Source organism: Ixodes scapularis, unplaced genomic scaffold (genome assembly GCF_016920785.2).
Source record: "Ixodes scapularis isolate PalLabHiFi unplaced genomic scaffold, ASM1692078v2 PGA_scaffold13__105_contigs__length_92229423, whole genome shotgun sequence".
NCBI lineage: Eukaryota > Metazoa > Arthropoda > Arachnida > Ixodida > Ixodidae > Ixodes > Ixodes scapularis.
In genome coordinates, this window is record NW_024609839.1 from 734,762 (window position 1) to 799,097 (window position 64,336).

A 64,336-nucleotide genomic window follows, 5' to 3' on the forward strand; every position below is an offset into this window, starting at 1 on the left:
CCGAGCACCGAGCAAATGACGAACACAACGCCACCATTTCTCCCGCAGCGGCCACTCGAGGAACTGCACGTGACGGATACAGCGGTAGAGGTTACAGGGGTGCCACCCCCATCTCCCCGGCGGACGCGCCGCGTAGAGCCACTGAAGTTAAAATGCACCTAGGGCGGGACGTGCTACCTGAAAGGCCCGCTGAGGCATGGTTTTATAAAAACAATATTAATTGTTCCGCAAAACCTTGCGAACTAAAGATGATAAAAACATCACGCGCCCATCATTTGGTACTAAACTCCAATAAATTTCATACAAAAAGAGTCTTTTCTGTTTGTTTTTACGCAAAAACAGGCTTTCAAAAAGTTCGAGGTGACCACAGTACAGACAAATGATAAGAGTGGCGCTGTTGTCGCATTTAGCTCGGTCTCGGTGGACGCCAGCGGCCCAGGTTTCGACGGCGAGTTTCCCAACTGAGTGTTTTAGTAACGTTGGTTACAATCATGCAAACACGGCATACAGAAAGAGTTTGGTCAACGGGCAGAGCAAGGGCGTACACGGGACGCAGACAGAAGGCATGGCATGCTCTCTTGGCCAACCAGAAGCTAAAAATAATCCCCTAGCGGTGATAATGAGAAACAGTTTTAATAGGTGCGTAACAGTTATATGGAGGAACTCTTTATGGTTGCAGATTTGGAGCATGTGATGCTTCGATTAGGATCATGCAAAAAGATGCGGGAATCTAATGTGCCGCTCAAACTCTTTTGCTCGGACGGCAGATTCCTGGCCCTTAACCTTTGGCATACAGATTACGTCGAACGTTCTGCTAGTCGCGCATGCTTTTTATATTTTTACGTCTTTATATGTCTTTTATCGTGATTTTGCACGATCATGATCATAACATCACGTGCACCATATATGTTCAGCTACCGAGAGCTACTACGATGCACTTATTTTGTTTCTCGCGACCACTGCCAGGGTATTATTTCCAACTTCTGGTTGGCCACACTCAAATCTATGGCGACGCCTTGGAACACGCCTAGCCCGCTCCCGACCACTGGTGCCTCCTCATTTGCCTCCTGTACTTCCTAATGAATGACCAAACTCTTTATACGGATGGCTCTGGCTCGAAGGGGCTAACGTGTCACCTTTGACACTTTGAAAAGTATGAATGTCGCAGTCACGTGCTTAAAGGGAAGCTACGGAGCTTCTTGAAAAAAAAAAATTAGTTATAAGTGATTTCTAGTGTATTTTTACTCCGTGAACCCGAATACCCAAACCATTTGCTGCGCAAGTATTGTTCAACGCGAGAAAATGCGAAAGAGTCGTTGTACGTGACGTCATCGACGGCTCTTTTGGCTGCCCAAGGCTAGGGAGGCGGGGCTTCAGCCCTATTTCGATATTGCTCCGATTGCTCTCCGGCGCGTCGCATTGAACCATAATTGTGATATCTGTTATTCTAAAGGCCAAGTGAATGCATTTCACATGTTTTTTCTCGAATGCAGAAGTGCCCCATCTTCCCTTTAACAGAAAAGTCCACTTTCAAAAAAAAAGGTGTATGTGCACGCTTGGTTTATTTAAAAAGAAACGCACTACATAAATGTCGATATGTACACTGTAGTAGAATTTTCAATATTAAAATATAGGTTAGGCAGGGATGTGCTGACAACATGCATTTACTAATCGTGATCACTTTTTGTTTAAAATTCGAGATCGAACAAAGGACAGCTGCATATACCAAGAAAATCCATAAATCTCCTCGATTAGGCATAGCTCCACATGCTCCACATGCACTGAGTGGGTGGACAACTTTCGGCAGGCCTTTGAAACCGCCACCTCTCTCCGGGAACGTTGTCAACTGCTTACACTCCTGCCGTCAACACTGACGAAGAATGAGGTTCAAAAGATGATTCCACAGGCCTCAATGTACCTCATCAGTAAATCCCGAAAACTCAAGGAAAAGCATGGCGTGTGGTATGAGCCGGATCCTTACACGAGGTGCAAGGTGAGCCCTGAGAACCTGTCTGCTGCCCTAGAGTACTTCACGAAAGACGAGCTACAATGTTCGCGCCAAAGTCCCAACCAGAAGGACGTCATCTCTGTCATGCTCAACGGAGAGAAAACGTTCGTGCCAAAGCGCTTCATGACACGCTCAATACGAGAGGCCTTCCGTATATACAAAGACAAGCATCCCGATTCCGGCGTTGGGCTAACAAAATTTTATTCGTTGCGCCCTAGATGGGTCCAATGTATTCCACACCAGGAAGTGCGCGTTTGTGTGCGCTGCGCCAATTATTATCTTTGTATTGCCGCTCTAGAGAACGTTACAGGCTCAACATTCAACACTGGTGAAATGAACTCGGCATTTCTGTGCGACCCAGCAACAGAACTGTGCCTTCAAGGAGACTCAGTGATCACTGCCCAAAAGGCCAGTTTCTTACACTCCAGGAACTTGATATCCCGGAGGATGAAGAGATTGTGCTTGCAACATGGGAGTCCGGCGACCTTGTGAAAAAAACTTTGGAACCTGAGACTTTCCTAAAAGTCATCCAAGTGACGGTTGGAAGTTGGGTACTTCACAACCATATCCGGCAAACACAAGGTAAAGCGATCTACGATGAAAAACAGTGCATGCAACGCGGGAGCATTGTCTTTCATTTTGACTTTGCTGAAAACTGGACCATCGTGCTTCCTGACGAAGTGCAAGCATATCACTGGAAAAAAAAAAGTTTCGATATTTACATGTGTAGTGACGACAAGAAAATCTACAAACAGCTTTGCCATCATCAGTGAGGACCTGTGTCACGACGCCGCTCACGCTTGCTTGGCTCTAGAAAAGGTGAAGGAGTGGGTTGAAGACAACGTTGCGGTATACTCGTACGTGACGTACGTAAGTGACGGCGCCGCCAGTCATTTCAAGAATTGCTACCAGCTTCACCAATTTGCAAAGGACGATTGCCCACAAGCCCAGTGGTTATTTTCTGCATCTGGACATGGGAAAAATGCATGTGACGGAGTTGGCGGACTCGTGAAGCACCAGGCCACGCTGAACAACCTGAGAGAACGTTCAGTAAGCGCAATTCAGACGGCCAGGACAATGGTGAGCGTTCTATCAAAGAAACTGAAAGGCGTGCATCTTGTATATCTGGACGAAAATGAGGTTGTTCGGTATCGTGAACAAAAAAAAGAAGAGTGGCTGACGGTGCGCGCCTTCCCTCGCATTCAGTCTTGGCACGCGTGGCGGCTCAGCAAGTCATCAACAGAAGGGACCTGTGACGTATATGTAGCACGGACAGTCGGATCTGCTTGGAAGCAACTTTATTAAATGGGTACAGCGAGGAAAACCTTAGCGTAAAGTGCCGAATTTGATTTCCCAAGGACTGCTCATTTTGAATGCAGGGACATCTTATTTATCACATTTTTCTTCACGGGGTATTTAACCTACTGTTTTTGTTGGTGGTTACTAATAATTTTTATCTGATCACTATAAAAAAATCCCGAAATGTTATCCTCGAGCAGGATAAAATATATCGGCTTGCCACGATTCATTCATACACCGAGAGCATCGAAGCTGCTCCAGTTAGGCACTATGGCATCCGTCACCTGAAATTGTTTGTAATCGTAAATACACAGCCAACCCAAATATCTTACTATTATATCTTTGTTTTTGTGTGTGGAAGTAAAGTTATTTATTTTACTCTAGATGTAAAATATACCGGAAGGTACAACTTCACACTGCATCATCTTTTCTCAAATCATTAGTCTCTAATATGATACCACTTTGTACGCTTATGTAAAATGCTGTATATAGTTTCTCCTCCCTTTTACTGTGTGACCGATCGCTCTTTTTATCAATGACCTCATCTGAATAAATGTATATAAAAGATTTGTGCAAGTTTCATGAAACTGGAACTCAGAGTCACTTCTTATAGGACACTGCTAAGTGTAGGCTTTGAAAAAGGACCCTAGTTTGGGGAGTTGTTTCTTCTTTCACAGTGCAATGATGCAACATGTTTTTAATAGAAATGAATGCCGAAATAGAGTATAACAGGGTACCCAAATTTAAAAAAAATCGACGGTGGTGTTTTTTTTTATTCGCATTGGAATTTTTCTTTGTTTGATTTTTTTCCCATGTTTGCCTAAATATATTGTAACTATTGTGTCACTCAGATACCTTATTTATTTTTTCAATAATAGCCATATATTAGTAAAATAATGTCTGCAAGTTATGTAATAATGATTAAATTATTTCATGAGATACAGATTTCCAAAGTTTGCCATTTGTCGTTCGAGCAGGCATGTTTGGCAATTTTTAGAAAACTAAATAAATTTTTAATAAATATTATTACTTTATATTACAAGCAAGGTCTACCCATAGTTTGTTTGTAAAAGGTTTTAAAATTCTCCTAATTTTATTGTTTTAATTATTCACTTTCAAACTTGCCCCCTCCATCAGTGCGCGTTATTGCAACTGTCCACCTCTCCCTGCCTTACGATTTTTCTTGTCTCCAAATTTTTTTTCTGGTCAAAACTAAGTGTGGATTCGTTTACCAGACACTAGACAATGTCATATAAAAACATCAGTTGATTTAAAAATGTCGACCAGCCACCCTTTGGTCGATCTTATCTGAAATCACCCAGCACCCGCTGCAACGCGGGACACCGCCGAAAACCCACTGGCCAGGCTTTAAATACCCGCGATGGTACTTGTGCCGACCGAACATACTCTCGTCTGGTTCTACAGTCACGCCGTCGCCACCAATCATGTCTGAATGCTTAAAGACGGCATTTACCACAACCTCCCGACAAAGGCTCGCCCAATCAGTTATTGTCTTACTTGCGATATCAGCCTCCCGCTGAATGACGGCGCACGGTAGGTTCTGGCATCCGGAGGATGATTTTCATGAGTTGGAGAAGCGTCAGGTGCGTGCGACCCTTCGAAAAGGGAACCGCTCCGTATCGAGACTTCGCCCCGGCACTGAACTTTGACCGACTTCCTCTTGGGAACCTCACGAATCATCCATCCCCCCCCCCCCCCCCCCCCCCCCCCCCTTCCCCGTGTAGCCATCCGCAGATCTAGCGCGGACTTGCAGCTTGTCATCGCAGCTTCGCACTCTGGACACGCACGAAAACCCAGGAGCCAGGAGCAAACCAACGCGCTAAAGCAAATTAATTGCTTCAAGAGGGTCTTTGTCCACGGACGGCATCGTCACAGAGAAGGGAGCAGTCGAACCCAACAACAAAATGAAATAACAAAGTGAATAAAAAAAAAAAATAAGAAGGGAGCCGTTGGAGTTTCGGACGGCGTCTTCTTTGATGAGAGGAGCTGCTCTGGCCAGAGCGGCCAGAGCAGCCGTGCTGCTCTGGCTGCTCGGAATATTCCTTTTTGTTCTTTTTCTTACTCTACAGGGTGCCACGACCCCTATTTGAAGCTGATTTGTTAAATTAATAACAAACAACTGTTGAACGAGGGGGGTAGAGAGTCTTCGCGTCAGATTTTGACGTGGTAGAAAAGAAAAGAAAATAACGAATGCACAATACATACCGTATGCCAAGACCGTTATACTCCGCACTTGGCGAGGCCTTATGACGAAGCCGACGACCGTTAGGCTATTTATTTTGTTTCTTTTGATTTTTTATCGTGACGACTACTCCAATGTGCCTCGGAGTCTCCAGCGGAGATCCGGCATGCAGGTTTTAGTAATTATTATTGTCGTTTGAAGGGCACTCTTTCTATGCTGCTTCGTTCCTGACGCCATAAAAATATTCTTTCTGTTTAGATTGTAGGCGCGAAAAATCCACACTGACTGGGGCCTGAGTAACAACTCTGCATTACTCAGGCTGTAGTCCGTGTGGATTTTTCCCGCCTACAATCGAAAAAGAAAGAATGGCATAAACACACATCAGACGCGCACGCACTCAAAGTTGGTTCAGGAGTCCAGTGTCCCCGACGTGTTTTTGTATCGCTTTCAAAACGATACACTGATACCGCCAAGTGTTCCCCGCCCAGGAATTTGGTGACATTAAATAGTCTACTTTTTGTATCCCTTACTCCCTCCCTGTCTTGCGGCGCATTTTCTCAAAATTGGTCTATGGTCCAGCAGTTGCAGCGTAGTTCTCGTGTCTTCTCGTTGGGTGTTGCATTTCACGCATGCACACAAAAGATGCTAATAATGAAGCTAAATAATCGTACTTATCAATTATTGGACTAATTTTATCGGACTAATTGTATCCACAAACCAATCCGACCATGAACTAAACTTTTTTTTATTTTTGTTTATACGTGGTGCAAAGTAATCCCGCCCCATATTTTTACGGTGGCAATCAGTTCGTCGAACGACGTTTCATGGACAAATCGTTTCGTCGACAGTGCGATGTTTCATCGACAGATCGTTTCGTGGAAACGAGCACCCGCTCGTTTCATCGACAGATGTTGCGATGTTTCGTCGACAGCTCGCTTTGCCAGCTCCTAACTCCGCCAGCTGAGCCTCCTCGCGACCTCTGCGCCTGCGCGGCTCGCTGCCTTGTCTTGTATGGATGGATGGATGAAAAATGGCCGACTGGGCCAAGTATGGCGAACCAGTGCGCAGCCATCTTGCCTCACCAACTTAAACTATCGCAATTTTTTAGGCTTATTCCTTTTTTTTTTTTTTTGGGGGGGGGGGGCGGGGGGGGGAGGGGGGGGGGGGCTTGGCGATTGCACCGATTCCGGAACTTCCGATTTGAATGGTTTCGCTCGTGTCCTTGCCCGAACCTTTGGGGAAGCGCTGTAAAAGCCGGGATGTTTTGTTATCGACCAGTGTCCTTTCTCAAATTAGATTTTTAAAACATTCAACAATATGCGCTGCTCTTGAGGGCTACGCTTTCGGCAGCATACGTGATCGAGGTGTCTGTACGTCATCGAACGCAACCCTTCGCGGGCTAACCGCCGGCACTCCGACTGTTTTGAAAAAAGTAGCAGGATCGTTTCCAGAGCAAGTGTATCTTTCCGCGCGTCGCGTCTTTTGGTAGAATCCTCAAGAGCCACCTGGACATATTGATAGTCCACACGTCAAAACACTGAAGCGATTAAAAAAAAAAAAATTGAAAGAAAAAACGAGTCCTGTTTGCGGTGCACACAGCCTTTCTACCGTTGAAAATGGCATAAAATCGGTTTTTAAGCTAATTGGCATCTGGTCTTAGCCGCAAGCAATAAGCTTTGAAGGAGACTGGGCATTTGGCTACGCGTAGTTTACTTTTTCGGTGATAAAACACGATCGTTTTCTCCTCCAAACACCGGGTATTCAACGTACTGTACTTACCAGACCGCATACGATTTTTAGACTTCAGCATATTTAGCTTCTGGATATTAAATAATACCATAGTTCTGCATATTTTATGTCTGTACGGAAATTTTGCTTGCACATAAACGAATATGTGACCAAAGAACATTAGATTTGGAAGCCGCTCCTTTATGCAAAGAGCTGGGTCACGAACTTGCTTCAGATATCTGTCTGCTGGCATCGATAAAAGAACAGTTGAATGTCGCGTGTGAGGACCAGTCTTCTGCTGCCGACAGACCTCGTCTAGTGGTACTACCGCCTCCAAGGCCTTGCATGTGGCGGCTGCTCGAGAGAAGCTATATAATGCATTAAATTGCACATTTGATATCAACTATGGTTTGCTTTGTGTAATAAGACTAACCTTGGTGTAATGTTTTATTTATAGGCTACCAATGCTCGTGTTTTTTTGTTTTTTTTGCTTTTTTTGCATTGCAATGTAGCTTCTTGTTTAAGTTTACTCGCGGGCAGCGTGCTCGCTGTAGTGCGAGTGTTGTTGGTTTTCGTGCTTTTGTTATTTATTTTTATTTGATATTGTTTACAGCCCCCTTATTATGTAATGTCCTTTTTAAACGGCCATTAAGGATAAATGACGATGAAACGAGTGCGACTAAACAGTTTTTTCGCGTATAAGTCGCAGTAGCCAGTAAAACACTGCTTCACTTTTCCTTTTGAATAATTGAGGGTAATGAACATGCTTAATTTTGATTGAAATAATAGGGTTGTAATGTTGCAATGAAAGGCTGCAAGCTGCATTTTTGTTTAAAAATAACCACTAGGAAAAAAAAATCAGTGTCCACGCCCTTTTCTCAACCCACCATTTAATCGAAGTTTTGTTTTGCGCCTACGCATTTTTTTCTCCAACACTTTTCTTCTTCCAGTGACCTCCGGTTCCATAAACGGGCATCGGAACTTGCAAATATCCTAAGTCCTGCGCGCTCTTGCTTATTCCATGTGACACGGATGAGAGCGAGACGGTGGCGCAGTTGCTCCCCTTGGAGAGCAACTGCGCTAGGCATCGTCTTTGTCATCTGTTACAAGCGCTTGTACCTCAAGTTTCCGGCATTCCATTCGGAACACCAAAAAAAAAAAAAAGTTTGTCGACGAAACGTTTTACGGTGGTTCTGTCGACAAAACGATTGTCGACGAAACGTCACAGTGTCGACGAAACGTGTGTCCATGAAACGTGTGTCCACGAAAAGTTGTCCACGAAACGTAATTCCACGAAACGAGTTTCGACGAAATGATAGGGACCCATAGCCTAACGGTCGTCGGCTGCGTCATAAGGCCTCGCCAAGTGCGGAGTATAACGGTCTTGGCATACGGTATGTATTGTGCATTCGTTATTTTCTTTTCTTTTCTACCACGTCAAATTCTGACGCCAAGACTCTCTACCTCCTCCGTTCCAACGCGTTGTTTGTTATTATTTTAACAAATCAGCTTCAAATAAGGGTCGCGGCACCCTGTAGAGTAAGAAAAACAACAAAAAGGAATAATCCGAGCAGCCAGAGCAGCTCCTCTCATCAAAGAAGACGCCGTCCGAAACTCCAACGGCTCCCTTCTTATTTTTTTTTTTTTTTATTCACTTTGTTACTTCATTTTGTTGTTGGGTTCGACTGCTCCCTTCTCTGTGACGATGCCGTCCGTAAACATACGTTTGGCGTTTTTTTTTTGTTTTTTTTTGTCACGCGATGGTGTGGTCCGACCGATCAACCAATGAGTTTGTTAGAATTGTGTCACGAGGTATAAAATGGCGGATGAAATAAATATAATAAATGCAAAGAAGCGCGCAGTTCCCCCTCGGCGCTTTGTTCTTCCAGAGGCGAGCATCGCAGTGCCATGGCGTTCAACTTGTGCCGTCTTCTTGGCGCGATGAAAGACCCTCTTGAAGCAATTAATTTGCTTCAGCGCGTTGGCCTGCTCCTGGCTCCTGGGTTTTCGTGCGTGTCCAGAGTGCGAAGCTGCGATGGCAAGCTGCAAGTCCGCGCTAGATCTGCGGATGGCTACACGGGGGGGGGGGGGGGGGGGGGGGGGGGGATGATTTGTGAGGTGCCCAAGAGGAAGTCGGTCAAAGTTCAGTGCCGGGGCGAAGTCTCGATACGGAGCGGTTCCCTTTTCGAAGGATCGCACGCACCTGACGCTTCTCCAACTCATGAAAATCATCCTCCGGATGCCAGAACCTACCGTGCGCCGTCATTCAGCGGGAGGCTGATATCGCAAGTAAGACAATAACTGATTGGGCGAGCCTTTGTCGGAGGTTGTGGTAAATGCCGTCTTTAAGCATTCAGACATGATTGGTGGCGACGGCGTGACTGTAGAACCAGACGAGAGTATTTTCGGTCGGCACAAGTACCATCGCGGGTATTTAAAGCCTGGCCAGTGGGTTTTCGGCGGTGTGGCGCGTTGCAGCAGGTGCTGCTTTCTTGTTCCCGTGGAGACCCGTGACGCTAAAACCCTGCAAGGGCTAATAGGCGAGTGGGTCCGCCCTGAAACAAGAATAATCACTGATTGTTGGGCTGGCTATCGCAAGCTTGCAGATGACGCTCGCTTCACGCACCTCACCGTCAACCATAAGCTTAACTTTGTCGACGCGAACACTGGTGCGCACACCAATACGGTGGATTGCACCTGGGCCCACGTCAAAAACCCTCTTCCATCTGGACGGCGCGAGAGCCACCATTTCACTGGTCACCTTGCAAAGTTCATGTTTTGGAGGAGAGACAAGGCGCGCGGAAACACTGATAGATTCCAGTCGTTCGTCGCCGCGGCCGCCAAAATCTAGAGCCCCGACGCAGACAGGGCGAGGATTCTGACGGCCCCGGTGACTTCGAGGGATCAGGGCCCCCATATTTTGCAAACGGAGCTGTGTTCCCTAGTAGCACTATATGTTGCCATAACGTGACTGGAATGTCACAAATGTAATGTAACGTTGGGGCACATTTGGGTATGTTATAGCAATGTTTGAAAACTAACGTAACAGAAACGTTCTCCTGTAACATTGTTTGACTGTCACTGAACGTCATGTAACGTTACATCACATAGGCAAACGTTCCAGGAATGTTAGAGAAGCAACATTGGAGCAACGTTTAGAAATAACCTCTTGGTAACATTTCCATTCTGACATACGGGCAATGTTATGCAGCGATGTTGGCCTAATGTGACGAAATGTGACGCATCACCACATCACACAGAGGCTGGTCAGGGATACACGAAGATACCAAACTTATAATAGTTCAATGTTGATTCTCTTGTTCAAACATTTTTATTTTTTTTACAAACAGAAAGACCGCTCTAATGCTTGTGACGGGCGTGTTTGAAACAAATCTTCAAAATGTACCCAGGAAAGATTGCAGAAAATTAAAAAAAATATCTGTTTAAAAGGTTTATGATAAAATTGAATTCATTTGTGTGTATGGCATTTCCTTGCTTCCTTCCTGCCCCTTAACGGGTTGGCGAGTCTGCTCAATATTCACGAGCTAGCATGCACCCTCATCATAGCTTTTAGGTTAAGGTCATTCGAATGTCCAGCTTTTGGAACGCATGCTAAAGATAACAAGAGGGCGAGGTCATGGGGTGTTATTGTTATCAAAGGTGGAAAACTCACGCTGGTGACGCGACGACCCAAAGACCTCCCGAACATGTATAGAATGGCATGAGAGTCGTAGCCTGTAAATTAATTTGGAACACGTAGCTAGCTAAAATTATCACCAAAAGTGTATTTTAGTTGTGCGCTCTATTGCGTTATTTTCGAAGCGTAGCTTTGTTTCTGTGAAAAATACGAACATGATTACCCTACGGCCAGGTCGCAGAGAGCTCTTGGGGTCGACCGACTGCTCTATCCGACCCGAGCTTGCTGCAAAATGATTTCTACTATTTAAAATAGAAGCGAGGACTAATTTCACGACGGACTCAGGTCAAATCGAGCGACTGGGTGGTTCTTACTCTCGCCCTGTCTCGGTTGTCTGCGCCAGTGCTTGCCATAGAGATTTAGAGAAATCTTGGAGCGTGCAGTATAAGATACACCCTGGTTGAAAATTTGAAATAGTTACATGCAGAAGCTCATATTTCAGTCCAATTTACAGCTCAGCACTCTATTCGGAAAACTCAAAAAGTGGCGGCTCATTGCAGCACACTGCAAGTGAGACGACTGGCGGTAGCCATTGTCTCATAGACAGAGGAGGGGAAAAGGGAGACGGTTGAGGGGGAAGGTGAGCGATGAGATGGGAAGGAGAATAGAGGCAGGAAGAAAGAGGTCAAGTATGAAGGTCGAAGGCCAAAAACACACGCTCACACAAGGAAGAGAGGAGACAAAAGGAAAAGGGGAATGAGGATGAGAGGCTGAGGGAGCATGAAGAGAAATATGAAGAGAAGTGGGGCAGGGAGGAGCAAGATCAGACGGAGGAGAGAGGAAAGAGGGGAGGAAGAGCGCACAGAGGGAATATGAGACCAATGGGGGAGAAGGAGTGGAGGGGAATGAGGAGATGGGACGGGGTGGGGCCAGGTAAGACGTAAAACATCGCAGGTCATAGGCCTCGGTTGCATGGACACAAGATCACACCTTCCCGACCACTCAAAATGAAGAGCCATATGCAGCTGCCACCAAAAAGAAAAGGTCAAAGGCCATGAACATAGAATCACTCAAACGAGAGAGAAGGGGGAAGAGGGGAGGAAAGATGAGTAGGATGGGTAGGGGGAAGAGGAAGGTGGACAAGAGAGTAGAGGAAGAGGGGAGGGAGGAATAAGGAGACCAAGGAGATAGAAGGGGAGATGGCGAGGAGGAGCAGTCAGGGGTCCGAAGTCGAGAACAAAGGTCAAAGGCAACGAACATATAATCCTATGAAGGTGGGGAAGGAGGGGCCACAAACATTAAATCATGCGAGGAAATGAGGAGTGAAAGGTTAGAAAAGGCAACATAGGAGAGATGGGACGGGAATGGGGTGAGATTAAAGAAAAGTGAGTGAGAGGGGGGGGGGAGGGGCAGGTAGGAAGGAGATCTAGCATCAAGAGCCACGGATACAAGGACGCACTCCGCCGACCCCTCAAAATGAAGGGCCCCAAGGGTGGAGGCACTCACTTTATCGAGTGACGTGTTAGCGAATGTCCACATTTCACCGAATGACACTTTAGCGAAAATTCGGACGCTGCGAAGCGGCGTTTTCGGGTGGGCCAAGTGGGTTCACATTTTTGTAATGAGCCGCCGCAGACTCGCCGCGCGGCGGATGGGTTAACGCGCGCCCCCGTTATTCGCTAAAACGTCGATTCGCTCAAATGCCGCTGTTTGCTAAAACGTCATTCGCTCATCTAATATGGACCCTAATTATAATGAAACGAGTACAATCGCACACACATTGTTAGCCCCCGTTCACTTCTCGCCAAAGAGCCGTCGACACGAGAACATATTTGAGCTTGAGGCTTTGAAGCTCGCTCTGCGTGGACCACTCTTTGCCTACATTTGTTATCTGGACACATCACAATGGCACAGCACAGTCGCATAGCTACGGTACTACCGTTTCGATGTTAACAGTTCACTATCGTTACCGATATTACGGTCGAGGTCATCCACTGATCACTGCAAGACGTTGCAAGATCGCCATCGTCCGCCATGATTGCACACTAGTACGGCATTACGCATTATGGCTGTACGGCTTATACCAATTTCTCCAATCAATGTAATGTTTTATAACTCTTAAAAAAACTTATTTTAGTACTGTCAGATAAATTTCCACAGTTTATTCCTACTTGAAACTTCATGTTTAGTCGTTTACTCGTTTACGCACACTGTTGACAAGCCAAGACGCCAAGAGTGCAAGTAGCTCAAGCCAAGCAAGGTCGAAGCCAGGTTGACCACGTGACCGTATGTCAACGGACTTGAACGGACCGTCAAGGCCTGTTTCATCGGACCGCTCTACCGATCTCTCGGCGTGGAGGAAACGTAAACAAAGGTATGTTTCATTTTCGTTGTTGTTACTACTTGTGCTGAACAATGGAGCGGGCGAAGCGTTCGCTATCAGAGCTATCTGATCGCCAAAAAAGACGTAGAGTAGGCGAAAGTGTTCGCAAGGAACTTGAAAGTTGCGGTACGAGCAGTGAGGAGTCGGTGGACACTGAGGAAGCATACCCTCTTTCACCTGGACAACAGGCCGTGGCAGCACATGCAAGTTTTTCCGGAGAGTTTGAATACCAACGAGCTTCCGAGTGTGAATCTGATGGTGAATTCGCGTGGTCGCCTCTCTCCTCTGACCTCGATTCAGCAGAGCGCCCCCTCCTCGCCGCCAGAGCTACTCGGGATCCTTTTCAGCCGATCACAACTGCTGGCTTCAGAGCGCTCCGAGATTCTCAGACCAGTCACGGAAGTAAAACTTCTTGACATTGGTAATGCATTAAAAACAACACGATCTTACAGCGTACGGTGGACGATTGAGCAAAATTTACGCTCGCAACGTGATGAAATAACTGTTGTGACGTAAATTGTTTTACGCATCGGCATGTAAAAAAAAAGAAGAAAACAGCAGTATGGGAATTGATTTTCGCAGAACGGAAATGAAAGCCAACGCTTGGAAAGAGTTGTCAACTCATCGCGTTTTCGTCAGTGAACGCGCTGCGATAGCGGTCACGCGTTCGACAGAATAGGCAAATATAAAACGGTTAATAAACCGCATTTTTCTCACGGCTAAATATCGTGCAAGCATCGCCATGTGACACAAATCACAGTGCATTATATTCGGCTCTTCCTTTATTTTAGAACACAAACCTTTGAATGCACTTTTACCAAACCTGAAAATTTCTTGAAGCGACCACAAAACCCGGTAAAACAGCGGCGAGCTCTACGAGCTGTTTCTTCGTCGGTTAGGCTTAGCGGATTCACCGCCGTGAGATCAACGATCTCGTGAAAGCGCTGGGAATACTTCACACGTCGACTTTTCCTGTTACGGTCGCAAAGGAATGTCGTCCCGTCCGTCGTAATCCTCGCACCGTCAAATTCAGAAGCACTTTGTAGAACCACATATCAATCCTCGTCATGCCGTACCCCGCACACCACCACAGACCACTGCCGGCCATCGTCAACAAAACCACGTGATCCCCGTCCAAGTACCACGTGACGCCTGCGCCGCTCCGCACTCCGACGGCTAGAGACGGAGTGCCAGAGAGCGCTCTGAGAGGGAGAGGCGCCCTCGGAATGAACCACCCGATCAGGCGACAGCACTCGCTTTCAACCACCCGATCTCGCGCGCTCTGGAAAGAGCGCTCGAGAGCGCGCGGAAAGAACCACGCGAATTCGCCATGAGTCGAGTGATACGAGTGGTGCACGAAATAACCTAATCTCAGAACACCTGTGTCAAAATCCCCGCTGCGAATTCCCCGCGTTACCTCCCCCTCTTCAAAATCCCCGGCCTTCAAAACCCCCTTTCCTTTATCCCCTTATCAGTTCCCCCGGGCCAGTGGTCCTTAGAAACCATTTGGAAAAGCGCTTTTATGGACACTTCATGAAGCTGGGCTGTGTTATGACCATCCTAGCGAGCCCCAAATTTTCTTTGACACACTGTGATCTTGCAGAATCTCTCTTGAGAGAGTTTGTTTCTGGAGCTGGTACCTTGTATGAGAGGGTTTATGTCTACAACATGCACTCCCTGATCCACCTGACAAGACGTTCGACGGTTCGGCCCTGTCAACACCTTCTCGGCCTCTCCCTTTGAGAACTTCCTTGGGAAGCTCAAGAAGTTGGTGAGGGGTCCTTCCTTGGCACTGCAGCAGGTTATCAAGAGGCACTCAGAAGTGAATCCCACCACCGTGTCAAGTTCTGTGCAACAGAAGTGTGCTCTGCTCAAGCAACAACCTGAGCCGCCAAGCTTCAAGAAAACCCAGTGCAGTGAGCTTGTTTTAGACGGAGCACATTTCTCTTTGAAGGCGTCCGACAACTGTGTTCAACTGAAGTATGGCAACATTGCTGTTGTTAGGAACTTCACTGCGTCAGATGGGAACCGTAGCATCTGCAGACAGTTTTTCCGAAATCTCGGCAACCTTTATACTTCAAAGCTGCCATCATCAGAGCTAGGAATTTTTAGAGCTACAGGGCTCTCCATGCAGTATTCAGTGGGGAGTGTGCAGGACATCAGGTGGAAGTGCGTCTGCTTGCAATATAACCAAGGACATGATTGTAAACCTGAGACTGGGGCAGAAAGGAGAACACAGCAGAAGGTAGAAAAAGAGGAGGCAATGTCTCATACTCAGCTGCAAAGTTTATTTCGTACACGCCTTATATACCACAACTCCAACGCTGTCTCTACAAAAAAAAAAAAGATATATGACAATAGGACAATGAAATTTGGGTAAACCTTCTCTTATCTCCCTTGACCTCTCCTGCGAAACACTCGCACAAAGGGTCACATTCCAGCATAACCACCGCCATTCGGCGTTGGAGTTGTGGTATATAAGGCGTGTACGAAATAAACTTTGCAGCTGAGTTTGAGACGTTGCCTCCCCTTTTTCTACCTTCTGCTGTGTTCTCTTTTCTGCCCCAGTCTCAGGTTTACAATCATGTTCAACTTACACCAGCTCGCCTGCACGCTGACTATTTTTTCGATAACCAGGGCTATGCTGTTTTTTTATCTACTTCACTTGCAAGTGTGATCTATGTTTGCAACTATTGTACATTGGTTGTGCTTAATTCGAAAACTGTATTTTTAGTGACTTATGACTGGTTTTAAGGTAATAACGGCTTTATTTGTTGATTTCAGGAAATGTACTCTCTTGTCCATTTTTTGGCGGAAAATGATGTCGCAGTTGTCCCTACCTGTTGGGTGTGCAATGGCTGCACGGCATGGCCACCCTACAAATCAAATCGGTTGATGATGGCAATTAGAGAGCGTGAAGAGCCCTCAACTGACTGGGCCACATTCTCCTGTCAGGTGATGGCATCATGTTGTAAGTATAGCAGGGTGTCTAGCAACCGGGAAAACCAGGAATTGTCAGGGAAATTTTAATTACCGGGAAAAATCAGGGATATTGTCAAAAATCAAGCCCAGTCATGGAAAATGAGCCAGAAATGCCATTGAGTGCCCTGAGCAAAGAGTTGAGAACCTTGGGGCAGAGAAGTAGGCTATAAATTCTGCTTAGAGCGGAGCGCGGACTCTGCTCACCCAATGGAGAGTGTGCTAGAGCACTGCACGAGCCAGAATTTCTAGACCCGGCCCAGTAGAGGCACGGCCCGGGTTTGGCCCGAGCCTAATAGAATATTTAATTTCCGGGCCCGGCCAGACTTGACCTTGAAGAGACACGGCTCGGGCCCGGCACGGACCCGACAGAATTTTAGACAGAAGCTTGAGCCCAGCACGAGCCCGACAAAATTTTTGTTTCCTTTAATATAAACCTGAGCTGGCCCAATCCTCACAGATTATATACATGAGCCCGAAAAAGTTGGCAGGCTTTAACCTAAAAGCTGTCTAACCATAAAGCGAGCATATTTGATTTAATTAACAAAAGTTTAGGGTGCAAACAAGCTTGTGGTGGTTAAACATTTGACTGGTGTGCTCGGCTTTCTTGTTTCAGTGACATATGAAGATGCAAAGTACAAAGAAAAAAAATTCGGAAGCGACGTCCGACCTAACATTGAATAATGAAGAGCGGGAGAAGAGAAAAAGGAAGAGACTGCAGCATACTCTTTCTTCATTTGAGGATGAGGACTTCTATGACCAAGATGTATGCACCTAAATTTCTGCAACACCTTTGTATTCGGGATTCATTTGCCCTCCTTTTCCATCAAGCTTGCCTCTTCTGCAGGAACGACGTAACACTCAGCCAGCCCCTCGACTTCCAGAACCAGAGCCCAAGCAAAAACGCACACGTGTATGTTTGTTTTTTGTTGCTGCAATTTCTTAACGCTTTCCAGCATTTAGATTTTTTATTTTATGTGATTAGCCTCAGCTTGGTTAGCCGCAATTGTGATAATGAATGGTATCCATATTGTTTATTGAGCACCTGCTGTTTTGGTGTTTCTTTTAGAGCGCAGCTCTTAGGCGCCCGTTTCCGGCTTGAGTGGTGTCGCCGTCGCCGTAACCGCGGCGACGTTTCGGCACCATGCCAAATTGTCCTCGCGGGGTCACGTGACCCCCGTCAGGAGGGTCACGTGACCTCACGGTTACGGCGACGCCGCTCAGAGGGAGGTGTGGCAGGGGGGAGGGGTATACCCTTTCCTCGGGACCCTTCCCTCCTCTTCTAGGGCTGCACCCTAATTTAGCGTTACAGGGAGTTGTAAACGGCTTTCATTTTTTTTATCTAGTCATTTTTAATTTACAAAGCTGCTAGTTGTGGTATGCTTCCTCGCACAAGGACAGTTATAGCCTAAGGGATGGTGAAGTGGATATTTTTAATTTGATGGTGCATATGTTTGCTTTGTATTGCTGCAACCTCATGTTTGCATAATTCTGCTGTACTAGTCATTTTTATTTTACAATTTAATTTATTTCGTTTATTTATCTATGCTTTCTGGTCAAAGGATACATTAGAATGCTTGCTGTTTGTGCACTCTAACCCTAGCACTTTTTATGAACCTGTCCTCTGCTTTATATGTGGAATGGTTTGGGCAGCGTTAGGATTGACCACTTCTTAAAGAAAGGTGGTACATTTTGTTTTACACCACCGAGCACTCTTTGGTGTAAGGTGCATTACCATATAGCTGAATGACACAATCAGCTATAAACGTTTGCAAGCAGTCATGTTTCCAAAAGTAGTCTAGCCACCATGGGTAGGAAAACGTGCTCTCAGGGTACCAATCTGTCAATTAGCTTAGTGACGCTTTAGCAAGCCTTCATAATCGGATTATCTGGGGTGCACCTGAGCTGGAAGATGGCAGCGCACAAGGGCCCGCCATTTTGCAGACTCTGTCTCATTTTTGTTAGTGAGAGAAAACAAAGGCTTCTTCAGTATCATCTAGGAAAACCACATGTCCAATATTATCTCCATTTAAATCTTTATGAAATGGATCAGCAAACTGTCAACCCTAGCTGACAATGTAGGTGCAAACGACAGCGCAGTTGCTACTACGGCTTCAGTGCACCAAACATCAATTTACCATGTCAGGTGCATTGTTACGTTTTCTTTGTTTTTTCCATGCACAGTCAGTCCTTGACTTGTGCAATGTCTTCTTCAAAAGTTGCTTCAGCGGTGTCCACATGATTGGCACAGACCTGGATGTGCACGTTTCTCATGGTTCACCTCTGTTAAATATTAATGGCATTGTTTGCACAATGTTCACATACTCAATGGCTTATTTATGTACTATTTAGTAGACCTCGCTGCATACTAATGTTCCTGAGATATTTATTCCTTTGAGAAAACTTGGCTTTAGCGTAGGTTGCAGTGGTGCAGATGTCGTCCGACACGGAGCAGACAACACTCAGGCCCGTCTGTTTGCGTCGTCCTCGCAGGGGTAGCACATCATCATTTGTACCATGGGATTGGTCATGTCTCCTCCGTCTCTGCCATCGTTGCCTGTAGAAGCCGATGTTTCGGGTTTTATTTGGGCTATGTTTAAAGCAAAATTGCATAGGAAATATTCCACCAATGCATGAAATAAAATAGTTATTTTTATATTTCTTTTTAAATTTATTTTTTATTTTTATTTGAAGTCTTATAATTCCAAAAGTTTTGGAATTAAGCAGAGTTGCCTTTTAAGAACAAATGGCTATAGCTAAACAGGGCACACAAGTGAGGAGCTTTTTTTTCTAAAAAGGCGAAATACACATGAAGCAAAACAGATAAATTGGTATGTTTGCTTATCAGTATAGCTTTGAGCCATGTGCCGCAGCCACCTCTGCTGTGGTTTTTATAGCGTACTCTGACCGATTTCACTGTAGGAGCATTTGAGATTGATGGACCAACGAATATAGTTTGAATTCATACAAAAATTTGCTTGGTTTCAGTTTTCTGGATTTGGCTCTTTTAGATGAAAGGAAACTGTGTCCTGGTGAAGCATGTGACAGCAGCTCACATGAGCTCACTAGAGTGGAGTTTTGTCCCATGCCTCGCTCCCGAGCTATCTGGCTCATTGACAGGGTGTCTAGCACCTTGGAAAAGCTGGAATTGTCAGGAAATTTCGGATCATCTGGAAAAGTCAGGGAATTGTCAGGGAGATAATCAAAAAGTTAGCCAAATCAGGGAAAATAGCCAGGGCGAGTAATGCGGTGGTGTGCGACGAAGCCAGGAGAGTCGTGCATTGACGTGGCTGTGCTAAATAACATTGCCCGAAACTTTGTAAGTCTTTGACTTCTTGAGCAACATAAAGACCGATTTCAATAAATTGTTTTAAATTGTGAGTGGTGTTCACTTATGAGGTGTTTAGTAGCACTTCGTACCACATCTCCAAACTTCTGTAATGGACAGGAAATTTAAAACCTAGAAAAGCTGGGGAACTTAAAAGGAGGAATTTGCTAGACACCCTGGCTGATTTCATAGTTACCGATGTCTGCCAAGTTATGCTGAAGTAGGGCATGAAATTGTCGATATTTCACTGTGGTAGCTGACGTTGTGTTGTAATTATATACTTTTGAAACAGGAGCTGCGCGCACCTGCTTTAAACAGAAGGCAGAAAACAATGAGCCAGCCATCATCGTGCAGGAAGCCGACGCCAAATGGGCTGCTGCTGAATCAGTCAGGCATGCACCAGCTAGGACCAAGAAAATGGTAATATGATGTTTCTAATTTTGCTTAAGCTCCCGAAAAATACTTTTGCATCCTAAAACAAGCCCAGATTTCAAACAAAGGCATTAGTCTATTTACATAAAGACATTTTTAAGTATTAAGAAATTTATTTAGCCAATGAAAGAACACCATGTTATGACATTGTCTGCAATGAGCTTGACATTGTAGAAAATATGAGGCTCATTGACATTGCCCCTGGGTCCGGACAGTTCATCAAACGCCGTTTCATTGAACATTGTTTCATCGAAGCTGTTTCATTGAACGCAGTTTTATCGAACGCTGTTTCATTGAACGCCATTTCATCGAAGTTGTTTCATTGAACGTAGCCTATTTGAGCAGTAGAAATATTTTTTTCTTTTTAGTGCCGGGAGGATAGCAGTGTTTTAATATTTATTGTAACTTATAAACTTATATATATATAAAAGGAAGGAACCTTTTTTTGTCACCTTCTATTCTTTTTTTTTAGTAAATGATGACTTCTGTTAATGAGGCCAATAAGACACGGTAACACTAACGACACTTTTAAAAGCTGTGATCATCAGGTGCAGTGATGAATGTACGTCCATTCAAAAGCGTATATATATCTTCGTCCTTGAAGAGACGTATTCTGCTTCAAGACGAAGCCGTCCTTGAGGCAGTGATCTGTCTCCGTGGCCCATGATACGGGGAAAAGAAAAGACGTGTCTCCTCTCTTTGTTAATTTATTATAACCGACAGAACCGTGGACCTGCCGGATATTCGACATACAGTAGTATACTGCATGTCAAAGATCTGACAGGTCCACGGTTCTGTCGGTTACAAAAAATTGACGAAGAGGGCAGGCACGTCTTTTTTAAGAACATCTATGTTCTTAAAAAGAAAGCTTTCTCTTAGGATAAAATGAAAACAAAGTTAAATCTACAAATACAAAATAAAAAAGGCGCTGCAGAAAATAGCTGTTTCCCTCTTAAGAAAGTGCCTTTCACGCATGAATAAATAGAAGGTTGAAGTGGGAAAAAGTGAGTGGCCGAGAACAGCCGCCTACCTTGCCAGAAAAGAATAAGTCGCGTATCCACTGTCTTCTGTGGGTAGGTCACACTTTGCGGTAAAAGTCTAAACTGGGTGAAAAGAATGGCTTGTGCATGCAAAGAAACTGTGGTGAAACTGCTAGGACAGATGTAGGCATTTCTTTTTTTATCTTGATGACACTCTCTGCCCTGAAGTAGGCACCCATTTTCTGAATGCAACCAACTTTTTTCTGTTATTTTTTTACAGGAGCAGTGTGCCTCTTCTCAGGAGTGACTGAGGGGCTGCCACAAGGGGAGAAGGCAAGCATGTTTCTGATTACAAGGATGGACAGTTGGGCTGGGCTAGTTGGTAAGAATTCATGTTGAAAAACGGTGCGAAAACCAGACAAAGGAAAAAGAACACACAGTGCCTTGTCCTGTGTGTTTTCTTATCCGTGCATTTTGCGCTGTTTTTCAGCATGTTTCTGCCTTTATTTTTCTGTTAGTTTTAAATGTTAGTAGTTGGTTACTTTGATCCCAGTTGGAAGCATGGAATTGGTTAACCGTGCTAAATGCATAGAATTCAAAAAAAAATTCATGCTACCTAAATCATTTAAAATGCTTTTTTTTTCTAATGATTTCTTTCTCCTTTTTTTACAGCCATCCCATGAGTAGAGTCCCTGTTGTTTGAATTTTTTATGTCAATTTGTAATATGCATATGTTACCTTTAATTTCTATTCATGCATACATTTTAGCCCCAGCTAGTGGTTTCTTTTATTTAATTTATGTACACATTAGTGTGGTATTTTTAGAAGATTTAAAATTTATGTTCTTTTTCTAGTCATTTTTGGTTTATTGCCTCCATTATTTATTTATATGTCCTAGCCCAAGATTGGGTGTAATTTGAGATATAATTAGAATTTTATTTTAGGCTACTTGCTTTATGTTGCTGGGAGTTTTAATATTTTACATTTTTATTTTTATGCAGATCAGCCTTGTAATTTAGTGTGTTCTTTACAATTTTGTAGATCTAATAGCTTGTAAGAAACAGAAGAATTCTCTGGTACTTGTAATGTTGGTTTCGTTTTTGAAATAAATTTATTCCAATAACTTCTTGTTTTCTTCCGGAGTCCTGCTTCTAGGATTTCAAAATGCTGATTCATTAATGGCTTGTAATGCACATCCATTTACTCATATCAGGCACCAGCTCAAAAAATGACTTCATGACAACCATAAATGCAGTTTCCTGGCAGCGCTTGTCAATGTATTTTCGGATAACAGTGTTCAGTAATGTCCAAGTAACACATACAGTAATATCTGGCCAGTGCCAGCATATTGTAAAAATGTTTACTGAAAGTTAACAGAATAAAAGCACTGAGGAAAAACAGATGACCGCTCTTTCATTTAGTTACGACGCTCGTTTTTTGGAAGCAAAGACTCGCGCACAGGTCAAGATTAACTGCAAAAGGAAGGCTTGATCAAAGGAACTTTAGGGAGATAAGGGATGAGTCAGTAACACTCCACCTTCGGTATCTAGTTGATCTCGACCTGTATGCGACTCTTTGCTCCTCAAAAAATAAACGTTGTTGCGAAATGAAAGAGTGGTCGTTTGTGTATGTTCTTCACATTTTTATTCCTTCACTTTTAAGTAAGCCGTAATGTCAGTGCAACATTTTGGTGTAACATTACTGGATGGTAGAATTCGTGGCCATTAACAACAACTAGCAACGTTAGCGACGACGTCCGAGTAACATCACTGATCTAGCATCCAGGTAACATAGACAGCTATGTTACTGCAACATTTTGATGTGACGTTACTGGAAGGTAGAACTGGTGGCCATTAGCAACGTTTGGCAACGTTATCTAACAACGTTCCAGTAACATTATTTGGGTAATGTCCAGGTAACGTATGCAGTTACGTTACTGTAACATTGTGGTGTAACGTTACTGGAGTGTAGAATCCGCGGTCGTTAGCAGCGTTCGGCAACGTTACCTGACAACATTCCAGTAACGTTGCAGCCACATTTTGTGCTACTTGGGTTTTTAATGCGGCACCCCGTGTCTCTGTAAAAAGTTCACAGGAAAGACCCAGCAAAGGTATGTGGTCCCCAACTTGGATATCGGGTGTTATGATTCAAATAAAAATTGTTCTTGCTTATTTCGCGCCTGTGATCAAAATAAATGCCGCCGTTGCAGTCGTCCCGCGGTGTTGTTGCTCGCCCATTCGCCGTCGGCGTGCCTCAGCTTCGTCGTCTTTGCTAGCGGCGCACCGGCGAAGCCGGCCTTTGATCCGAATAAATGCCGCCGTTGCAGTCGTCCCGCGGTGTTGTTGCTTGCTCGATCGCCGTCGGCGTGTCTCAGCTTCGTCGTCTTTGCCAACGGCGCACCGGCGGAGGCGATCTGACACACCGCGTTCGGCTTTGGCTAGCAGACGGCGTTCGTAAAATGGCGTCAGCTGTTGCTGGCTTCACGCGGCGGTACCGTTCGTGCTTCTATTCATTCGGCGTTCGTTGCCATGGTGACGGCGAGGAAAGCAGACGAACTTTTCGATGCGGAAGAACGCTGCGGCGCAGCGATACCAGGTGCGTTCTAAGGCCCTTCCCGCATGCTTTTCAATGGGCGGAAGGCGAACAAAAAGAGTTCGAAATAAGGACTTAACGCAGAAGGCTGCATTTCTCCAGCGCCTCATAATTTGACGAGCCTTGCACGAAAAGCATGTTTTTTCGGCCATCCCGCGTCCTGTTTTTTTTATCCGGAACATGGGTCTAAAGTATCCATACCTCGGCAAACCTCACTCATGAGGGCTCTCACTCACCCTCACTCACCCTCATCTTCACAGGTGAGGTGAGGGTGAGTGAGTTTCTGAACCAGGAAAATTCATGAGTGTGAGGGTGAGTGAGGGCGGTGAGGGCTGTGAGGGCGGTGAGGGCTGTGAGGGCGGTGAGGGCCGTGAGGGCCGTGAGAGCTGTGAGGGCGGTGAGGGCCGTGAGGGCCGTGAGGGCGGTGAAGGCCGTGAGGGCCGTGAGGGCCATGAGGGCCATGAGGGCGGTGAGGGCGGTAAGGGGTGTGAGGGCCATGAGTGCGTGAGGGGCGTGAGGGCGGTGAGTGGCGTGAGGGCCATGAGTGCGTGAGTGGTGTGAGGGCGGTGAGTGCGTGAGGGGTGTGAGGGCCATGAGTGGCGTGAGGGCAGTGAGTGGCATGAGAGGCGTGAGGGCCGTGAGGGCGGTGAGTGCATGAGGTGGTGTGAGGGCCGTGAGGGCGGTGAGTGCGTGAGGCCCCCTTCAGATCGAGCATCTTTCTCAGCAATTTAAGTGCTAATGGCGGGTTGTTCTCTAGCTTTCCCTAGATCGACACGAATTGCTAAGATCGGGTCCGGCTCGAAATAAGCAAGCAACTCGGAGCAATTCGAATACGTTTGAAGCGGCTGCATCTAATCAGGGACGCAAAATTTTCACGTGATACCTCGTGCCGGTGATGATGACACCGAAAGACTTTGTTCTCGTTTGAAATCGATCGTTTTTTGGAAATAAACTGTTTCAGAAAGGTACATTAGTATTCTTAACGGGATTTAAATGCATAAAAACACGTTTATAACGCGTAATTGTGTCTAAATAGTGCACGAAAAATAAAATTTTATGATGACGACTGCAAATTGCAGCAATTGGTTGCTGCGTGTGATCGCGGGCGGCGCGTTTAGCTGATGTTGCGACGTAGAGTTTCTGGCCGAAATTGCCCCATCTGAAGCTGGCCTGAGTGGCGTGAGGGCCATGAGTGCGTGAGTGGCGTGAGGGCGGTGAGTGGCGTGAGGGCGGTGAGTGGCGTGAGGGCGGTGAGTGGCGTGACGGCGGTGAGTGGCGTGAGGGCCGTGAGGGCGGTGAGGGCCGTGAGGGAGGTGAGGGCGGTGAGGGCCGTGAGGGCTATGAGTGCGTGAGGGCCGTGAGGGCCGTGAGGGCCGTGAGGACGGTGAGGGCTATGAGTGCGTGAGGGCCGTGAGGGCGGTGAGGGTGGTGAGGGCCGTGAGGGCGGTGAGGGCGGTGAGGGCCGTGAGGGCGGTGAGTGGCGTGAGGGCCATGAGTGAGTGAGGGGCGTGAGGGCCGTGAGGGCGGTGAGGGGCGTGAGGGGCGTGAGGGCCGTGAGGGCCGTGAGGGCGGTGAGTGCGTGAGGGCCGTGAGGTTCAGTGAGGGTGAGTGAAGGGCTGAAGGTGAGTGTGACTGTGAGGGTGAGGGTGAGTGAGGGGCTGAACGTGAGTGTAGCTGTGAGGGTGAGGGTGAGTGAGGGGCTTAGGTGAGTGTGGCTGTGAGGGTGAGGGTGAGTGAGGGCGACCTAAAATGCCGACCTCTGAAAGTATCAAAGTGCCAAAAGATTTAGTACTTGAAAGTAAGTTTGGTGTTGAGACCAAGGGGGAATGGTGTTTTGAGGTTGAAGATAAAGACGCTTTTTGTCTCTTTCGCACGTGGGAGGAGGAAAAACCTGACCTGATAACACAGACACGCATGTTTAGCTCAGTATAGCCGGAGGTCGAGAAATGGTCAGCTGCATGTGTGGATTGTTCCGAAGGAAGGTTTTTTGGCAATCTTCAGGTGACGAGACGGCGGTTTTCACGGAATCTTTCGTGCAGCCGTAGGTCTGTCTCTCCGATATACACAATGTCAGGGCACCTCGTGCAGGAAATGGCGTAGATGACGTTGTAGACCGAGTTTTCAATTGAAGCTGCCAACGCCGAATCTGGCGCAAACCGGGAGGTCGTCAACATATACACATTTGATGGTGGAACGCTGGAGACGAAGCAACAAACGGTGTAGCCTGGGGGAGATCTTGTGGAAGTCCTTGCAGTGTAGACCAATGAGGGGTCTGTGATCAGTCTCGACCACAATGCTTCGACCACGGATGTAGTAATAAAACTGCTCACACGGAAAAATTACGGCCAGTAGTTCCTTTTCAATCTGCGCATAACGCTGTTGGACCAGTGTGAGCGCTGCTGATGCATAGGCCACTGAGTGTCCACTTTGAAGGGGGACGCTGCCGATCCCATACGAGCTTGAATCTGCTGATACATTACTTTTGTTATGTCGAAGTAATGTAACATCTGTTACATTACTTCGACAAGGTTGAAGTAATGCAACGTGGGAGCAGTTGTCAGGTCGTGTTTGATTTCGTTGAATGCCTCTAACATCTTAGAGGTTTAATGCTAAGCCACATCAGACTTGAGAAGCTCTCGAAGAGGTTGTGTCTTTGCTGAGAAGTTTCGGGCGAATTTCATAAGGTAAGTTGCCATCCCCAAAAATCGTAGAAGCTCCGCTTTGGTCGCTGGCACTGGTATAGCGTTGATCGCAGTCACCGTGTCGGGGTCTGGAGCGATGCCCTGTTGGGTGAGTTGGTGACCAAGGTAGGTGACTGATGCGAGCTGGAGTTGCGATTGCAAAACAGGCAGGCGAAAATGCTATGTTTGACCGCAGCATTCTGCCGTCCACATCTCAGCTCCTCATCATGCGAAAGCCACGAAGCGCCACTTGGTGATGTGAGAGAGGTCGCGATACCCTGCTGGAAATGGGTGGCCTTTTCCAATAGAAATCCCGAGCCAACCCCTATGAGCGTGAATGCGTAAAATGTACCACAACCTCCTCTATGCTAACAAAGCCTGGCAGGTCGTCACGTGACGCGGCGCCGAAAGTGAAAAGGTAGAGCGGCCGACAAGAGTCATGTAACGAGCTCCCCGCTGCGGAGAGCCGCCGAAACACACATGTCCCGAGCGCTGGAATGTCCGCTCCTGCTTTTCGCGTTCCTGGGGCTACCGCTTCGTTTCTCGTCGGGTTTGAAAACCACGTTTCGGGTCCTCGCCGCTCCAAAAAATGTGCGCTGAATACCAGACTCCCCGAGAAATGCTTTGTGGCACCAGATTCTCGCGCTCCAAATCTGCGACCGGGCACTCTATGGCTCGTTATTGAACTGCCAGGCTTTGTGGGAGGCTATGGTAGTAGTACCAATGAGCCAAAAAGTTAAACCTCACTCATTCGTGCTGTTGAAAATAGATCAAACTGGTCGAGTACCAGCGAAGCAATGTTGAGCAGCACAATGGCAAGCCTGCACACGAGATCGGGGCCTGCGCTCGTGGACGGCGAGCGCGGAGCTCGTTCACTTTTTTTTTATTACCATTTCTTTTTTTCGCATCGAACGCACGTCGGAATTAAAGCTCTTCAGTTTTGTGAAGCTGCCGCTGTTCCTGGGTCTTCATATCAACAATTTGGTGCCGAAACCCGGGAGTCAAGGTCCGGGACATCACACGAGAAGACTCAGCAGCGCAGTGGATCCCCATGGAAAGGCTGAAGACTAAAAGAACGACCCGACGCGCGCAAAACACAAGACTCATCAACGAGGCAAGTGCTCTCTTACAAAATCAAGATTCAACGATTAGCCAGATTACCACTGTGGCCGAAAGATTGCGCGCCAATAACGATGAGCTCAGGAGGTTGAACGAAGAGTTTGAGGGACACATACCAGATGGTTCGTTCGAAACCGAATTTCAGGCAGTCGTCCAATACGAAGATGAAGCGACTGCCACCATCAGTGCCCTCCAATGCAGAAAAGATCTCCTGGATCAGATATCGTCTCGAGGGGCCCCTAGGGAACCTAGTCGTCACCCAAACGACACCCAAGGCAGCAGACAAGCTGGAACTAGGTTACCGAAGCTCACCATTACGCCATTCAAGGGTGAAATATCAAAGTGGTCAGCGTTCTGGGAACAGTTCGATGAAACAATTCACAAGAACGCCAGTCTGTCCACCAGCGAAAAGTTCGGCTACCTTCGAATGTATTTGGGCGGAGAAGCGGAAGCAGCTGTGGCTGGATTACCAAGGACAGAGACTTGCTACGCGGATGCAATTGAGATCCTCAATCGCCGTTTTGGAGACAAGAAACGATTGGAGCAGGAATATTTCTCCAGTCTGAGGCTGATTTCACCTGTCAAGTCAGCCAACGATACCTCAGGTCTACGAACGATGTTCGACCAGGTGCAAATCAATATACGAGGCCTCCAGACATTGGGTGTGAATAAGTCAAGTTTTTCGTCGATGCTCTGCGATATTTTGATGCGAGCTCTTCCACGTGACATCGTCGTGAACTACCACAGAACCGCTCATTTGTCTGCGGCAACTGCCATGCCTGGCCCAAGCAGCCAGCCTGACCGCTCAGAACTGGATCGACTACTTGATTTTCTAGCTATCGAAGTCGAAAGTCGGGAGAAAAGCGAGTTTAAGATCACAGAAACGAAGAACACAAAGACCACAAGATATGAGGACAACATAGCTCGACGTGAATCGTCTAGACCGACCTCATCGGTGCTCTACAACAGACCCTCACCACATAAAACGAGATGCTGTTTCTGCAACGGAACAAGCCATAGTTCTGCAGACTGTTCTTCCTCTCTTCCCCTGGACCAGAAGAAACAGCGTTTGACAAAAGAGATGAGATGCTTCAGATGCACTCTCAGTGGCCATCGAGCAAGAGACTGCAGACGAAAGATCAGCTGTGCCACATGCGGTGGAAGACACGCTAAGTCCATGTGTGACCCGACGCGGATCAAAGCTAAAGAAGGTAAATCGGACACACAAAACAGCGTGACGGTTTGTACTACATCAATTCACCGAGAATTCAGAGAGTCCGGAGCGGTGCTTCTGCAAACCTTCCGGGCATGGGCTGTCAGCGGTACCTCATGTAGGTATGTTAGAGGTGTTATCGACGGAGGCAGCCAACAGACGTTCGTCACCGAGGATCTGTCAAGACACCTTCAGCTTAAGTGCGTTGGCTACACCAAGATGGCGCTCAACACATTTGCTTGTGCTTCAACTCAACAGTGCAAGAAGCGTCGTGTAGTGGAGCTTGAACTTAGAAGTCAATTCAACATGGACGGATGCAAGATCGAAGCGATCGAAATCCCAGTGATATGTCAAGACATAGCTACCTTAACGACAGATTCAGTCTTCGTAGCTGACATGGAGAAAAATGGAAAGTTTATTGCCGATCGCCTCATGTTTCCAGCGGTTGCCGCACAACCAGGCATCAGTATTTTGATTGGCTCTGACCAAATGTGGGGCTTTATGACTGGTGAAGTCACTCGGAGTAAGACCTGCAGCACCCTTGTTGCATTAAACACCAAGCTTGGTTGGACCTTCCAAGGACGGACATCCATCCTGAAGTCACAAAAAAACCACTCGAACTTGGTCGTCTGTGTCCTGCAGATCACCGGTACAGAACAGGTTGAAGGCGCTCTCCGATCATTCTGGGAGTTAGAAAGCCTGGGAATCACAGATTCAGAAGACCAGATGTCCGAAACAAGCCAAGTGATGCGCCATTTCGAGCAGAACATTCGCCGGTCTGGCACACAGTACGAAGTGGCACTACCGTGGAAGGACAATATAGGTGTCCTTAAGGACAACAAGCAAGTAGCGATGACGAGACTGAGGAAACTAGTAGGTCGACTCTACAGAACTGACTCTCTAGTACTTCATTACGACGAAGCAATCAGAGAGTATCTGATAGCGGGTCACGCTGAAGTGGTACTGAACGAGACAACTGGTGAAGAAGGCAGACTATTTTACATGCCACATCGCGAAGTCATCCGAGAAAATGCGCTGACGACACGACTTCGAGTTGTTTTCGATGCATCCTCGCACGCAGCTGGGTGCAAGTCTCTAAACGAATGTTTAGAGAAAGGAGACAACCTGTATCAAGACCTTCTTGGAATATTGCTGCGATTTCGGGTGAGCCGCTTCGCCATAACCTCCGACATCCAGAAGGCATTTCTGCAAATATCTGTAGCAGAAAAGGACAGAGATGCATTCCGTTTTCTCTGGTTTCAAGATCTACCATCTTCGACCTTTAAAGATGAAGAGGTACAGACATGGAGGATGAAGAGGGTTCCTTTTGGTGCAACCTGTAGTCCATTTCTTCTGACGGCTACGATCCTCCAACACCTGAAAAATCTGCCGACTGAAAAGGAGGAAGTGGCTGACGTACTTCGTAACTCCTTCTACGTGGACGACTTGGTTACTGGCACAGCTACCGAGGAGGAAGCCATCAAGTTGTACCATGACGCCAAATCTATTATGCAGAACGCAGGAATGACTCTCCGAAAGTGGACGACGAATTCACAAGCGCTGAGAGATGTGCTACTTCAAGAAGAGGCAAATCCAGAAAACACTACGCCTATCCTTGAACAAAGAACAATGAAGGTTCTGGGAATTGTCTGGGATCCAGAGAAGGATGTTTTGAAGTTTGCGTTGCCAATTTTACAAAACTTCCTAGAGCTGCATGATGGCACTAAGCGATTTGTTCTACAAGCAGCGTCTAGGATTTTCGATCCCCTGGGAGTCTTGTCGCCCTTCACAATCCGTGTGAAGACACTGTTTCAGAAACTATGGGCGAGAGGAATCACTTGGGACAGTGCTCTACCCGAGGATCTGAACAACGAATGGCACGAATGGTGTGGTGACCTGCCAAAGATGGATGCACTCGTCATCCCCAGATTCGTATTCCAAGCAGGACAAGGCAAGGACACCCAGATTCATATTTTCTGCGACGCAAGCCCGACTGCCTATGGAGCTACAGTGTACGTAACAACGAAGTCCTCGCCACCTGAACAACCTACACTTTTATTGGCAAAAGCACGGGTTGCTCCAATCAAGAAACAAACTCTTCCTCGCCTGGAACTTATGGGAGCCGTCATCGCATCGAGACTCCACAAATATCTTGAGAAGACCATCCCATGCATTCCGTATGACTATACGTTGTGGACGGATTCTCTCATCACACTTGCATGGATCAAGAGCGACCCCAGCAAGTGGAAGACTTTCGTGTCCAACCGAGTTGCAGAAATACAAAGGGACACCGATCCTTCTCATTGGAGGTACTGTCCGGGAAATGACAATCCAGCGGATTTGCTTACCCGTGGCATCACAGGTTCTCGACTGGTGTCGAGTGATTTATGGTGGTCAGGACCAAAATGGTTGACTGAAAACGAAAATGAATGGCCTGATTTGAGGTCGAGTAACGAAGCAGAGACTGACTTGTTGAAAGAAGAGAGAAAAGCAGTTCATGTGATATTGCAAACAACACCACCTGAACCGCTGTTGGATTTGACAAAGTACAGCGAACTCCATCGGGCTTTAAGAGTGACGGCGTGGTGCCTTCGATTTCTGAGGAACTGCCGAAATGGCAAACCGTCAAATGGACCACTGAGTGCCGAGGAAACCACTGCGGCCGAACTATACTGGATCAACAACGTTCAGAACAGTACTTACTCAGACGAGATAAAATGTCTCTCGAAGAAAGAAAATGTTCACAAACAATCGTCTCTAGCAGAGATGAGTCCATTTTTGGATAAAGACAATATCATCCGGGTTGGAGGCCGGCTTCAGATGCTGCCAGCATCGGACAATGTGAAACACCCAATCATATTGCCGAGTGAGCACTACTTCACCACCCTGGTCGTACAGAACGCCCACTGCAAGGTACTTCACGGAGGAGCACGAGACACGTTGGCGCAACTCCGAGAACGATTTTGGATTATAGGAGGGAGAAGATTGGTGAAGAAAGTGATCTTCAGCTGCTGTTTATGCAAGAGGTTCCGCCTCACGGCTGACACTGCCCCAACGGCTCCACTTCCCCTTGACCGACTGAAGCAAGGCGCGCCCTTTGATGTTGTAGGCGTAGATTTTGCAGGTCCTTTGTATGTCAAGACAGCAAGCGGCAGTGTGAAGTCCTACGTTGCACTTTTCACTTGTGCAGTGTCTCGCGCCGTTCATCTCGAACTTGTTTCTGCAATGTCTACAGAAGCTTTTCTAATGGCCTTTCGACGTTTCACGGCACGGAGAGGGTTACCAACAACGATCTATTCTGACAACGCACCAACATTCAAGAAGGCATCAAAGGACCTATATGCGTTGTTTAGAGCGATGCAAGAAGAAGATTTTACGTCTCATCTTGCCAAGAACCGAGTAACATGGAAGTTCATTGTTCCCAGTGCCCCATGGTGGGGAGGCTGGTGGGAGAGGCTCGTGCGAACGGTAAAGACCACCCTACGGAAAGTGCTAGGGAGGGCATGCCTAACCTCTGAAGAATTATCCACTGTTTTGACCGAGGTCGAAGGAATAGTCAACTCCCGACCTCTAACAATGGACAGCACAGACGCCACGGAGCCCAGGCCGATAACCCCAGGAGATATATTGCTTGGGAAAAGATTGGCGTGCTTGCCCGACCCAACAACGGAGACGGAGCACCAATCCAAAAGAACAGACCTACTCAAGAGGATCAAGTACCGACGGTGCCTAACGGACAACTTTTGGAAACGCTGGCAGCACGAATACTTGTTGCAGCTTCGATCAGCGCACCATATGCAACCAGCTTCTGCGTCAACCCTAAGTGTAGACGACGTTGTTCTCGTGCACGATAGTAATGCACCGAGACAATTGTGGCAAATGGGAAGAGTGCTGAAGACCCACAGAGGAAGAGACGGTAACATACGGTCCTGTCAGGTAAAACTGCAAAATGGATCGATTACCGACCGACCAGTTCAACGCCTTTATCCCCTGGAGGTCAGCGCGTGACTCATTTCGCGGTCGGGATTGTGTTGAAAATAGATCAAACTGGTCGAGTACCAGCGAAGCAATGTTGAGCAGCACAATGGCAAGCTTGCACACGAGATCGGGGCCTGCGCTCGTGGACGGCGAGCGCGGAGCTCGTTCACTTTTTTTTTTATTACCATTTCTTTTTTTCGCATCGAACGCACGTCGGAATTAAAGCTCTTCAGTTTTGTGAAGCTGCCGCTGTTCCTGGGTCTTCATATCAACAGTGCTATTGAAAATACTGCAGAGAAGCCACACTATGGAAGAAGATACGATGCCTTCCAGAGGAGAAGCCAACTTTGTGAGGTAACACTTAATGAGCACCAATGTGCAACGTGATATCATTGGTATCAATGTGCAGAAATTTCACATTGCTCATTACGACCAATGGCGTCACGTGGCAGAGCTATATCGAGGGGGATTTTTGCAACCCGTGCATTGCAGAGACGTTAACTCGGTGCAATATGCGACATCTATTTCCTACGATTCCAAAACTAGCTGCAAAAAGCGCGGAAATCATCCATTATAAAAAACGCAAAAGAGATAGGCCAGTAATTGTCAACGAATATCTCCAAGCCGGTTTCTTTTATTGCCTGTGAAAATTTTCTTGAGACATCCATACCGGCTGTCTTCAAAATTAAAAATTTGAACATGGAGATTAAATACTTATGTAAAGGTACTGATGGATTTTAGTTAATCAGTTATCATTTAGATGCATTATCTCTAAGACCTACCCAAGCAGACAGTGGTCAATGTCCAGTGGTTGTTCAGTGCTTGGAAGCCTGTTGGAAGTCCAATTATCGGATTAGTTACTCGAGATTGCTCAACAACTTTAAGGTAGGTGTACTGTGTGATGCAGCCGCATCGACAGCAACTGGACGGAGTCGTTTTTACAGCGGAGCTGATAAAGGTGTATCCACACAACGGACCAAAATGCTGTTTTGGTCCGCGGGCCGCGCATCACGTGATCTTACGTCACCGGTTTTCGAGGTCTGCCGGCGGTCCGCGGCCCGCGCTTGGGAGAAATGCCAAGCGACTTTTCTCGCCCGGACCTTGGCGGCGGATTGCGGCGTTTTTAGTATAATTGAAGTGCTAAGTCTGGCAACAAGTTGACTTTTGTTGTTTGGATTGGAATCCAAATTCAAAGCCGTGTTCTTTTGGCGCCAACTGTTGAAGACGAAGAAGACGAACCTTTTGTTGTGCGTCGACGGCGGCGTGGTGCGACGATGCAACTTTTTACTTCATCGCGCTCGTGGAGCAATTCCCCGCTCTGTGGGACAATAGATGCAAGCCCTTTTTGGTTCATTTAAGTCCATTTCGTCCTCAATAGTTAACGCCAGGGCCACCGCGGCCAGACGTCTCTTTCGTTCAACCTCCATCTTGGCTCCTTACAAATAGCCCCAAAGCAGCTCGCTGCATGCGTTTGGCGGAGCTGTGAGGTCGAGGGTTAGACCGGCCCGTTCACTCTGTCGTCTGCTCTTTTGGTCCGCCGTGTGGATGGTCATTGCAGCCGGGCGGCCCGCGGGCCGCGCATCAAGTGATCAATCGGTCCGCGGCCCGGTCCGTCGTGTGGATACACCTTTAGCGTTCCGCAATGAAGAAGTTGCTACTGCGCCTGCGCGCCGATAGCCTTGACTGTGGAGTTCCCGCTATTGTAGCGGGTTGCGGAGGGCCTTGCGGGACGGCAAAAACGATCTACGAAAACTCCCTATTTTCTCGCTTACGGAAGCGACGGAGATGCGCGTGCTTGGCTGAGGACATCGTATGCTAAGTTGAGGACTTGCTGTGTGTGTGTGTATGTTTATACAGACGGAACTTAGTGTGCCTCAAGGGGCGAGATAGCTGAGCAATTTAGCCAGTGCGGTACAACCGCTAGCCAAGGGTCTTTAACGTGGATCACTCAGTAGTGATACACGACCGCGCACCGGTACCTTACTCATCCAGATCAAAACGGGCAGGGGTGAGGCTTAAACACTGGACCCGTGGGTTCTGCAGAGCGAGCTCTCGCTCCACCTGTTGCTAACGACATGCAAAGATTGGAATAAAGCCACCATCAACGTTACTATAGTCGGTTGCAAGCTAAGAAAAAACCGGAAATGCCTCTCAGAGGAAAATGTAATCCTACGCCGAGAAACGCCAGCCAATCGTTTTTATGACGTCACGTATCCGTGGACCAATCGCGATCCTTTTGAAAAAAAAAAAAAGCTCAACATGGCTGCTGGCCTTAGCAATGCGACGCTAGTTTCTCGTGACAATTATTCTGCTTTTTTGCACCGTGTTTTACGTGCCCGAGGTTACGCCACGAAATCTTAATGGTATCGGCTTGCGTTTGCAGCAGTTTTTGCGCGACAACGTGAGAATCCAGCGACGCTATCGCCAACGAAAATTTCGAAGCGGGCGCGAGGCTTAGCACTGCTGAGAGGTATGTTAGACGGTATGTTAGACAGTATCTTGGACAGAAAATGAATTGGGAAGACGGTACATTGGACATGACTTTCTTTCTTTACTAAACAGCTATTTCGTTGACAAAAACGTATTCTAACTTATTTAAATGTCCTGAATGAATTAAATAAATATTGTAGTAGTTTAAGACACGTTTCCTGGAGGAAGAAAAAGCAACGTTGCTAGCGAACTACTTTCTCGACGGCGGAGGCACTTCAGATGGGCGCAATGCGCTTGTGGGTGGAGCTAAAAGATTGTTCTTAGGTACTCAGTTTCACAGCTCCGCCTGCGACGGGGGCTCAGTGGCGGTCACGAGAACTAGCAGCGCTGCAATCGAGCCTTGCTTCCGGATTGCCTAGTCCGTCAAGTTTGAATCGCAATACTTGTGCTTGGGCGAGTTGTTCATTTATGCTAACACTTATCAGCGCAAGAAAACAAACGCACACAAAAATAAATTTGAAACACTCAAGGAAGGAACACTTACAATCCGCTGACTCTGATCTCTGTGGTGTATTACACTTCGTCTTGCTCATGTTTTTTTTCTTTTCTATTATACAGATGGAAGTTAAAAAGAAAAAGCAAGAAAAGAAAAAAGGAAAGGAAGCTGTCAACGCGGTGGTAGTAGGCGACGCTCGAGACAGGGAAGCAAGATCCGACTGCAGCGCCGCTATTTCTCGTGACCGCCACCTGGGCCACTCGCCTCTGCAGGCGAGAATAGACCAGGGTGTAAGATAGACAGGTGGGGAAACGACCCATAGAAATCTACCGCAGCGCCGTGACCGCATTGTGTACTCGTCTGCTTGCGGGTGGCTTGCGGGTACCCTCGATTTGCGACAGATGGCGCTGCGGCGAGAAGAAAAAAATTGGAATCGGATTTGCATGGAACTCTATGGGAGAGTGCGCAAAATAAACTGAGAGCACGACAGTCCTCCATTGAAAATCCACGAGAAACCTTCTCCGTCAGTTTAACCGGTCGCCAGCGTTCGCCCACCTGGAGTGAGAGTTCGCGGTGCTCCACATAGATGGCGCCACAGAAAAAGAGAAAACCGAGGGGGACACAATCCGGTCGCTCATATGGCTCTCGTTTCACCACCTGTCTATCTTACACCCTGGAATAGACCCTTTCCGAAATTCAGTCTGGCCACTTTGATCACTATCATCATCTGTGGAACGGCATCTGTGCCATACCAATGGCGGCCTTCTAGTGACTGGTAAAGGAAGACGTTGAAGATGCTCCTAAGGGGATCTTGCGAAGACTGTATATTCGGGGGGTCAGTATGACGCGACGTAGTAATGGAGCACAAGAGCTACGTAAGCGTTTATTTCTAATAACTCAGATTCAGTCAATTTGTGGGCGGCACACAATCGGCTTTAAAGCACCTTGGTGTATAGAATTTTCGCGAGGCATCTGAGTGGGTTGGAGCTTTGTTCTGAATGCAGGTTCTTGGTCACCATCGAACTGAAAGGGATCGAGAAAGAACTCACACTGAACAATTCCTCGCGTGCCGTTGACTTGCGAAAGTGACGGTCCCAATACAAGTTAATTTCCGCCATTGATATGGCAAAACCTAAACTGCTTTACAAACCACCAGATGGCACTGAATTTCGAAACGGGTCTATATTGCTCCAGTAACGTTGGCCACCATCTCCCCTCCGCGTGCCATCGTTCTTCTCTGTCCCTTTCTCTTCTTTTGGTACAGTATTGACATCGTCACAGATGCAACCTGCCATTATGGGTAAGAAAGGTTTTATATACTTTCTCTCAGAAACTGGAAACTCTTTTACCAGCGTTTTCTTTCTTGCGCTTGTGCATAAAAACTCCGCAGAGAGCGCATGTACCATTTGAACGCTCGCAAAACACCCATATGATGCTAGGACATCGTAAAGACGTCCGCAGAACCATGTGTTCGGTCACGGTCTTGTACCCCTTTTTGCTAGAATCCTTCTGGTTTCAGTGATTTGCGCCGATTGCTTTCGCATGAACTGAAATAATAACAACTGTCCCTTGATATGCTCTGTTGAACCTATCCAAGAAATAGTTGCGAGAAGCAGCAAAATGTTGAAAAGGCCCACATCTATTTCTTTTTTTTTTCGTTGTGATTCCTAAGTTTTTTAAGAGACATAGTCCTGGAACATCCTGAGATCGTTTTAATGCAGCACGGTAGTCGTGGGGGACTGTTTCGTTTCTGTCAATTCAATTACTGCGAATTTCTAAACCAGCTTTATAACTAGAATACGTGGATTAAAACAATGCTCCCCTAGTTCTTGAAGAAACGGCTGGTATTTACTAGATGTCCCTATTCGCAACTTTCAGCGATGGTGGTACCGCGGTGTGAGAATCGCGCTCCCTAGCTTCTGGATGATCAGCCTCAAGGTAAATGGACATGCCTACACCTTCCTGGCGTGAAAAAAATAACGTTAGGCTCTGATACTGCTCGTATATAGCAAAATTAGAATTACTTACGCGTCGGAGACCCCGCCTCATACCGCTGTTCTACCACGATCCTCCAGATGACAGCCATTTTGATAGGCACCAGTGCGCCCTCTATAGGCCGTGAAAGTTGCGAATTGTGCGCAGTGTTCACAGCGCAGGCTCAGAGTTAGCCCCCCCCCCCCCCCCCCCCCCCCCCTCCTTATTTTCGGAGAAGAACTGTAACCTTGCTGTATGGCTAGGTTGGACATTTGCATGTACGACCTCAGACAATCTGATGTTAATACGCCACTTCCGCGACCATTCAAAATGTACATGCATATGTGCAACCTAGATGCACTGATGTGCAATGCACGCTGCAGAAGCGTTGTGGAGACCCGCCGTAAGCTCTCGCTGAGCAGCGGCCGACTCAACTATGGCCACCAGAGAACGCAACGAGCTTGAAGAAACGTTTCGAGCCTGGCAGGCTCTTTGTCAGTTTCAACTTTCGAGCCTACCAGGCTTGGATCGTTTTGCCGAGCTTTATTTGGAGCTGCCTTTGTCACTTTGAGAACTTAGGGCAGTATAGTTTTTATGTCATTACTCTGATTAGCTCGCTTTTTTAATCCACGTAGGTAATCACTAGGTTAGGGGTATTCTGTCACCGCGGGTACATATTTCAAAGTGCTGTTCACCGCACTTCGAATGAGTCACTGAATGCCCCGATGGGATTGGGGAATAGGGTGTATTCACGGGACGCCATATTGTTGGACGCTGTTCCGAGCGCATGTTCAGAACTAGCTCTCATTTATCGTAATTCAAGAACAACGATTCTGATTGTGTGGAATGGATGTTGACCGTGCGTCTTCCTGCATTTCTCGCAGGCAGCGAAGTCAAAGCTATGGGTACCCGTGCGCTCGCAGCACTTGAGAACTAAAGCCAACGTCATTAGTGAAAAAACAGTTAGGGCGCAGGCGAGCTGGTGTAAGTTTACCATTTTGTAGACCACCTAAACTGGGTGGAAGAAACACGACGACGTCTTGAGACGTCGTCGTGTTTCTTCCACTCAGTCTCAAGTGGTCTAAAAGATGGTAAACGTTATTAGATTAGCTCAGTTACGGAACTAATCATAGACGCTGCTTGCACAAGCAGTACCCCCCTCACTCACCACGACTCGCCTGCCGTCGCTCGACGCGCCGGACGGCTGCTTTGATAACTGCAGTGTATTCTATGGGAAACGTACGTTTCGAAGCACGGCGTCTAGACGGCGCTTCAGCTCTGCTCTATGGAACGCACAGTTATGAAACGAAAATGTAGATGGCGCGTCGAACGACGGCAGTTGGATTGAAGTAAGTGAGGGGGGTACCCCTTCCGCGGGAGTTCCACAAGTAAGAAAATCTAGTAACGTTGACTAAAGCCCCTCTACCCTGCGAAAAGTGGCGCCATTCATTGTTGCGGGAATGCTCGAGACACGTGCCGCCCGCCACTTCTGAGAAGAACATGGCGTCTGAAGTCTAGCTCAGTGCTGCGCTGTGGAACTATGATCTTCACAAGGACTGCACGTTGCACATTCCTCGTGCATCGACGCACCTTGCGCTACTTTTAAAACAAGAAAGGGCTTTATTGAGCACCGATCAACGCTGCGCGTGCGCGGTGTTCACTGTTTCTGAAATGCCCGAAAACGTTGTCGTCCAGCATTGTACTGAGAATCCACTGCGAGCAGTGTCTAACAGAGTGGTGTGCCGCGAAAACCGCCCATTCAGGGGCACGAGCTTCAACAGTGCTTTCGTAAGGTGTGTTCTGCACCATCAAGACTGCAAGCCCTCTTGGCAGCCCGTACAAGCATTTGGAAGCTCGCAGTCGGCTCGTGTTCAGCAGCCGCGGGTTCAGCTATGGCCGCCACTGAATATCCCGATGTCATGGGAAGTGCGTTGTTCATAAATCGAACTCTCACCTATCGGCTGCCGAAAACGACAACCTTCAAGATGTGGGAAGGACGTTACGAAGGCGTTGTGGAAACTGGCCGCCATGACATGCCATGCGCAGTGATGCCATTTGGAAAGAGCAGTCCTATTGTAGACAAGGGAAGGCCCCATGTGGTGCGCACGAGCGGATGAAATGTTCCCAGAACAACTGCAATCGAACCTCGAAGCCTTCGGAGCGAGTGGAGAACCACTAATTGCGGCTCGGACCGCGTGCCGACGGGTGGCCCGTTCGAATAAGGGATACGCGAAAGGCGTCTATCGAACGGCAGCACGTTTATAAATGATCCCGCGTCTTCACATACCCCGGGTAGCGGGTTCGGGCTCTGCGCGGTGCGCGCATAAACCAGATTCGCCCGAGGCAAAGCATCTGCGCCTGCGCAGTGCCGACGGCAGCCCATCGCAGTGGCACGACTTCAGAAAGTTGAGCTGGTCCATAGCAGCTTCCACCACATTTGAGATTTGTTTTCTCGGCTAACATGTGGTACTTTGTTCACGAGGTCAGTGTCTTTTTTTTTTTAATTATTTGGAGACGAACAGGACGTTTGGTAACTATTTGTGAGAGCTTAAACTAAAACAATGAAGCACGGTGAACGCGCCGCGATCCTCCGCTTTTTTACTGTAGGTTCAGCCGATGATAGCAAACCGTGAAACCCACCAAGACATCACAGCGCTGTGATGACGATGCGCTTTCTTCGCTGCTTCGTTATCTATCTCGTATCAATAGCATCGGCTGCGGGCAGACTTAACGACAAACGGAATAGTATTCACCGATTTCCTACGGTGGCCCCATGGAGTTCGCGATAGTGTATGTGCTCATAACAGTATTTTTCAGACTGTTTCCCGCGGAGTGTACAGTCAGGAACAAAAGTCCCCAGGACGTGTGAGCTGCGGCTGAAACGTATTGCTCTGCCATCTGCCGGCGGGTCGCCTGGTTTCGAGATCACACAAAAGTGCATGCGCGTCCTACTCTGCCTGCCCAAACATGTGCGTTTTCCCTCTCTTCTGCGGCGCAGCACCGAACTAGGAATCGGGCACGTGGTACGGCCTCAGAAAGAGCGCTGGCAGCTGACGAGCGTCTGCTACATATTCCAAAACTCGAGATAAAACCTGGGGCATTGCGCCGCATTTCGCCGTGTCAGCGCACCTTGCTTTATAACCAGTTCATCTTATCGCTCAGTTGAGCTGCCGTGACTTCTTGCTTTATAGGTGCCATGTCAGTAAGCGCTATCTCCGAGGCGGTACTACGCGCCCGATTCCGAGTTAGGCGCCGCGCCGCAGAAGAGCGGGAAAGCGCACATGTTGGCAGGCACAGCAGGACACGCATGCGCTTTTCTGTGATCTCGAAACCAGGCGACCCGCCGGCAGGTGGCAGAGCAATGCGTTTCAGTCGCAGCTCGCGTGTCCTGGAGAATTTTGTCTCCGACTGAACGTATAGGTTTAAAAGTTGCAAAATATACGCGTTGCGGACTATCTCCACGTGCGAACAATTCGAAAGCCTGTTCTTTCTGGGCGAATCATTATGACGAGACGTTAAAAAAATGTTGCGAGTAACCGACCATGTTAATGAGGATGTATGTGGGTGGTTTCATTTGAATTCGATCAAGCTCGTCGGGGACAGTCTTCAGATTTATTTAAATTGTAGGTAGTTGTTTTATCTTTTCGAGAAATAAAACTGTCGTTAAAAATTAACAAAAAAAGAAAACAGTTTAACACGAGAAAATTCAGAAGTGCCAGAAAATGAAATTTGTAAAAGACTTAATTTTATTTTCCCTCAAATTTGCACGTCGTTTTAAAGGGATACTTCAACGAAATTTGAAATATTCCCGTCGTGTTCAAAAATAGGTTGAATATGATCCATAATATCCGTAAATGACAGTCGCACGTTTGTATTTTGATCCTGGTGGCTGTATTTTTCGTTATAAACGGCCCACTCTGGCAAGCGCTTGGAGAAGGCCCAGCTTAGAGCACGTGACATCCAACGCAATCGTGACGTAGGTCGTCTCAAGACGAGCAAAGCTACGGCGAGGCTGACATCGAGAGGATGGCCTAGTCGCTCCAGCCACCGAAGCGGCTGCTTTTGTACGAATTTTGAGTGACGGGTTAATCTTCTATAATCTTCTAGGGGGACAATAGCGACTTCTGCGACACACAAAAGGGATTCTCGGGAAGAGGGGAGTTCCACCTTCCCCCCTTCTCTCGTCGTGGCCGGAGAAGAGACAACCTCTGTCACTAGCTGTCAAGGTTCCTAGACGAGCATTACAAACGAGGCGTTAGCGACATCCACCAGGTGCTCCTTGCTAATCGTTTAATTCGTTTTAAAATTCCTTTTCGAGACTTTTTTAACAAGATATTGGTATGTTCCATGTGATACTGCTCTTTTGAACACATATAGACCAAAAAATGAGCGCCGAAATTTCGTTGTAGTATCCCTTTAAGGTATTGGCTTCATTCAAGCAGCTGATATATCTTTCCGCTGCATGAAATGTTACCAACCATTTTCAGCAATAAAGCAGTGATTTGTAGTTTTTCCATAGTTTCTTTTTTTTTTTGTATAAGATAGCGAACCTGCTACCTGAAGCCATTTCGCCTCCAATTTGATTTCCTCCAGTAATGACATCAAACAAGCATCAGTGCGTCGATGTTATCGTAGGTGATCTGGTGGGGTAACATTTGTTTGGGCATTGCTGCCGAACAAAATTATAGTTAGCATGCAGATTATTAAAATTCTCGATTTTGAAATATATAAAATTAGTTTTTTTTATATTTATATATTTAACTGTTTTATAGTTTATAAGTAGGGTGTGTACTTTCCGGTGTTTATTTGTGAGAAAAATCGGCGGATGTTTTTCGGTGTTTATTTATTTTCGAAACACCGGTGTATTTCGGTGGAACGCCTCACGACGAGGCTAAAATCGGTAATTATCGGTGGAAAAAAATGCGATTGATCACAGGCAGAGAGTTCTAATTTTATTCACATATTTCATACATTTCTTGAGGAAGCATCTATTTCTCACACTTGGTTATTATAGTGGATGCAAGCGTACTTCGAGAGGCTTTCATCCGTCATGGCAGCACGTTCCTTGCGGTTCACAACCCGCAATTTTGAAAACACACGCTCAACATTTTTGCTGGACACAGGAAATCCCAAAATGTCCAGCCAGGCTTGGGACAGTAGTGGCCAGTCAGGTAAATGAAGTTTCCAAAATAAGACTGGATCAACGGTGCTAGTCACAGCATACTGGCGGTAACAAAGAAACTCTGATTCTAGATCACTCAGCTAGCTCTCGTCTCGGAGGACCAGCCGATCGATAATTTCATAAGGCACAAATCCCTCTGGCAGCTCCACGTTTATGCACGGATTAACAATTGGCACGCGGAACCAGAGCGACGATTCATCCATGAAATCTGCAGCGTAGTCATCCTGAGCTTTCCGCTTACTTCCCATTCTGGTGGCCTTCTACTCCGCGTGATGACTAAGGGAAGCAAGTCTCAGGTTGAGAAAACCCGCAGACGCGGGACGGACGCGCCTTCTCAAACACGTCTACAACTTTTTTTACAGAACGCTTCTTTTATATACAGCCGAAAAACTCCCCCGCCAACAAAACCCTTTTTCAGTTTCACCAAAAGCCCATGGAAACTAAACAGATAACAAGGAACGCATCTCAGTTCTGAGAGGTCAGTAGCCCTGTACGACACGGATGTTGGTGGTGTCTTTCAGGAACCACAGCAACCTCTGAAAACATGGCTTGCACCGACATTACCTGGCCAGACAATGGGGAAAAGGCACGTGAGAGCGTACCCTCCGCTGCGTTAATTTTTCCACAAAAGGGGGCCATGGGCGACACAATGGGGGAAAGGCGTGTAAGAGCTTAGCTTTCACTGCGTTAACTGGACGCTTTTTACCCCCAGAAAGGAGGGCGGACTGACGCCACCTGCAAGCCATGTATAGACACTGGAAGAATGCAGGATCCACGAGATAACACGTTTGACGAACCTCTAAGGGGGAAAGGGTTTCGCTTGTCGGAAACGTGCAACGGCCGGTGTGTTTCGGTTTTAACCGGGGCAAAAATATCCAACCACCGGTGTTTTTCGGTTTTAACCGATTTTGTATTTTTGCCACCGACGGATGTTTATCGGTGTTTTTCGGTTAAAACCGGAAAATACACACCCCATTTATAAGGCCTTCAATACTGGAAATAAGTATTGCGTGTAACATTTGTGTGGTATTTCGGGGACAAGCAGTTAAATCAGTCAATTTTTGCCTGTCACTCAAGCCTCGGTTGAACTCTGGTGGCGTCACCGCAGTGATACTGGCGGTCTTTATAATAACGGATATTTTGGAAGCTACCTTGCCCTATTTATGTGCTGTTGTATTTGCTCATAGCAACTTCTTGAATATCGTGGGGACTGTACGGAGGGATACAACAAACAACTGGAGTGAACAGTAACGCCACTCTTAGTTCGAGAGCGAGGCGAGCCAGACTGTGTATCACAAGCTCTGGCAGTCCAGCGTTCTTATCTTGACAATCGCTGCATCACAATGTGACATGAAAAAATAGCAATTTAAAAATAAACACCACGAAATCTTTCGGAGAGCAGTTCAGTACCTATCTCTGTATTTGTAGAGGTGTGACAATTATGATTTTCACTTACGAACGTACAGACTATTTTTGTTCACAAACTGGAACTGTTTACACTATGTAGAGCGTATTTTATTTTGTGTATAAGCTTAATAGTTGAGCAGACAAGATGGAAAAAGAAAAACACGCCATGGTTTCACATCATCAAAAACTTCATTTAACGAGTAACATATCCGTGCTAATGAAATGTGAATACATAAACGTCGACAACTGTGCGGAACACTATCGTACGTTCACGCAGAGGCTTTTACGAAAAGGTCTGTCGTCTCCCTGGATAGTTTGCAAGATTACGTATATGCGCTCTTTACCTTCCAAGATACCATAAAGACTCTAAAATACCGATTATGCGCCTCGCTGAAGACACACTTTCCCGTTTTCAAATCGCCACAGGTGAGAGAGGCGGATGCTCTTTTGAAGCCGGTGCAGACTCCCATTCGTCTTTCTAGGTTTTAAGAAAAACACTCACGTCATCGTCTTCTAAATTCGTAGAGACATATGTCTTTTCCACATATTCCCAGCTTGTTCACAAGGTCAATTGGTGTCCCTAAGACCGCATCCACAGGCGAACGGAGGTTGTTCACCATCGCCTTCCTCGCAGCACACTTCCCCGACTAAACCTTGGGCCAGTTTGGCGCAAGCTTGTGCCAGGCGTAAGCCAATTTGGCTCTAGCTCGCGCCCGTCTGGCCCAAGCTTAGGCCGAGGAAGCTGATGCTATCTCAGGTGACGCTGATGTTATCAAATGAATTTTTGCTGTATCCCGAGGCATAAACAACTCTACTTCACCTTCGAAAGGTCGGCTCGTTTGAACTCGTAGAGCTCAAATCTATCCTTAGAATGAGCAGGCGCTCGGTCAGATATATACGTTAGTGACGCAGATTGGAATGTACTCCTGCAGCCAGTCTTCAATGCTCCACAGAGCGAGTACCGCGTAGGGAGGACGGACGTAGCTCGGGTCTTCATACACGACACAGAAACATCCGAGACCTTGCGAGATCGACACAACACATGTGAACAGTGATGTTCGTACCAGCGGTGGGCTTGTATTTCACGCGGCAGAATCACCGTCCAGTTTTCTGCGGCATTAAAATGCAATGTGTCTTCAGTCGGCGACATGTTAAGAGTAAGGTGGAAGCTCGTCCCACCTCTTTCCACGTTAGCAAAGCGAACGCCAGAGAGGAGGTCGCCTCCTGTCCAGGGTTCTTTTTGCTAAAATAGAAAAAGGGCTGCAGGCCGTGCCATTTTCTACGTTCGAGACTTTGGCGCGTGCTTTGCTCGATTTCCGAAGCCACGATCACACGCTAAGCTGTATATTCGTAAACATTTGAGAGGTGTATCGTGATCACCCTGCTATTCTTGATCCGAACCGTTGGCTTACACGAATGAATTTGCGAGTGCGAAATCTCGTGGCTCACTTTTGCTCTTCTTTCAAAAAGGTGTCCGTGTCCGCAGTCTTATTCACTACAAAGCCGTTCTAGCAATTGTGCAAACTGTACTTTTCTCATCTGAAATCAATTGTAATGCTTGTGAGGAGAGTTAATCAATGCTGCGGCACTCCTTGCATTCGCCTCATAAACAATCGGGCGTAGAGTCAGGACAATGGCACAAAGCGACAATCGCCTCCGCTCTTATTTTGACTCCCGTGCGTTGTTAAGGAAAGGTAAACTGAAATCAAAACTGATTGCAACACACGAATGTGCACAAGGTTCGGTGAGGGCTTAGCTTAACCTATTTTTTTCGCAGCGAATAGAACTTGATCAGTCCTAATATGGAGTCCGGGTGTGTTTTCTTGAAGAGGTGGGAGGCTTCTCGGATACACCTCGCCATGTAACGTTTGACGACGACTTGATGTTACCTATACTTCATAACGTCCTCAGCGTCCTTCTTATAAGAATCTGCTGAAAGCAGTCAAGATCATTGTCGGTGTGAAACCGCGTGGCTGACTGCACGATGTCCTCGCCTATCTCGGCGCCTTGGTACGGCTCCAGACGCTCCCATACACCAACACGTTCACGAAGTCGTTGGACTTTCTCAAAATAAAATCCCGATGCCTCATGGATTAAACGTCGACCTCGTTAACAGTTGGCAGACACAAGCGTAAGTAGCTGGCATCTCTGGCTTTTCTGAAGTTCGCCCACCATTGGTCACAGTCGAGGAATGAGAGTTCATTGCGAGCACTTGATTCACTCGTTGCAAGGCTATTTGCTGTAGCCAACGTTTTACGTACCTGTATGCTGTACAACCCTTCGATTTCCCGCTGTTTTCTTGCAGCGTGAGAGGGACGGCTCTTTTGGGTTTTAGGACACCCGGCATACGTGAGGGAGCTGTCTGGAGTCCTGTAGCAGATATTTCTCCGTTAATGTCTTCTACGACTTTATGTTCTTCGACGAATTTCGTCAGACAGCATGAAGATGGGTCAGACACTGTACACGCTGAAAGTTGTGCACCGGTGCGCCGAAAAGAGTTCTGGGTGAGCATATTTGTCAACAGCACAGCAGCAGCTTTGGATTGAGGCAGGGTTTTCCTCAATGAATCATCGTCGAGGTCCGTTGCGTGCCGAAGATTTTGGTTGCGGTATATCACGAACCTTATGTCTCCAAGTAGTAGGCAGAGTATACTTTATTCTTTGGCTGGAAACTGCAGACATGACTGAAATGGGGATGTACGAAATACGAATGACTCCTTACTTCCAAGTTAAAACCAGTGTTAATCCTTTACAAAGTGCAGCCGTTTGCTTCTGAATTATCTCTCTCGCTTTAGTTTTGACGCTGCTGTGGTAGACTCTAAGATTTGGTAAATTATAATCGCTGAAACTCATCACCGCCAAAGCGCGCGCTGTTTTTTTTTTTTTTTTTCATTTAAAGGGGACGCAAGTAGAGTTCACAAAAAAGGACGATTATAAAATCAAGGGCTGAACGAGAACAGCAAACATTAGTTAAGAAGGCAAGTATGAAATCAGATACACGTTTTTAAAAGGGATAGCCGCCGACAAAGAGTTTCTCTTTGGTCTGCTGCTTGCGTGCCCATAAGCAGAGTGGTCACATCTGTAGATAGATTGCGATGCCTGTGCGGATGAAATGGCGTGCATGCAGAAACTGGGCATCAGAATGTCGAAGGTCGGCTCTGTTAAACTCCTTCTGTGATAGCCTTGAATCCACGGAACCAGGCAATTTTTGCGCGCTGAGAAGTGTCGAGCATGAGATCTTTTGACCAGGAAAGGATGGTTGGGGACGGTGCACCGGTACACAGCCTCGGACGCATGCATTAGGTCAACAAAGATTACCGCATGGCGAGCTGTCTGACAAGCATCGCTACTCCTCGCGCAGATCAAGAGGGACGGGCGTTCACGTCACTTATAAACGACAAAGTGCAACATACAAGGTGAACATTGATACCCCATTCGGCGCAAAAAAGAACACCTGTTTTTTTTTTTTCTTTTTTTCTTTCGGAGACGACTGCTTTTGAAGAAAGACGTTAAGTTGTGGCACAGCTCTACGTGACTATGAGGCGCAAAGAAAACGTTGCTGCCGATGAAATGCTGCCGACTTCGGGTGAATTCTGAGTTTAGAACAATATGAATATATATATATATATATATATATTTTTTTTTTTTTTAAATATGTAAACAAATTACAATCGGATAGGCAAGTCTCCTGGTTGAACGTCGGCTGCCTTCCTAAGGCTTATGGGAAACTTAAAAGGTTAAAACAGCGCAAAAGACAGCGGACAGGGTAAAGAAGGACACAGACAGAGCGCTGACTCGCAACCAAATTTTCATTGAACTCAACGGTGCAGTATATACGCACAATTGAGAACAAAAAGAATAAAATCAGCCTGAAAAACAGCCACAAGCAAAAACACAAAAACGAAGCATCACCTCAAAAAAGATAAACCAAGCTAATCAAGTGGCTAGAAAATCGATCTCCTTCCTAGACAATGCAACAGAAGGCCTGTTGACACACATGACACCCAATCTGTCTATTTCTAGAGCCTCCAAAATTTCACGTGTCAGCTGGTCCCGGTGGCGTTTTAAGACCTCGCACTGTTGGAACTGAGGCTGACATATGCAGTCACGGCAATGTATGCCGAGGTGACCGGAACTTTTTATTTATTTATTTATTTATTTAGATACCCTCAAGGCCAATCGGCATTAAAGAGGGGAGTGGGAGTAACAAAATAACACACAAAAAGAAATAAAAGGGCAGAGTACATAACATATCATGACGGCTCAGGACAGTAAAGAGTGTTTATAGCATTTTTAAACATTTGGGTACCAATAATATAAATTACGGAAGTCGGGAGGTGATTCCATTCCAAAGAAGTTTTAGGGACGAATGATAGTAGAAATGCGTTGGTATTCCAGTTACAAATTCCAACTTTGAGGTGATGATCGATGCGAGGTGAAATGTAAAACGGTGGGAGGAAAAGACGTTGCTTTAAGTACAGGTTCGTATGATAGATTTTGTGAAAAAGACACAGACGAGCAACTTTTCGTCGGACAGAGAGGCAGGGACAAGGTAATTTTCATGGAGCTAACACTGGCAGTGCGGTGATAGTTACCTAGAATAAAACGGGCAGAACAGTTTTGGACCGCTTCCAGAACATTAATTAGATTGGACTGACTGGGGTCCCAGATAGAAGAAGCATATTCTAATTTGGAGCGAACGAGAGATTTATAGAGTGTTAATTTTAAGGCTGACGGTGCGAGAGCAAAGTTTCTTTTCAGGTAACCTAGCATGCGGTTAGCGTTATTGATGACATATTCAACATGCAGTTTCCATGAGAGGTTACAAGTAATGTGAACGCCCAAATATTTATAAGAAGAAACAGGTGCCAAAGGGACGATGTCGAGATGGTAGAAGGGCACATTAGGACTAGTACGTGATATTCTCATGACTTTACATTTAGTAATGTTAAGTTCCATATTTCAAAGTTCACACCAGTGGTAAACAGCATTGATATCTGTCTGGAGCTTTAAAACATCAGAGTCGTTAGTAGATTTAGTATATATTACACAGTCGTCAGCGAAAAGATTAATTAATGATGAGACGCAATTAGGTAGGTCATTGATGTAAATGAGAAACAGTAGAGGGCCTAATACGGATCCTTGAGGAACACCAGACGTGACGGAAGTGAGGGGAGACGTGTTCTCATTAGCAGTAACAAACTGATATTGGTTAGTTAGAAAACAGGCTATCCAGGCAACTACGTTAGGATCAATACTTAATTTGTTAAGTTTTAATAAAAGCAACTGGTGAGGAACTTTATCAAAAGCCTCGCTAAAATCTAAAAAAACACAGTCAACCTGGGACCCACAATCAAGGATAGAATGAAGATTGTTAATAAATGACAAAAGCTGCGTCTCACAAGAGACGCAGCTTTTGTCCGAAGGAACCGCTTCGTTATTCCCACCAGCTTCGCTCCTGTTCGTGTTTCATTGTACACGGGTAGGTAAGAACGTTCCTCCAGCTCTAAAATTTTACGGCAGAATGTAGTAAAAATTGTTGCAGTAATTTTTTTCTGCATGTAACGCCTTTAGTAATAATATTCAAAGGGTTTCATTTATCTCAGAAACCTGACTATTGCATATAGCAATGGCTGTATATTCAAGTTCACTTAAGAGCACTCGGCTTCACCGATTCATCCGCTAAGAACAATCGCCTGCCAGAGCTTGAAACGCGTCTGGCTCGCCCTGCTCTGAGACTGCATGTTAACACGAAGGGTTCATTTTAGCCCTTCGTAATGGTTCTTGGATATTGCAGGAGTTGCTATGAGCATATATGACAGCAAATAAATCACGGGAAAGTGGTTTTCGAAAACATCAGTTACTATTGAGGCTGCCAGTCGTATTGCGGTAAAGCTAGCATATGTTTAACCGAAAATTGAGTGACCGGCTTATAATTCTAATATTTAACTGGGTGTCCCCGAAATACTACAAGAACACTACACTCAAGACTTAAGGCCCGTTCACACTCTTGCGACCGAGTAAGACTGCGAGAGACCAGACCCGTTTTTAAGCCTCTTGCGATCTCTTAGGATCAGCTCCGCTGCATCGCATCCGGTCCTAAGAAGTCGCAAAAGGCGTAAAAACAGGTCTGGTCTTTCTCGGTCTTACTCGGTCGCAAGAGTGTGAACGACGCTTCATATCCAGCATTGTTAAACCTTATGAGCTACCAAGTTAAAAAGAAAATTCGTTTAAAATAAAAAAAAAACATTATTTCTTATATATCTCTAAGCTTTTCGAATTGTTACAAATTGGGAGGTACATGTAATTTATTTAGTAATCAATACCAAGACATAACAGAAACCACCACATTGCTTACACCTATATCCATGTACTGATATTTGTTGCATGTCATTATCTTTAACGGTTAGCTTATTGGAGCAATTGAAATGGGAAGCAAATTTGCTCCTGGTAGGAAGTCCGGTATTTTATACGAAAACAACTATGAAACATAGAGACCACTGTTCTATTTATGCAAATTAGCCGTGCCATTTCCTGAAGCATAAAAATATTTTAACCGCTTGAGTAAAACTAAAAGTTTTGAAACGACGTCCAAATTTTACAAAATGTCCTATTGACATTATGGCACATATCACCTCCTAGCACTTCATTCGTTTGTTTGTTTGTTTTTGTGAAACAAACTTTTTTTAAGGACAATTTTGTTCAATAAAGGGATAGAACTACCACTTGTATATTTTTTCTTTAAATCTGAAAACTTAATTTGAAGACGTTTGCTCTAATTAAAATGAGACCACCCTTTTATCGTAAAGGCCCCATTGTGGGGTGATAATTGGCAGGCAGCTATAAGAATTCTTTACATGGAGACCGCGGACGAGGTGCGCCCTATTAAACAAAAACTTACCTTTTACAACAGAAAGTTCGTCATGCATAAAAGTAAAATACTTACGCGTTGCAAAAAATAAAAAGGGATTGCGGAATTTTTAGTTAACGTTTTTCGAAGTGTGATCTTCATCGGGGCAGCGTGTCGTGATGAACCGTCAGCCGCCATCCCAGTTCAGAAGCATTCTATGCTCTGTTCATGCTCTAAGCTTGCAGTACGATGGAAGCAACGTGTTCATTGGAACAGTCAAACGCCTACATTTTGCCACGTGATCACTCTCCCGCCCATAAATGCGCGCAGAAAGTGTGGTGAGGAGTTCAGAGGGAGGCAGCTCATTGGTCCAGTCGCTTAGCTCCTACTGCACTGCCACCATAGAGGGTAACGAAGTATGTCAGCTTCGACCACAATGGACCTTTTTCCAATAAAAAAAATCTAACGGCAGGTTAGTGCTGAGCTCGTTTCCCCGCTTTTAACTACATATTTTTGTTCATTCAGCTGGTTCTATCTATGACTGTTTTTCAGTAATCTGCTGCGCCTGCGGACACGCTCTCTAATAACTTTGCTTTCCGATATCGCCATTTGCGAAGGGCACCGTGACGCGTGACCAACGTCTTCGGCAACTAACTATCTTTTCGCCTATTTCGTATTTCTTGACGGTTCGTTTTTGTGTATCCGCACTAAAGAAAATACAGAGCAACGAAGACCGGTCGATGGCACGATGCCAATGTGTTCAGACGGGCGGAGGCATGCCGGGCTGTCGTTCATTTGTAGTTCGCAGACAATTCTTGAGATGTCTGCGAAAAAGGCCGCTTGTCCTGTTTGTTCTTCGAAAAGGGGAACTTGTCATTTGCATGGAGGTAGGAAGCTTCAGGAGGCGACATGAGGCCACCGGAGGTGAAGCCAGAAGTGTGGAGGGACACGTCCCCCCAAGCAATCACCAAAACCAAGAGACGCTATTGGGCGAAAAGGCGAGAGCTCCTATTTTCCCGTCCAATAGCGTCTCTCGGTTTTGGCCATCGTTGAGGGACTTGTCCCTCAGCACCTCTGACTTCAACTCTGGTGGCGTCGAGTCGCCTCCCGAAGGCTTCCTACCTCCATGGTCTTTTGTTTTCTCGGCTAACGTGTGCAACCTTATTAACCCCTCCATTGTTGTTGTTTTTTCAGAAACCTATTCGGAGACGAACTTGGCACTTGGTAACTATGTGTCAAAACTTCTTATTCGCTCTAAAAAATGCCCGTGCGTCTGCTTTCCCGCACAACACTCGGAGAGCCAGTTACCGCAACTTACGGAGGCAGCTCAGTGAATCACGATGCCGAAACCAATGTTTAGACTAAAAAACGCAGTCTGAGTTGTGACATTAAGCAATGCAAGCGTGACGTTTTGCATTGTTTCATGTCACAACTCAGACAGCGTTTTTTGGTCTAAACATACGTTTCGGCATCGTCATTCGCTGAGCTGCCTCCGTAAGTTGCGGTGATTGGCTCTCCGAGGTGTTGTGCGGGAAAGCAGACCCTCGGGCATTTTTTTAGAGTGTTTTTTCTTGGGTCGATGTACGCCTGCGGTGTATCTTTAGTCGAAGGAGGAAAGCTCTCGTATACACCGACACGCGGCGCGGCCCTATTTACCACCACTGCCGGATTGCCGCGCGTGCGCAGAAGCTAGGTGGGCAGAAGCGGCCAGGCTCTCCGTGTTTTCGCCATTGCGTTGTGCGGCCTGCTCTCGCTGTTGACTTTGTGCAGATGCTTCTAGCGTTACTTGAGCGTCGTATTTCATGCCAACGTACGTTGTATGTTACGCCCGGCTATTTGAGCTCGTTCCCCGAGCCTAAACGGCAGCGGTATCGAGACAAACAGTGCGTGTACGGCGTTGCCTTGGACGATCCATAGGTTGTAAACAAGGCCTGCTAGAATTTTGACGTGAAGTTGCTGCCACCGACGTTGGTGGCTCACATCGTCGTTTATTTAGTTTCTTCGCCAAGCCAGTTCTCGGTCGACACGGCGCAAGCGTACAAGTCTCTTGAAACCTAGGCTAAGGTTTCTTTGAGCCGGTTTCCGCGCTGCCGGCAGGATCAGCAGACTGTGGGATGCGGAAGTGTATTTATTAATTGATTAAAAACACACAGTGTCCTTCAGTCAAGACATGATATATTTCTTGCCCTCATGATCACAAGGCACGACAAAAGGTAACGCTTTTTTCCGTTCTGCCGCCCATCTCCTTCTGCTCAGTAGCACGGGCGTGGCGAGCGACTGATGATCGCTTGGCCGGTGCAAATAAAGTGCCGTGCAGGAAAGTAGACGTTGCACGCGCCCCGCCGTACGATTCCCTGCTATTGAGCGCGCCTCGAACGCGCGGCGCCGCTCTACGCCGAATTCAGTCACGTGAGGAGCAGGGTCAACATGCCGGAGAGGAAAGCCGGCGCTACGTTAATGAATGCCCAACCCTGGCTCCTGTAGGGAGCCTATAGACCAGTGTCCGCGCCAATTCCAGGGCGCCGCCATGTTTATCTACGCTCGCGCCGCCACGCGGAGAGAACTGGCAGGCAGGAGGGGGGTTTACGTTGGCGGCGTTGCTTTGGGGAGCTGGATGCGGCAGGCTGTCCGAATGCACCGGCACATCGTGAAAGATGTCTTCACCAGAAGCCTCCGCGGCCCGTTCTTCAACAGATAAGATGTCGTGAACATTCGAGAACCCACTCGATCAAGAAAACAAGAGAAAACCTTTCTTGTCTTATATGTTCTCGGTGTCTGCTGACCTTTGACATCCGCGTTTCAGTCCGGGTTCACTGCGTAGTAAATATTTCGCTACCGCTTTCTTGTAGCTTTCAAATGCTTGATTGTTGGCTTCTTGTATACGACATTACATTCGTGGCACGTTTGAGACCGATTTTCGCGATCTGCTTGCCTTTCTGCGGCAGCGCGGCACTGCCGAGCCGAAATAAGTGGGAGGCGTTCACTTGATCTAACGACGTTTTAGCGAATGAAAACGAGACCACGACGTTTCATCGAATGACTAGCGAATGGGTCTCGTTACATAGACAGCTCGGATTAGCTTTCTTTTGTAATGTGCCGCCGCGAAGCGGCGTAAACGAGGGCTCCGAGTATGTTAGCACGCGCCCCCCCCCCCCCCCCCCCCCCCCCACACGCACACAAAAACACACACACGCTGCGAGCGTCTGGGTTCTAAACTATTAATTGCCAGTCCTAAAGGATGGTACTTAGGGCGGAGTCTAGGAACGCTACTGATTAATATTGTGACAGGCGATCAGTTATGCTAACAGACGAAACTTCGACTCGTTTGTTCAGAAGTTCGCGGTAATATTTTAGTAGCCCTCGTTACAGCACACCAAGGATCTTAGGCAGTGAAATTCACATCACGCAGGCTCGTCCGTCGTAGTCAAATGAGCGCAGTCGACGACGAGATGTAATGAGCCACTAAGCTTCACAAGGAAAATGCGCGTAAGAAAGAGTTTTGCGGCAGTCCAAAACACCAATCCAGCAGGCGCACGTACGTACGTTTACTCCGGACTCTATGAACCCGACGGCGCAAGATCAAAGCGATCAAAGAGCACTGACGCCATTGCCACCCGGTTTCTCTGCACTTTGCGTGACAACGGCACTGCAACGGAGGGCACTCGCCTCGGCGTTAACAATCCGCGAAATAGATTAATTTCCCACACTTGAAGCCATTCCAAATGATAAATGAAAATACCTCGGCGTTGTAGAACATCTGACGACAGAACTCTGCCGAGCGCCTGCTCGACATCGTTGTTGCTCGTGAAGGCCTGCTTATTTGTAGTTGAGACGATGATTCCACATCTTTCGTGCCACTCGTGGTGCTTCCAATAACTTCGAAGGGCAGGGGAATCTTCTCACGAGGACGTTGAAGACACTCAACACCGGAGCCACCAAAGCAATCGCACAAACCGTCGCCATGTTTGCTTCTTCTTCGTCACTCGCGGCGCGGTCGACTCGTCGCGAGATGTTTTCTGGCTCGGCTAGATGGAAACCAACAGCGGCAAAGTGGCGTATGGTCACACGGCTCTCACCACTACGGGCACTATACTCACATACCGCGGTAAGCAGGACCGATGCCGGCGAAACGGCAGTCGGCACACCAGCGAAGAAGCCCTCAAAGGGAAGCGGCGGCGCAGGCTGACGCAGCCCCCCCTCCCCGTGAGCGTCTGGGTTCGAGATTATTGTTCGCTTTTGCTCCTTGCGGTCGAGGCTAAAAAGAGCACTTCCGGACAACTCAACTCTCTGACGTCACGGCGCGGTGGTGGCGCGTCGGTCGCACTTCTGGTCTGGGGCTGTGGGCAGAAGTCCCCATTTCAGACGTGTATTCCTGCGTTGTTTTGAAAGGAACCAGACAAAAACCTGCCTTCTCGTCAAAACGCCGCGACTGGGGCCGTACCAAAAGTGTCGAGATAGGTTTGAAGGTCAGTTTTCACGTGTTCGGTTTGTCCGAGAATCTGGATGTGTGCCGTGAAAAGGGAAAAGCAGACGTCGTCGGACAACGATTGCTTGGGCGGGAAGCACTTTGGGTTGAATTCACGGATACTTGTGTTCATCAGATTTATTTGTTTTGTTCCAACATGAACGCCAGAAAACCGTCAAGTTGTGCGGACCCCCTGTGGACTACGTTCAGTGCGTCTTCAAGTTCAAACGGCCGCCTGATTGTTCGAATTGTCGTCTGCTCTTTCAAACGTTTCTGCTTGTCGTCTGCTCTCTTAGACGACGCCGGTCCGTAGACCAAATGTTGGCCCGGTACTTGTGATAAGAAGTAAGTGAAGGCCTCAAAAGACTTAAATTTGAAGGTTGGTAAGCAGGCTCGATGTAAACAGTAGATACAAGGAGATGTTGGTCATTGTTACCAGTGACCAACACCGACTTGTTATGCCTAATTCAGTTGGTCTGATCCTGTTTGCGATGTTCAGTATCGTCGTCGACCATCTCAGCTGCGGTTCACGCTTTTGCAGCCCGAGCGGCGTCGCGACTGAAAATTCCGAGCGAAATCTCATCATGCAAATCAGGCTTTAGCGTACAATCTGCGGCGTCCACGCGGAATGAATCGCCACATGTCACATTATTGACGCGAAGTTTTACGGTGTAACGAGCCTCGGTAATTTCGCTGACGCCGCTCAAGATAGTCAGACATCGCCAGGAAGACGTACAACCAACAATTCGAACGCGAAAAAGAGCAGGGGGGACTCACACCGACGCCGACGACATCGCATTTCAATGGTTTGTTTATGGGCGACGGCGAGCTTTTTGCCCACACCCCCATCGCGCATGCGCGGCGCCGGTGGCGTCCGCTAGGGGCGCTCCGGTTTGTTTGTAAACATGAGTTGGTGTATAGACCTTTCCAGCGGCAGCCTTGAACGAAGCGATTTCCGGCGCGCATCCCTTGTTTTGAGAGTGTACGTCAGTGTCGCCCGACTGCGCTGAGCTGTGGGTTGTTTCGTCAGTAGACTGTGACAGCCTGCGTAGAAACAATTTCGAACGCTGGTGGCGGCAAAATCGCCTGACTTTATTTTTTCTTTTCTGTTCTATGGCGAAGAGAACTAGAAATTCTTAAGAAAGCGTTGAACTATTTTCGAGAACAAAAAAAGTGAAAGCCGTTTACCACTCCCTGTAGCACCGAATTAGAGCCCAGCTCTTGAGGAGGAGGACGGAAGGGTACTGGGGGGTGAAGTGACGTGGGGAGGGGGGTCACGTGACCTTGGGGGGTCACGTGACGATGCCGATGATGTCATCAGTGATGACGTCATCCGTGATGATGACGATGACGATGCGGATGCCGGTGTCGTCATCAGTGACGTCACTGTTGACGTCATCAGTGATGATGACGATGCGGATGCCGGTGAGGTCATCAGTGACGTCACTAATGACGTCATCAGTGACGATTACGATGCGGACTCCGATGACGTAATCCGTGATGATGACGATGACGATGCGGATGCCGGTGACGTCATCAATGACGTAACTGATGACGTCATCAGTGATGACGATGACGATGCGGATGCCGGTGAGGTCATCAGTGACGTCACACATGACGTCATCAGTGATGATGACGATGACGATGTGGATGCCGGTGACGTCATCGATGACGTCATCGGGGAGGTCACGTGACCCTGGGGGTGGTCACGTGACTTCGGGGGGTCACGTGACCCTGGGGGAGGGGTCACGTGACCTCTGGGGTCACGTGACCTTCGGGTGACCTTGGGGGCCACGTGACCTTGGGGTGACCTTGGGGGGTCGCGTGACCTTGGGGTGACCTTAATTACGCCGACGGCGACGCCAACGGCGACGGCGACGCCGACGCCGCTCAAGCCGGGAACGGGCCCCTAAGAGCTGCGCTCTAAAACAAACAAATGAAAGCTATTTTTGGCGAGTCCGTGCGCGACAGAACAAATGCAACTGGGATGTTTGTTTCATTTTATGCTGATCTTTTCAACGGCACCATATACTCAGCCGTGTCAACCTACAAAGATCTTAACTGCCTAACATATTTGACCACACAATAGAAGAGCCGAACTGCATGGGTATTGCCCCCTCACTATATGAAATTCAACGAGTCTCATCAATCAAACAACATATATTGTACGTACCCCACGGTGCTGCGTTATCCGAACAGGATTTGAGAAAGGTGTCAAATAACACAGCATATCCGATATGCAGTGACGACGATAGTCACTTCACGACGATCGGACGGAATCCGGCTTGTCTTGGGTTACGTTTTGAAGCAGGATGTTTTTTTACACAGCACTAAAGCAAAGAACGTACGCCCATCGAAAAGGGAGCATCTCGCTAAGGCCGATAGCCGCATTACGGCCGAGAGTGCATTAAGGCCGAGAGGGGAGAAAGGGCCGGGGGTGGCTCTGAGGCCGAATGGGGCAAAACGACCGAGAACTGCATTAAGGCCGGTAGTCTCTGAATGAGCTGGTGTGGCCGCCTTCTCGGGGGTCGCGTTGTGATTGACGACTTTAGTTGCCACCAAATAAGATAGATGGCGCCACATTGAGCATGACGGATGAAATTAACATATTTTCAGTCTCGTCAATCGCCTATGGTTTCTTCTCAGATTACAATGATTGGCGCTCCGAATGCTGTAGACTGCTTAATTTTCGAGAGGACCTAATTTTCGCCAATCGCCTACAATTCGCGAAAAATAGGTCCCGGGAACAATTCCGTTAAAATGCAAACACATTAGAATCTATGTTGAGATTTTACCGCGTCGCGAAAATTAGAACCCGCAAATTATTCAAGAACTCCAGCTTTGACCTAATCGCAAAAAGATAACTCGTTTACAATATTCTTCGCGAAAGTAACCTTAAGAGTGTATTTGTAAGTGACTGCAAACATTGCGGTTTGGGGTTTGTTTTCACCTTTCACGGCCGGCACCAGTCGGTACGCCGGCCTTGCGTATCCGAATTTTTCATTTATTTATTTGCTTTCTGGACTTTATCATTTCTTATTTGTTTGATCAGTAGTTCCTTCATCTGCATATTTGGATTATGTACACACACGCACACGTATTTCCAAATAAATGCTATGACTTTAGGGCACCTTTTTGGTATAACATTCCTATATTTTAATCATTGCCTTTTTAAGAGTCCAGTGAAACATTTATTGGGTCTTTTCGAATTTCAGCACTTTAACTAAATTAGTTATGTCTCTGATTCTACCGGAGAGCTACGAAAACGATGAGTGAGGTTGATTTTAGAATTTTATTTTCAATCTTTTTTACAGCGAAACGTTGAAGAAAACACATACTAGGAAATATGGAAAACACATGAGGCCATCAGAATGTCAGAACATGGCAGTTAACTCACCGTCGGAGTGCATTCTTGCCTTGAAGAAGTTTCACGTGCTTCGTTCCGTCTTTCTAATTGGCTCACAGGGCATAGCCTTCACCTTTTGCTAAAAAATGTTGACACGGAGTATAGCAAAAAAGAAAAGTTAGTCGGAATGGTCAAAGCTCTACATGTTCAATTAATTTTAAAGGATAAAGCTATAACAACAAAAACGCAGAATTTGCCGTCACCGAGATACAATGTGCACTGACGAATAAAATAAATATGTGGCGCCATCTATCTTATTTGGTGGCAACTAAAGTCATCAACTACAACGCGACCCCCAAGAAGGCGGCTACACTAGCCCATTCAGAGACTATCGTCCTTAATGCAGTTCTCGGCCGTTATGGACTTTTCGGCCTCAAAGCAACCCCCGGCTTTTTCGCCCCTCTCGGCCTTAATGCACTCTTGGCCGTAACGCGACTATCGGCCGAAATGACAATGACCCATCCAAAACCGGAAACACGGCGAATTAAAACAAAAACAAAAACGGACAACACAACAACAAGTTCAACAGGGAGAATCAACGAAGAAAGGGTAAAAGCACAGGCGAGCTGGTGAAGAACTTCCATCGAAAACCGGAGACACGGCAAAATAAAAAAAAATACAAAACGGACAATGTTGTGTTGTCTGTTTTTTTTATTTTTCTTTTTTATTTTGCCGTGTCTCCGGTTTTCGATGGAAGTTCTTCACCAGCTCGCCTGTGCTTTTACCCTTTCTTAGAACGAACGGGTCTATTCAGTTCCCATACCCCCGGACCCTATCAGCTACTTCTCGCCAAGACCGGGAACATAGCCGGGAAGGCTTTTCGGAGATTATCTCAACGGAAATAATCCTCGAAGAACGTCGAACGGCCCGCGTCGCGGACTGCTTGACGTTCGCTTTCTACGCTCGCTCTCTTCGTTCGTTTCCTGCGAAGGTCCAGCAGGCTACAAGCCCTGGTATTCCCTGGTTCTCACAGTGGAAGATTACAAAAAACACGCAAGTAATCCTGAACAGGGAAATAGAGTAAACGCTTTCAAGGAAAGCCGGCGAACTTTGAACACGCAATGCTGGTGGGGAGTCGCGCTGGCCGGGTTTCCACAGCTCAGGCGGGTGGCAGAAATGTTTTGGCTGATAGGGGTCGCTCGAGTCGCAAAATGTCGGCGGCCAGCGAGCTGTTTCTGCATTGACGTACACGAAAAATACACGGAGCCCTAGTCATAAACAGCTTAGCTGTAAAAGGAGCACCGTTTGTGTTTCCGCATTTTAACGCTAGGCATTGTTTGACGTCACCTGAGAGACCCACTGCACGCGCTCCCTTCTCTGATCTTGTTTCCTCTTTAAAGTGGCCACGTTGTTTCGCGATTTGACAGGTTTTCAAGGATAAAGGAGGCTACGGTTTAACCTAAGAGAAGTATCAAATACATATGAGATATGGCTAACAGTAACTTTTCTTTTTTTCAGAGAATATTTCGCAGGGTGAGGTGCAACAGGGTAATATACTTTGCCTACTGGGTCTTTTTTCCTTTCTCTTCTGGGTTGCAGGTTTGATTTAAAAAGGCAGTGTTTTATTTAGCGCGAAAACATCGACGTTGCTCATTGTATGAACATTAAAAAAATGTTCACGAGGACTCGAACAATTTCAAGTCGTAGTGGCATAAACGATCACGCCTAATCCATCGTCTGCCCTCTTTGCCCGCTTTTCTGTCGCTCTCTTTTTCGTTCTTTCTCTCGCGGCCACCAAAGTGAGCGCCTACAATTGGCGCCCCGTTCTGCTCCCGTCTTGATTCACCTTGCATCAACATGACGACAAAGAGCAGTGAACACGCGCATGCAGCCTTGAACCTCAAGGTTCCTTCTCTCGTCGCGACTCCAGCGACCTGTAAGGGTCACACTATAGGGAAAATATGGTGGTCTAAACATGCCGTATAGAGTGCAATATGCCAGCTCAACGCGCACCTCTCGGATTTTACTAGGCAAGCATTGAACTCCAAATGGTTTTCCCCGCTATTTTTTTTTCATTACGATTCAAACTTGCGGCGATGCGTTGGCGTACCAGAGTCTTGACTTTTTTTTTTTTTTTTTTTGGTCCTTGATGACACTACTGCACATGTGCACTGCTAGCGGAAAATTAGCGGAGCTGCCGAAGCTAGAGAAGGCGCGCTATTTTACGAATATTACGGGAAGCGTATCCCGCTGCCAATTTGCGTGGGTCTCACGAGAACTGGTTTTGGCGAGATTACGGCAAGCGATGGCGGTTTCTGAGGGAAGGATTATATCTCGCTGCTGCGAGAATTTGTCGTAACCAATCCGCTCCAGGACTGGAACAGGTAGCGATTTATGCAGACACGCTAAATACGGCTGCAGGAAGGGAAAAAAAAAAAGCTTTGCGATTCGAGGTGCGAGTGAAGGGTGCGGTCCTTCTGCTCAGCTGCTTTGGACCTGAGTACAGAACCAGCCGAGGGAGTGTGCGAGCAGGCGAGAATTTTCCGTGCCGTTTGAATTTCGGTGCAATCTGAGAAAAGTAAAAGACCCGATTGCAAGGACGGAACAGAAGCGCTAAGGTCGTTGTCATTCCTAAAGCTTCCCTTTGGTGGCTTTGGTGCTTGACTCTTATCGGATCGGCTCAAAGAGCTTGGCCGTCAGTTGTGTTCAATTAGAGACTTAAGGACCATAAAAGAAGCGAAGATTAGTGCTTTATTTAATAAAAGAAAATAATACTCTATTCAGATTGCGACGTTCACATCAGCCGAGGTGACACCGCCAGAATCGCGCCAGGCAACACGCTCTCAACCGTGAACACAAATTGAAGCAAGCCTGTACCTAATATTTTTTTTTTATCGGCAGTTGTTAATGGTCTGCGCCCCCCACTTTTGCGACAGCGTGAGCGTAAACGAAACCCTTTCCCGCTAAATTTAGCAAAAAAAAACTCACTTTACGTGACCTAGGGACAAATGCAGTTCCCCGCTAAATTTTGCGGGAGAACGCATCACGCCCTCGCTTCCGCTGTTTAAACGCGCGTGGAATCGTCGCAGAGTTTTCTTATATTCTTTTTTTCTCGGTTTGGGGGGGGGGGGGGGGGACTAGTTAAAAGCCTCTCCTCCCCCCCCCCCCTCTCGCCCCTATCCCCCAGTCCCCTCCCCTCGGCAAAAACAAATCCTAAAATTGCGCCGCGGGGTGTAAAATCAAGGAAGAAAAATGAGTGTTTCGCAGAATGTTAGGGGATAACCGAGCTGGTGGGGATTGATCAGGATGAAGGAAAACCCTGAGATCAGGAAGAGCGACAACGAAGAAGGAAAGGAAGACCAAAAACGCATGCGGAAAACAGCGCTAGAGCGCCTCCCCCTTTCCATCTTAATTTTATTTTATTATTATTTTTTTTTGGGGGGGGGAGGGGGGGTAGGGCAGGAGGCCCTTAGTCCCCTTCCCTGGCTACGGGCCTAATTAGAAGAAAAGCACAGTGCGGAAGCGAAGAAAGCCATACCCATTATTGACACTTTTTTCCTTCACTTCTACCAAAGAATTTGTTGTATCAGCTGCAATTAATGAGAAGACTGTCATGAATATCCGTTACGAAGAACCATCGCGTCATACTTCCCGCTCAATTTAGCGAGGGAATTATTGGCGCCTGACGTCGATTTTCTTTCCAAGTTTAGCAGAGAAATTCACGTCACTTGACGTCATGTGAGCTCAGGTCACGGGAAGTCAATTTTTCCGCTAAATTTAGCGGGAAAAGTGATGTCGCGTGACGTTAATTCTCCTCAATTTACCGGGGACACTGAAATCACGTGACCACGCCATGCGACCACAAGTCACGTGATGTCTATTTCCCAACGAAATTTTGCAAAACAAGATTGAGGTGACGTAAGGCGTCACGGCGATTCCGGGGAGGCGTTGTGTGCTCAATTATTCCGTGCTCCCCAGACTTTGTCCTCAAAGTCAGGCTTGAGTGTGTTATTTTTTTATTATTTTTTTTTATAGGGTTGACATTGAACTCCACCGAAAAGTTACCCACTTGTAAGTTCGAGAACTTCCAAATTGAAGCGTCCCTCGTGTTATCAACCGTTCAATCAAACCTCGATCGATATACAGAGTCAACCGGCGATTATTTCATTAGAAATCCTAGGAACCGCAATCCGGTAATGGCAAATTCACTCGGTGAGCGTTGAACACAGCAGGAGTAGAGACTGAAACAAAATGCCAATATAGAGCTGAAACTCACGGATCGATTCACGAGAAATTCGCTGTGCTATGTTAGTTCCCCTAAACTGCTTCTCCTACGGACTTCAAAATAAATCAGGGACGATTTATTTTACTCCCTTTCTCTGCACACGCGCAATTTTATGTGGCCATAAAAATTAGATGCGTGTGGTGACGGGAAACATGTTATTATGAGGTGCTCAAAAGCTTACGTTGATGGCAACAAATGGTTTCTTAACTTTTCCAGCTACCAGGTAAGCATTCAGATGCATTCTTCATACTTCGTGCAAAGCCTATGTCAAAGTTTGTTTTGTAAATGTTTTTAGCCAAAAGGTCATGCGTATTTACGCCCATACAGATGAATATTTCCTTCTGAATTGAAACGTTCGGCATGTAGCTAACGGCTTGTATTTGTTTCGCATTGGTCGCGATTCGGAACAGCCCATGGGCCGACAGCAGGGTGAAAACATTAAATGCGCTGCGTGCAACCCGACACAAAGTAAAAACACAATGCAGCCGTATTTCGATGTATCGACCCAGCCGTTACAGGCAGAATGGACCGATCTCAGCAGGTAGTTTGATACGCCACCGCTGTCGCTATGCATCACATCACAGTTGGAGCGCTGTGTGAGCGGAACACGAGCTCTCTCGTAAACTGGCGTCTGCTTCCTATGAACTACAGTTATGGCGGCGTCACACATAAGTAGAAGGCTTAGTGAAATCAGTTTATTGCGTTTCTTGATGAACTTAGTGGTCGCTGACATCCAGAGATGGCCTTTGGGGCACGCGCCATCGTTTCTTTTTAGATCGTCGCGGATTGCGTCGTCCTCGTTTTGAACATATTATTTTTTTTCTGGAACGCTTCTGGCAGCTGGCGAAGTTATTTCGAAGCGTCGCGGCGTCCTCTGTCCCAACGTTCCTAGATGAAAATCAGATGAGAAGCTTCCTTGAAGGTCTGGTGTCGTTTCGTGGCTCGTTCGCTCGGTGCCGCTGGCGACGACATCAGCCTATGGATAGGGTCGACCAAGCCGCGGAAACGTTGAACGCACATTGACTGCGGTGGGAAGCTATTAATGCGAGAGCATTAACTGTCCCCTGGAGCGCCGCCGGCGTTGTTTGTGACCGACGAGAGCGGGCAACTAAACAGAGGGTGGCGCGCGCTCGGCAACCCTACAGTCACTGGATCCTGGGAAAGTCGCGCTAAGCTCCCCGTATGGTCGCCATCTTGGTCCGTGAAATAAGCAATTTCTCCTTGACCCTTCCGTTCTACGTGAGCCGAAATGGCTATACCACTACTGTATTTCGTCTAGGCTTAGCATGGATGGACTGGAAAGGCTGTGCAACCGCGAGCGCGTAGCCTTGGCTGCCTTGAC

At 47.0% G+C, this 64,336-nt stretch overlaps 1 protein-coding gene and 2 long non-coding RNA genes across 5 annotated transcripts; 2 read left to right on the forward strand and 1 right to left on the reverse strand.

The window, feature by feature from the left end:
- The first annotated feature begins 13,215 nt into the window (after nucleotides 1-13,215).
- On the forward strand, nucleotides 13,216-17,151 carry LOC120841598. Of its 3 annotated transcripts, none has more exons than XR_005715780.3 (4): nucleotides 13,216-13,249; nucleotides 16,043-16,229; nucleotides 16,854-17,003; nucleotides 17,085-17,151. It is a non-coding gene; the product is annotated as an uncharacterized LOC120841598 (long non-coding RNA). The 3 variants fall into 3 exon arrangements; XR_005715781.3 differs by lacking the exon at nucleotides 13,216-13,249 and adding an exon at nucleotides 15,014-15,174; XR_005715779.3 differs by lacking the exon at nucleotides 13,216-13,249 and having other exon boundaries at nucleotides 15,799-16,229.
- A 1,455-nt stretch (nucleotides 17,152-18,606) lies between these two features.
- On the reverse strand, nucleotides 18,607-19,950 carry LOC120841604. The gene is made up of 2 exons (XR_005715782.3): nucleotides 19,871-19,950; nucleotides 18,607-18,794 (listed from the first exon to the last, which is right to left on the reverse strand). It is a non-coding gene; the product is annotated as an uncharacterized LOC120841604 (long non-coding RNA).
- A 7,351-nt stretch (nucleotides 19,951-27,301) lies between these two features.
- On the forward strand, nucleotides 27,302-33,061 carry LOC120841649. Its single transcript, XM_042289748.1, has 3 exons — nucleotides 27,302-29,455; nucleotides 30,098-31,495; nucleotides 33,053-33,061. Exons 1-3 carry the CDS (start codon nucleotides 27,302-27,304, stop codon nucleotides 33,059-33,061), a joined length of 3,561 nt encoding a protein of 1,186 aa, XP_042145682.1.
- The last annotated feature ends 31,275 nt before the right edge of the window (nucleotides 33,062-64,336 follow it).

Excerpts from the sequence above, each read along its gene's own strand:
- LOC120841649 (XM_042289748.1), top strand. The coding sequence starts at position 27,302 with ATGGAAAGGCTGAAGACTAAAAGAACGACCCGACGCGCGCAAAACACA. Across the intron at positions 29,456-30,097 it reads TGACGAGACTGAGGAAACTA|AACGCAGGAATGACTCTCCG; the intron begins GTAGGTCGACTC and ends TCTATTATGCAG.